Raw genomic sequence first — 69,458 nt, 5'->3', positions numbered from 1 at the left:
ATTGTAGTTATCCTTATCCTTCTTGAAGTTCTAATATTTACCTCGAAGTTTTTGATCTTAGTGTTATTTTATTTGGAGAATGGAAATGGAGAACGGTTTCCGCTTTCTTGCTGTTTCTGCTCCGTGATCCCACGCCTTTTCACTCTTTGTTCTTGGTGAGATATCTATATACAGTCGGCATTGATTATGCTTGGCTTGAATTTATTGGTTTACCAGAGTTTTGATGCCATCGGAAAACAAGATGGACCAAGGATAGTGGTTCTGCAGGAGTGGTGGGGTGTTGATTTTGAAATCAAAAACCATGCTCGCCATATTGCTAATCTGGAACCTGGTTTTACCAATATTTGTAACAGTGCCGAGTGAGATTCAGTTTCTTGAAACCTACGATAGTCCCTGTCTCTGTCTGAAAACCAACATTCACAACTTGAGCACGTCTTCTCATGAAGAAAACTAGATAAGCTGGGATATTGTGAATGTAGGTGCTGGGATCTATCTTGTTTTATCTGAAGCTTATGTCTACAAACACATTCTTAGATAAGAATCTTGGAACAAGCTGGACAAGCGATAAGGGACATTCGTAGATTCTTGTTCTTCGGTGGGCAACAAGTGTTTAATTGATTTTCACGTTAATTTCTACCTACAAGTTTCAACATCAAAAAGTCAATCAGGTTCCAGCAGAAAGAAACTAACTAGACTCAGCCAACAGTTACATGACCTAAGCGCCAAACACAAAAATATAACTCAAGCATGCATATGCATATTATAGTGTTGAAGTAACATAGGATCTTATCAGATTTTTTAATTACAGATATGTATATGTTTACAGATATGTATATCTTTATACTTTATATAAAGTATGAAGTTATAAACATATGTTTATAATTACAAATATGTACATGTTTGCTTGCGTGACAATGCACAAGCCTTGGTTGAAGAGGTGTGATGCATGTTTCCTTCTTACTGTGATGCATGTTTTCTTGGTGCCTATTATAAACTCTGTGATGCTTTCTTGTATAGGTTTAATTTTGAGATGAATTTCCTTTCTTTTTTGTGCATCAAAGGTCTAGTTATGCTTTTAGTTGGCAATTGTGGGAACTTTATGTCATGCTTTTTCTTTTGGTTTCTGATGCTCCTTTGTGGTTGTTTCTCGTACAACTGTTCTTCATGCTAGATTTATATTATTGTTACTGTGAAGAATTATTATACAAAACGTTACCATGGAAGACAGCGGTCCTTCAAGAGAAAATCTTACGTGGACTGAACCACAAATGGATTACTTAGTCCAGCTTCTTGTGGAGCAGTCACGCATCCCTGGCATGAAATCCGGCGGAGGTTTGAAGCCCAAAGCATACACAACTATTGAAAAAGGAATGATGAATAGATTCGGTCCATAATTCACGAAAGACAAAATAAAAAACAAATTGAAGTATTCCAAACCCAACTTGACAGTGATGAAGGAAATGTTGAACACAAGTGGGCTTGGCTACGACCCAGTTAACAAATGCATTGAGGTCGACCCCCAAGTATGGAACGACTACATTAAGGTAAATTATAAAATTAATATTGTTAGGTTTTGTCTCACATGTATTTGCTTCTGCAATATTTGAACACATGAATTTTTTCAAAAATATCCGAATAGGAAAAAGTACAGAGGTCCAAAAGTCTGGAGATACTATGATGAGTTCGCCGAGGTATATGGCGAATCTCATGCAACTGGGCAAAACGCAGTCACATTAAACAACGTGCTAGAAGCTGAGACTGAACCACTCCCATGTACACCTGCATCTCAGACATCACATTCGTACATGCAGCCTGATAGTGAACAGTCATTTACACAGTCGCCACTACCTACAACTCCTACAACTGAGAATAACAAGTACACGTAGGTCAAAACGGAACAGGTCAACCAATGATGACATGTATTACAATTTGTTGAAGGGTATAGCTAAAAATGTGGACTCCCTCACACATACTTCTAGAGGGTTTCAATATGTCAAATGTTATGAAATTTTACAAGAGATGGTGGACACAGGGCTACTAGATAGTCATACGAGACTGATGAGTCTGGACCTGTTAGGAGAGGGAACCAATTCCATGATCTTTCTCAACGTTCCACCTGAAGACCGGCTGACATGGTTGTCGCGTAGACTTGGTGATTTATAGGTAAGATTCCATTTCTGTTAGTTTAATTATTTGTATGATTCATTTGGCACAATAACATTTGTTGTGTGTTTTTCTTTTAATTCCATGAACATCCATGTAGTGAGAAATTATTGCAATTGAAGTTGTGCTTTCTTACAATCTTCCTAGATGATGGTCGTTCTATTTTGTTGTGCTGAAACACATGTTGGAAATTATGTTATTCAAGTACCTTACATGTATATGCAGTTTAGTCGAAATGATTGATTTTGACATGTTCGATGACGACGCTGAACGAGTGCTTTTCATCATTCGAATGGTTTTTGTCTTCATCTTCTTTTGGTTAAAAGACCGACCATCATCTAGGAGGATTGTTCATCCATTTCGAGATGCTGGTACATCTTTTGTCCAACTAATGCTTCGCGGTCAACTTAGAAATTGTTTGGACTTACTCCGTATGGAAGGGCATACATATATGAGACTGTGTAACATTCTAAGGGATAGAAATTTGTTGGAGGATGCTCATGACATTACTGTAGAAGAACAAGTAGCTATATTGCTTTTGACAATTGGACATAATGAACAGAATCGTGTTGTTCAAAATACGTTTCAACATTCTGGACAAACAATAAGTAAATATGTCAGCCTAGTGCTACGAGCGATATGTATACTGGGTAAGGATTACGTTCGTCGGCCCAATGATGAGATGATGCCAGCACATATTCGACATTCTAAACGATTCTTTCCATATTTTGAGGTAATTTCATCATCTTGAACTCAACATGACACATACAACATGACTAACTAGTTGCTTTGTCATATAGAATTGTTTAGGAGCAATCGATGGCACACATATACCTGCATGGGTCCCTTTTTCAGATCAAGCAAGGTTTCGCAATAGAAAAGGTTTCGTTTCTCAAAACGTCATGGCTGTAGTCGGCCTAGATACTAGATTCCACTACGTTTTCGCTGGATGGGAAGGAAGTGCAACAGACTCAAGAGTATTGTACAATGCACTAGATCATGAAACAGACCCATTTGTTGTCCCAGAAGGTACGTAGTTCCACCAACCAGTTCAGTCTTTTATTAAGAAGCATGTATCAATGTATAAATAAATTGTGTTCAATTGTAGGCAAATTTTATCTGGCTGATGGGGGGTATCCAAACATTGTTGGTTTGCTTACACCTTATCGAGGACATCGTTATCATATGTTTGAGTTTAACACTCGGGGAGCACGGTCACCTAGAACAGAAGAAGAATTATTCAACCATAGGCATTCATCACTCTGAAATACAGTAGAAAGAACTTTCGGCATGTTGAAAGGTCGTTTTCCAATATTGAAAATGCAAGTTCAGTATCCTTTCCAAAAACAAGCTCAAATTGTTCTTGCTACATGTGTACTGCACAACTTCATAATTGAACACAATCCAAATGCCAAGCAATTTGATGATGAAGATGCACTTCGATTGATAACTTCGTCTTAAGCGAACCTGAAATTGCAAGCCAAACACATCAACGAGGAAGCAACAATGCTTTGAGAGCAGCTATATCATCTCAAATGTTTACAGATTATCAATTGAATAGTAAGTTTGTTTATGAATGTTGACAACTTCTTCAGTTTGATTGTCTGACATTTGTTTTCTTTTCAACAGGACAACGAAGATGATGCCCCGCCAAAAGTACTATGTGGTTTTCGAAGGACGTGAGCGAGGCATATATGACAGCTGGGAGCGGTGCCAACCATTAGTCTATCGGTACAAGGGTGCCATCTTCAGATCGTTTGATTCATTAGAAGTAGCAGAAAATCACATGCATGAGTATCTCCAGAACAAGTATGGTGTGCAAGTACGCAGGTCTCCACTCATTGAAGATGTCATCGCAAAGCAAGATATAGAAGACACGAAGTTTGAAGAACGGAAGTGCAGCCACAAATGTTGGATTACTTGTTTTGTGATTACATGTTTCTTTTGTTGGATATGTACTCATTAAACTTTTTTTTTCTTCTTAGTAGAAAGTACACCCTTTTGTGGATTCGTACTCATGTAACTTTTGTGGACAATTTTTGTTTAATGTTTTTGGGAACAAATATATAATGTTTGCAGTTGTAGATGCTCTCAAGAAGGTGCTTTTTGTTGTAATGTTTTGCTGGATATTTCTTTTTGCTTTTTGTTACATATATCGTGTGAATGGCCGTCTAAAAATGAACTGGTTGTATGGTGATTTGTTTTGGGATGATTCATGAAGAAATATATGGGTTCTGCAGTCCATTTTTTGTTTATTGGTTTTGGCTTGGTGGTGGTTCCATGAGGTGATGATCTTTCTCGTTTGGTGGTGTGCTTGGGTAATCTGTACATATAAGAATCGGTGATGAGGTGATGATCTTTCTCGTTAGATGTTTCGGCTTCTTGACACAAGTTTTTGTGGCATTTATTTGAGTGGTGATCTTTTGTTGTTTTGGAAGATCACATTCCTACTCCTTCCAACGTCAGATTGGGGAGGAGAAAAAAAAACAACATTTTTCAGGTTAAATTTTTCCTGTGCATCAAACAGGGTTAAATTTACCACGTTAAATTCTTCATGTTCATCAAACAGAGTTAAATTTACCACGTTAAATTTTACCCGACAATCAAATAGGGCCTCGTTTTGGAAAAGGGTGAAATTTCATCCACTAAATTTTTCTAAAAAAATTTACCTTGGTAAACTTACCGCGTTAAATTTCACCCGCCCATCGAACGGGCCCTAAAGAAGCAAATAAAAAACGGAACACAAAAGGATCCAAAAACGTACTGAAATAAACCAAATCTAATGGACGCTATCCGTCCAAAGAATAAAGTCTGTGGATCGTTTGGATCCACACTCTTGGGCGCATGGTTGAGCTTGGACTGGCTCAACCCCCATTTACCTAGGTTCGGCCTAGGCTACCTCGTGTGAACTCGGATTAGGACTCGACCATAGGTTAGACCATTCTAGTTGGGGAGAGTCCTAAAAACGGATCAAGGCCACCTTGAGGTTTAAACTTGTTTTGCTCGCGCTTGGCCGTTGTTGCTCCACCCGCTCCGCCCACTGCAAGAACTCCAAGCTGTGTATTTTCCTCTGTGGCTGGCCTAGCTGCCTTGCTGAACTCACGTCCAGCCCTTACGAGCCTTGTTGGACCCTGCTTGGTCCTCGGTTCAGCCCATACAAACCGGCTGGATTTTTGGCTCGTATCAGTACCCTTCTTGTACAATCTCATTGGGCTCATGTTTGACTCTGGTGCATCGCATTCTTTTGTTTCTAAGAGTTTTGCTGAAATTTTAGAATTAGAAAGAAAGAAAATGCCTTATGAATTGTTAGTTGCTACGCCTATGGGAAACAAAGACACATGCAGAACGTATCTAGAAAATGTGAAAATAAAAATACAGGGACAATTGTTACCAGCACAGTTGGTGGTAATGAATATGATGGGGTATGACGTAATCCTATGAATGGATTGGTTATACCATCACTATGCGACGATAGATTGCAGAAAGAAGAAGCTGAAGATTCAGTTGGAGAATGGTCAAAAGATTGAATTTAGAGTAAAAACACATCAAGATCAAAGAAAGTTAGTTGTCTCAACAGTTAAGGCAATGAAATATATGAAAAATGGATGCACTGCATATTTGGTTAGCATGGACGCAATCGAGTAGAAATTAAAACCCATCAGTGAGGTGCGTACGGTGAAGGACTACACAAACGTGTTCCCTGAAGATTTACCTAGATTACCTCCTGTACGAGATGTGGAGTTTGGCATCGAGTTGATGCCAGGAACTGCACCTATTTCTAAGGCCCCATATAGAATGGCACCAGCAGAACTAGAAGAATTAAAGAAGCAGATACAAGATTTAGCTAGCAAGGGATTTATCCGTCCAAGTGTGTCACCCTGGGGAGCACCGGTCCTGTTTGTGAAGAAGAAAGATGGGTCAATGCGATTATGTATTGACTACCAAATGTTGAATCAGGTTACAATCAAGAACAAATACTCATTGCCTAGAATTGAAGACTTATTCGATCAATTAAAAGAAACAAAAGTGTTTTCTAAGATAGACTTGAGGTCGGGATACCATCAATTGCGAATTAAGGAAGAAGATATTCCCAAAACAGCATTTCGCATACGTTATGGGCATTATGAGTTTTGAGTGATGCCTTTTGGACTCACAAATGCCCCAGCAGCTTTTATGGATCTCATTGATCGGTTATTTCACGAGTACTTAGACCGATTCGTTATAGTGTTCATTGACGATGTGCTAGTGTACTCAAAGTGTGAAGCGATGCATGCGGCACATCTCGAGATAGTGATGAAGATATTGAGACAAAATCAATGTATGCCAAATATTCCAAGTGTGAGTTTTGGCTAGACAAAGTGAATTTCTTGGGACATGTAATCTCTAAGGAGGGAGTGGCAGTTGATTCGGCCAAAGTGGAAGTTGTACAACAATGGAATGCGCCAACTAATGTGTCAGAAATCAGAAGTTTTCTTGGCTTGGCAGGTTACTACAGGAAGTTCATCAAGGATTTTTCAAAAATTGCAACCCCAATGACTAAACTACTACGGAAATGAGTGAAATTTACGTGGACAGAGGATTGTCAGAAGAGTTTTCAGATGTTGAAAGACAGTTTGACTAGTGTCTCAATTCTAACACTGCCAAATGGGAGGAAAGGATTTGTGGTATATACTGATGCTTCAGGAACAGGATATGGAGCGGTGCTTATGCAAAAGGACAATGTTATAGCTTATGCCTCTAGACAACTAAAACAACACTAGAAAAACTATCCAACACATGATTTGGAATTAGGAGCGGTGGTATTTGCACTAAAAATATGGAAACATTATCTCTATGATCTGGAATTTGAAATGTTTTCTGACCACAAATCCCTCAAATATTTGTTCTCGGAGAAAGAATTAAACCTAAGACAAAGAAGATGGCTGAAATATCTCAAAGATTACGACTTTGAAATAAAGTATCATCCAAGAAAGGCCAATGTGGTAGCTGATGCACTCAGCAGAAAGACGACTGCTAAAGCTAATGGACTATTAATGCAGACATGGAATTTGGTGGAAGACTTTGAAAAATGGCATCCATTGCGAGATGATAATGGAAAGGTGAAGTGTGCAGGAATAATTCGAGATAGTTTCCTCGATGAAATTATTGAGAAACAAAAACAGAGCCCGGATTATGCGAAGTTGAAACTTGAGTGTCACAAGAAAGAAGAAACTCCTTATTCTGAGGACGACGATGGATCTGTGTGGTTCAATGGTAGATTGTGGGTTCCGAATGATCCAGAAGTGAAGAACAAGTTGCTGGAAGAGGCACACAAGACAAGATACACCATACATCCAGGAAGCACAAAGATGTATCAAAATTTAAGGATAAACTTCTGGTGGCCAGGAATGAAGAAAGAGATTGCTGAGTTCGTCTCACGATGCTTAGTGTGTCAACAGGTTAAAGTGGAACATCAGAAACCAGGTGGTTTGATGCAACAGATAGAAATTCCTCAATGGAAATGGGAAGACATCACCATGGACTTCGTAGTGGGGTTACCATGTACTCGACGACAACATGATGCTATTTGGGTAGTGGTAGACCGCCTAACTAAATCTGCACATTTTCTTTCAATCAAGATTTCACAATCACTAGAAAGTCTGGCAGATTTGTATGTTGATGAAATTGTGAGACTTCATGGAATCCTTAAATCAATAATCTCTGACAGAGATCCAAGATTTACATCCAAGTTTTGGGGAAGGTTACAGGAAACATTGGGAACAAAATTGAAACTCAACACAGCATTTCATCCGCAGACAGATGGATAGTCTGAGCGAACCATCCAAACTCTTGAAGATATGTTAAGAGCTTGTGTTTTGCAATGGAATGGTGAATGGGATAAACATGTGAAGTTGGCTGAATTTGTCTACAACAATAGCTATCACTCTAGCATTGGAATGGCTCCGTTTGAAGCTCTTTATGGCCGACCCTGTAGATCACCATCATGTTGGACAGAGATAGGAGACAACAAGATTGAGGATCCTTTGGTGATCCAACACTACACTGATCAGGTCAATATGATTAGAAAGAAACTTTTGGTTGCTCAGAGTCGACAAAAGAGTTATGCAGACCAACGAAGAAGAGAGCTAGCTTTTGAAGCAGGAGATCATGCATTTGTCAAGGTATCACCCACCAAGAGTGTTTTTTGATTCGGAAAGAAGAGAAAATTGAGCCCAAGATACATTGGTCCATTCGAGATTCTGGAAAAAGTTGGAGAGGTTGCATATCGAATTGCACTTCCACCGCAGTATAGTCATGTTCATCCAGTATTTCACATGTCAATGTTAAGGAAGTATGTACCTGATCCTTCGCATGTGATAGACTATGAAGAAGTTGATTTGCAAGAGGACATGACAACCGATGAAAAACCGCTTCGGATCATAGACCGAAAGGAGCATGTATTGCGAAAGAAGACAATCTCACTAGTGCAAGTGGAATGGCAACATCATGGCATCAAAGAATGCATATGAGAGCCAGAAGAAGACATGAGAAAGAGTTACCCTCAATTGTTTCAATAAGGTACGCTCAAATTTCGAGTACGAAATTTATTTTTAGGGGGGAAGGATGTAAAACCCACGACGTTACTCCTTCCACTTCCTTTTGAAACTTCCCATTTCCATTATAATGGGAACAATATGGAAAGAAAACGAATGATTTCCTAACTAAAAAGAATTAAAGAAATGAGAAAGGAAATCAAGAGGTTGTTTCCTTTCTTGTGAAAAACTGAAAAGAAGAAAACGTATGACAATTAGGAAGGCTCGTAGAGGGTTATTTAACCCCATTTTTTAGAAAATGACCATTCTTTATTCCATTCTTAGAGAAGGAGACTCAACGACAGAGAGTTGAGAGAAAGAATGAGGAAGTGAAGAAGAGATCAAGGAAAGGAGTTGGTGTTGGAAACTCATCTCGATTAACAGGTATGGGAAATTTCAGTTATGCATAGAGCATGAAGCCGTGTATTTCTGATTTCTTATAAAATCTATGTCTATGTGGATCTATGTATTTTTATGCATGAATATGAATCTATGCATGAGTTATAGCATGGGAATGTTCAGTGATGAATAGCATGAAGCCCTTGTATTTGGACTGCTCTTTAATGGAGATATATATGTCTGTATGATATACTGTATTCTAAGTTTTGAATATCTATGAGAAAGCATGCTAAATACAGATATGAAGTGCAAATCATGCCAGTCTAAGTTGTTTCTCCTTGTTTTTTTTTTTTTTGTTATTTCATTTGTGAGAAACTGAGACTCGAGAGCATGAATATCCATGTTTAAGGCTATGTTAGAGGGTTTCGAACAAATCTCAGGAAGTAATCTTAGACCAGAACCCTCACGGAGGGACTGCCCTGCCTGTGGGAAGGCTCCGCTATCATCCTGAACCTAATCCATGAAAAAAAAAAGGGGAAAACGGTCCAGAACATTGTCGACAGAGGGCAAGGCCTGTTCTGCTCGACTTTGGGTAAATCAAAAATCCGCAACAAATAAGGGGAAAAGAAATACCTCAACCCTACCGACGAACAGAGCTTGTCGATGGTAGCAAAGGCGATTTGGGGAAAAATGTGGAAGACGGCATTGGAGTTGCAAAATCCCTCCTGTCGTTCCCTTCTGATTCCTCACTGTCGCTGTGAGAGGGAAACCGAGAAGGACACCATTAAAGTTGGGAGGTAGTCTTCCTCATGAGGAGATACTGCAAAAAGGGAGCAGCAGAGGAGGAGGTGACGGCTGAGAGCGACAAATGGTCGGTAGGAGCAGCTACGGGAGACCCGAACACTGGATCTCGCTGGAGAAGGAGAAGATGAGGCGGCGGCAGCTGGTGGCGTTCGGCGCTGCGGCAGGGGTGCTCGCGGGAAGAATACGATCTCTTCCTCCCCTCTGCTAGTTTTTGGTGGTGGAAGAACGGTGGAAGCCCCACCGTCGGTCGAACGAGAAGAAGACGGGGGTGCTCTCGTGAGGAGAGAGAAAATCAGGCGAAGGAATGAAAGGAAACGAGGGTGCGACGGATTTTATATTAAGTTGAAAATTTGCAAAACTGGTCCAAATAATTAGCAAAATATTCAGATATGCTGTTATAATTCTTATAGACTCATGCCGCGTCACTTTTGCTAAAAACCTCCTCAAAAAGAGGCTTGCGAAAGTTATTTTCACCAAAAACCGGATATTTAATACGAAATTGTGATCTGGTACCCCCTAAGTTCTTAATAATTGCCAAAAGGTGGTTTTTATAGATTAAAAAAGAGTTGTTATGTTTTTATTGCTCTTTGATGCCTTTAGTCTTATTTAAATTTCAGAAAAAGGGTTCTGAAATAGCTTGTTTCTAAAAGATGTTCACAATATTATTATTTGAGATTCTGAATTTCGTTATGATGCATTTGACTTTGCTTTATTGCCATTAAATTAAGATCTACATGGTTGATTTATTCTGTTTGAGAAACTGAGCCTGAGGGCGATTTCTGTGAGAGGTACTAGACGATGTCTAGTGATGAGAAACCCTCACTTTTGGAATTCGAAGGCGAAACGTGGACTGTGTGCGATGGTTTATACGAGTGCGAGCTTTCTGTTTCTGCCCAGTGTTTGGTTTCGTCCCGGGAGGTAGTGGTGCGCCTGAGCTCACTCCTGTATCTGTACTGGATGGCCCACAGGGTATTGGGCGGCACAAAGGTCCGGGATTCTGTTCTGTTTCTGTTTGGGAGCGAGGGGATTTCTTTTGCTCGGCACGATGACCATAACATTGTCAGAGAACCACGGTTGGAAGCCTACGAAATTTTGGAGGTTGTGCACACCTCGTTTTGTTTTTGAGTCGTAACTGCAATATGTGTTAAGATTTGAGGGCATTTGTTTTGCAAAATCAAATATTATTTTGATGGGCCATGTTCCATTCCTGGCTGGATTTTCTCATATTCAGAGGAATTCTGACAATTTTTTCTATCTCTACAGGTAGTCCTTGATAGATTTTGGTTTTGGAGTGACGACCTTGGTCTTGTGATGGACGGGCATTGGCATTTTGGACACTGCATCGGTTTGGGAATTTGTGGTTATTTTTGTTTGGGTCCAAGTATTTTATTATTGAATAAAACAATGTCTGATTTCTTTATGTTCTGGTCATGACTCAATATTGCTTCCGCTATTATTTCGCTATTATAGAAATGAAAGAAAATTTTTGGTGTCAAAAATTGGGTCGTGACAAGTGGTGCTCAATTTATTGCTCTTTATGTACTGTTTCCAGTTGTCATCAAAGAGAGGCATGACTTTGGATTCAAGAAGTTGCCTTGTATCTCACATCCTCCTTTTTGTCGTTGTAATTAAACAAGAAACCATTTGCACTGCAGTTTCATTGGCAGATTGGTCATTGGATTCACTGTTGCGAAGAGATGCTACAAAGGCTTAAGCATATTATATATACACACACACCCCAAGCGAGAGCCATTAAAATTAATTAGTAACGTATTTTTTCGGCAATATGAGATACGATGAGAAACTTATACTCTAAAAATGAGCAATTCTTATAACATTATCAAATTTTTTTAACAAAAATAGTCTGTAAATTATCAAATGATTGAGAGAAAAACAAGAAAAAAATAGCTATGAACAAATTTTTTTCTAGTATTAGTTCATACCTTTTTCTTTTACTCAGCCGATTATCATGATTGATGGAATGGGTTGATGAGTAAGTTGGGTGACTTATCATTCACCCACTACTACATAAATAAATAAGTATACAAAATATATATATCGATGTGGCTTTATCTTTCCATATACAATTGCAATTCACAAGCCTTATTGTAGTGTGTCATTTACGAATAAGTTCATCGTTCAAAGTCCAAGACACCTCGTTGGCGATCAATAAACTCTATAAACAATTACATACATGAAGTTCTGAATATTAAGGCCTAGCTGAAGAGAAAAAAAATGTGTATTGACAAAGAAAAAAAGAAAAAGAAAATGAAGAAACAAGTGAAACCATAATCATTTGCCAATCTTTTTGCAATGGTAGAATATGAAATGAAAAAATGATCAATCTCGAGAAAAGAACAGACCAGGCAAATCTGAACTCGCTCTCATGGCAACAATCACGAAATTGCGAACGTATCGTGCCGGGACGACAAGGAGCTAAAGCTTCCCTTCCCCGACCAGCGCGACGAGAGGACGGCCGGAGCGTTCGCCCGGGACGACGACAAAGCCCCTCGAAGCGACGGTGCAACAACGGCTCCTTCCTCGTCTATCTTGATGTCTTCTATCTTCTTAAGGGCGGTGCCCATGTCAGGCCTCTTTTCCAAGCTCGGCTCGGTGCAGTCCAGCCCAACGTGCAGCAACTGCCTCATTTCATTGGGTATGCTCTTCAACTCCTGGACTATCTCCGGGTCATAGATGTCCTTCTCGTGCCCATCGGCTAGCTCGGACCTGACCCACTGGGGTAGGTCTATGCCGCCTTTGCCATGGTTGAGATACTGGGACGGGAACTTCCCCGTGACGAGCTCCAGGAGGATTATGCCGAGGCACCAGACGTCGGACTTGTGACAGAGTTGCTGGGACTTCGTGTACTCCGGCGACCTGTAGGCGACCATGTTTTGAGACGCAAGCGTGGGATTGATCAAAGCCGAGAAGCCAAAGTCGGCTATGAGGGGTTCGCAGTCCTCTCCGAACAGCACGTTCGTCGATTTCAGGTTGCCGTGGGGAAGGTCCATGTCGCCGAGCTCTTTGTGGAGATGGGCGAGCCCGCGGGTGATCCCTTGAGCAATTCTTATTCGCGTCGGCCATTCCAGGATCGGCCGGTCTGGGCCACGGTCGCCTGCCGGAAAAAGTATATCAGCACACGTCAATAGCTTCGATATAAATGCAGTTGGTATGAGAATGAATCGAGGAATGGCGTTGATAGTTTATTTTCTTTCTCACCATGCAAGAGAAGTAGCAGGTTGCCTTCGGTGGCATAGTCATACACCAAGAGCTTCTCCTCTCGCCGGTAGTGGTACGCCACCGGAGGCAGAACGTTGCGGTGCTGAATCTTTCCGAGGCGGCACATCTTGGCGTGGAACCCTTCCTTGCCTTCTTGGTTCATCTCCTTCATCCTCTTCACCACCACCGTTCTTCCGCTGGCGATCACCGCCTTGTAGGAGGACCCCAGCTCGTCGCTGCCGAGAACCTCCGCGGCGGCCCTCATCAGGTCCATAAGCGCGAAAACCACCTGCTCGTCCTTCACGAAGATAAGATCCGTTCCGCTTATCGACAAGGTCGGGAGCGGCCTCTTTGACTTGGTCGACTGCGACGGAGAGAAAACTTCCCTGCTCTGCGACTTCGTGCTTTCTTTGGGGCGCTGCAACGTCGCCGCCATTAGAGAAATGCATAACACGACCAACATCACTGCTATCACCACCACTTTTCCCTTGTTGCTGGGACTGGGCAGGGTTGGGGAAACGACCGCTCCTCCATTCTGAGCGGCGTCGCGCCTGACGCCCAAATTACCATTGAAGCAACTCGTGTCGAATCTCTGCAGTTCGGACGGAATATCCCCCTCCAGGCGGTTGTTTGACACGTTGAAGGATTTAAGGGAGGATTGACGGAAGTCCGGAATGTTCCCGGAGAACGCGTTGTTCTCGAGGCGGAGCTCAATGAGGTGGGGGAGCGAGGTCAAGGAGCTGGGAATGGCGCCGGTGAAGTTGTTGCCGGAGAGCCAGAGCTTCTTGAGGAAGGTCATTGCGGCGAAGGCGTCGGCCGGGATATCGCCGGAGAAGCCGTTGTTTTGGAGGAAGATGGATTTGAGGCTGCGGATGCTACCGACGTTAGGGAAGGGCCCGGAAAAGTTGTTGGATTGGAAGCTAACAGATCGCAGTCCAGGCAACTGGCGGAGGGCCTCGACGTCGATGGTGCCAGCGAGGCCGATGCCGCCGAGGTGCAGCCCCGTGATGACTCCATTGAAGCAGATGACTCCCCGCCAGTGGGAGGTACAGGGGTCGGCGCCTGCCGTCCACGAGGATAGCGCCTCGGGGTTCTGGATGGACTTCTTCAGCTGGAGGAGGGCGTCGGCTTCCGACAGTGCAGAAACGGAGTCCGGCTGGAGGAAGAGGAGGTGGTGGAGGAGGAAGAGGGGGATGAGGAGGGTGGGGGCAGCGGCCATTGTCTTCTTAGAATTCTTCCCCAGAAAATAACAATGGCCGCTGCTCTCTCAAGAAGGGAAAGCCTCTCTCTGTTTCTTCTCGTTTTTCCTTAATTTTTGTCCATTTTTTTCTTTTTGGATTTTGCTTCTATAATTTCATCGTGTTTTCATATTTTCATAATTTTTTAAGTTTTTTTTTTCAAAAAATTTGTTCCTATTTTTTCAAATTTTTTTTTAGAGAAGAGCTTGTGAAAATTGTGCTGTTTGTTGTTGGTTGTTTCTGGGGCTAAAAATGGGTCGCAAAATGAAGAGGCTGAGTTTTGCCTGCTGAAAAAGTCAAACGTGAAGATAGGAGGGAAATTTAGCTCGCGTTGAGGACCGGGGCTCATCCAGGAGTGGGTCCCACCTTTTTGCGTGGTTCGGATTTTGGATCTGGTTTATGGATCTTGGATTGGATTATAGTACTGGTTCTGATATTTGCGAGATGATAGTCCCAAATCAACTCCATAATTCATTTTCCGGTACGTATATTTCTAAAATACCGTTTACTATCATGAGAGAAAAAAAAAAAAGGCCCCTCTTTAATTGATCAAGTGAATTGAGAATAGCTTTAAGTCTTGTTATTAGTGAGGGGAAATCTTACTTTGCTCTTAAAATATATAGCTTACCTAAGTAGAAAAATCTCAACAAACGCATTTTAAACTTGTTCTTGATTGTTCTCTCCCAATTTACTCGTGCACATATGATTTGGTCCGGTCCAGTTCAATTACAATAAAAAGTATATTTGTAATATAACTTAATATATACAAATATAAGTAATATATATATATATATATATATATATATATATATATATAAAGTTTTTATAGTATGGCGTTCAAAATAAGTAAGCTTTTGTAAATGTGGTGTTCTATGTCGTAATAGATCAGTTTCTGAAATCAATTTGTCTCCATGGTTCCATATTCTTTCTATTTAACCTAAGTTGCATGCGAACCTTGTGATGAAATCAGTGAGAAAGGAAAAAGAGAGAAAGCAGATAAAGCTGTTGGCCAAATGAAAAGCAAATTCTGATGCTCAGTCGAATTGTTAAGGCAACCTAAAAGAACTCAAGAGAATACCTTTCACGGGTCCCGTCTAATACAGTTAGTGATCTCTTTTGTTTTCTTTTTCACTTGATCTCATCTTTGTTGTTCGAGTTTTCTCATCCATGTTCCTTCAGTCGTTTCCCCAATGCCTGTAATTGTTTGCAGAACTTTTATTATGTTTCCTTTCATATAGTTTGTCAACAATTTTTATGTTTAGTTAGTTTACGATAAAACGAGTATTATTAGAAAAAAATGCATATAATGCACGAGAAATAAGTCAACCGTATAAAACGGCAATTAGGCGCGTTTTTTAATGAAACTCCAGAAAATAAAAAACGTGAAAAAATTGTGTATCATACCCGTTTCTTTGCCTTTTTTTATTAATGATTAATTTTTTATAATTTTGAGGATTTATTTAATGTTTAAATCTTTAAAAAATTTGTCGAGATTTTCTCAAGATATTCTTGAGTTATACAACTTTGCGTATTATATCTGAAAAATTTCTCACCGTATAATACTCCTGAGATATACAACTTTGCGTATTATATCTGAAAAATTTCTCATTAATGTATCATGCATGTTTGCACCAAATGAACACCCACTGCACATAATCAGAGCATAAAGGATTCTAAAAGGATCAACCTTAAGATTTTAGGTGGTTAGTCTTAAATCTCAACAGTCATGTACAGGGTAGAAGGTGGTGCTTCATTGACTTTCCTTCTCAGCAAACTTCAAATAAAACTGGCCACCAACCTATAACCGATTGAAGACGCATGGCATAAAAAAATATGTGCTGTGTACACTTAGTAGTTAGGAGGTGAGTTCCTGAACAATTTTCCAGTAGGTGATCTGCTTCTGGAGATTGCAATAGTTGAAATATTTTTCACGAATTTGCATCGAGTTGATTGTGTTTAATCACAAAACTCAAATCTAATCACTGCCATTCATATTTCATTTTTCAACCTAGTTTAGCATTAACATAACTTTTCATTTTTTTTGAAGTGATGATATATATATATATAGTTAGAGAGAGATAGAGAGTTAGAGAGAGAGAGAGAGAGTGAGATAGAAAGATTGGTTAAGACCCTTCTGCAATGGTGTCATCGAGGAGGGAAGTTGTATATATATATATATATATATATATATATATATATAGAGAGAGAGAGAGAGAGAGATTGGTTAAGACCCTTCTGTAATGGTGTCATCGAGGAGGGAAGTTGTATATATATATATATATATATATATATATATATATATATAGAGAGAGAGAGAGAGAGAGAGAGAGAGAGGGAGAGAGAGATTGGTTAAGACCCTTCTGCAATGGTGTCATCGAGGAGGGAAGTTGCTGTCACAGAGCTACCAACCATGAAATGATGTATATAGCGGAGTGCCAACAAACAAGTATATATTTTCCTCTTTTTTTTTTTTTTCCTTACTCCTATAACAATTCAAAACTTTTGCTGGAAACCACAATAACCTCGATGAGTATAACAATTCAAAATTTTTTTTATCACGGTTGGTTTCATGCATTTATTTTATCTGTTTAGTTGTTTACTATCAATGAGAGTATGACTTTTCCCAGCACCAGAAGTGCATACAAATAATACCCACAACAGAAAGTTCAGAAACTATACAGTAACGATGAATTTAAAGGAAGAACTTGAGTCTCCATCCAACCATTCATTGTTAAATAGTTGTTGCTTGCGGCTAATGCAAGCCAGAAGAAGGTTGCAGTAATTTTGACAGGCTTTTACAGGTTAAAATTCTACCAACTCTTTTCCAGCAGGGAGGCATATTGAGGAAGAAAGTGAAAGCGTGCAATGCCTTTATAAAAATCATATTTGATCGACTTTCTGAAAGTCTTTTTCTTTCCTTCCAATCTTCTGGTTGAACTTGCAGTTTTAAATCTTCCTAGATCTGAGCTTTTCGACGCCCCCATGCTTGTAAAAGAAAAATTGCAGATGAGAATAAGAGTTTTTCTACGTGACACGCAAACCAAACACAAGATCTGCTTTCTCAAGGTAACAGAAAGAGACTTCGAAGCGAACTTCGCACAATCGGACTCTTCTCTGTTACTAGCTTCCGGCATACATCATGTTAGTGTTCTTTTCTCTCTCTCTCTCTCTCTCCTTATATATATATATATATATATATGTAATTTTTTCATTATCAGCATTGCAGCATTGCAGACCATTGTATAGATGAAGCTCAAGATGACTTCATATATATATATATATATAGGTATGCAATTTTTTCACTATCATAGTAAGAAATATGTCGATCAGTTACTAATATATTGAAATTCACAAGAATTGTTCGTCACGTAGCTTCTTATGTATGATCATCTCGAGGCAAGTATGAGGTGCCTTGTTTTGAATGAATAAGTAAACATTTCCCATCGCCTAAGCAATTTAACGAATATCACTATCGAGATTTCCTTTAAGCTTTCCCTTTTTTTTGGCTTTTAAGAAAAAACATTGCCATACATGAACAATAAATTTAATATCTTCAATTAAGCATATAGGTAACATTAATTTACCTATAAAATTTTTTTCCAATGAAAATATAAAAAAAAAATATCAGAGCAAGGTCAAAACCACTAAAATGTATGAAAGAAAACATAAAGTTTGTAAACGTTATAAACACGTGGGGTTGCAGCAGGGAAAGCAGCTGTAAAGAAAAGATAATATCGCGATTTCATCAGCCGATAATTTCGAAGTTATGGGGTTTTAACCGTAACCGCAGAAATTATCGTGCTTTCCCGCCCCAAACCAAAGTCCCAACCACCCTCTCTGTGAGAGGGAGACGTTATATCTTCTCCCTTCGAGCCCACGCCTCCACCGCGTCGCCATTGAACCTTTCCCTTTCTCTCTTTCCCTTTCTCCTCAACCAATCCAATCCAATAAAACCTTACAGACTCGTCCTCGAAGATGAGGAGGAAGAAGAAGAAGCAGCAGCAGCAGAGGAAGCATAAGAAGAAAACGAAGGGGAGGATGATGATGGGGAACCGCTAGCGCTGTTACTGGTTTCCCCGCCACTTTTGATCGGATTGCCGGCTCAACATTTCCGGATCTCGTCGATTCTCTCTGCACGCGGCGATCTGTGTTGTTCCGGTTCGCAGCTAGAACGCAGTCAACGGAAATGACGGACGGGGCCGGTTTTCCAGGCTTGCAACGGGGCAAGTCGGAGCTTCACCGCCGGATCTCGGCTGCCTCCGTTTCCTTCCTTGCGTCCCGCTACTGCTCCGTCCTCCTGGTCTTATGGATCGTCGGGTTCGCGTCGGTATTCTTCTGGCAGCGGGGCGCGGGAGACGGGCTGCGGGTTTTCCTGTGGGCGACCGCCGGGGGATTCCAGTCGGCGCCTGGCGTTCGGTACAGAGTGTTCAACTTGGAGGACTTTGGGGCAGTCGGGGACGGGCTGACGGTGAACACTGCGGCGTTTGAGAGGGCGGTGGCGGAGATTGCGAAGCACTCCAGATGGGGCGGGGCCCAGCTGACTGTCCCTGCTGGTGTCTGGCTCACGGCGCCCTTCAACCTGACCAGTCATATGACGCTGTTCCTAGCTGCGGATGCGGTAATTCTGGGGATCGAGGTATGCATTAATTTATAATAATCGCCATTGTCTTCGTTGTCGTATCATTACTGAGGTTCGTTTTCCTGTGTTCCACATGTTCGATACCTTTCTATCATCTTTATCGATTTTGACTTCTGTGTAGTCCCGGATATGGCTATTTCATGTCACCTCGTTGTCGTCGTCATCCTTACCATGTGCCTCTACATCAATTCTACTAGTTGTTCATGGGAATCTTTCATAATCTCCGATCCCATTATAATCTTATCATCCATGGGAACGGATTTTTGGGTTGCTTGTTGGCTATGCTGCTGAAGTTGATGGTGGCTGCATCCTTGTCCCTTTTTCTCGTTACTATCGTCCTCAAATCCTTAGCTCTGTAGTTAAATCAGCATCTCTATTGAAACATGTGGTCGTAAGCGAGTAAAATGACACCTAATACTTCTGATGATTTTGTTTATTTAAATAAGTTAGTTGAAAATAGCTTTTCAATACTGACGTAGAAAACCTTTCAGTTGCAAGGAAAGAAATCTGTGCCCGCGTGTTACAGCTATTCAGACACACGGCGCGGTTGTGTTCTGGGCCTTCTGGTTTGAGGATTCCGCACCTTTATTTCCATAAAAAAATTGGGACAATGATCTGGTTTGTCGCTCAACAATCACGTGCTTATGGCGTTCTGGTAATTTTGGGAAGAAAAAGATTGTGTGTGCAGACGTCAGCTAATGTTAATTAGCATATAATAACTTGCACATACAGAACTCTCTGCGCCCCTCACCAACCCCCTCCACCCCAAAACAACAACCAAAAAAAAAAAAAAAGAGAAAAGAAAATCATAAAATTACAATGGTCTCTTTGGATAAATTTTCTTTTCCATCCATGGTTCGGTTTTGTTCATTTGCTTGAACTACAGCCGTCTTCCGCCAGGAAATCCTAATATAGCATATACACCTAAGGTACTGTTGTTCTGTTTAATTTTCAAAAGAACTATTTGTCTTTCATATGGTTTTTTTATTGTTCTTGTTAATGCTAATCAAGGGTGCTTTAATAAAATTTTCCTTTTCCATCACTATCCCATCAATACCTCGTCCATCTGTTGATCACTTCTTGGAAGCTCCACTAACGATTATCAAAAGAAAAACAAAAAGGAAGAGGACTATTTCCTGTCGTTGCACAACTCGTCCGTTGCTTGAAGCCTTGGACTTCTAACTTTCTAAGTTATCTTTTAACTTGTTCTCGGTCGTACATCCCTTCACGACTCACGAGCTATGGGCTGATCTTTCTCCTTCGGTTGAGGGCATATTTGCATCTCCTTGGTTTACCTTTATCCAATCAGTTTTGGTAAATTGTAGGTAGAGTAGACTCGTCGTGCCATATCGCTGGATAGCAACTTTTTAAAAGAACTGGTCAATCTTATGGATGCAGCGGTTGTTTCCTTTTGATAGTTTCTCTTCTGGAGTTTTATTTATTCATGGGTTGTTTGGCTGGATACAGAGGTAAACAAGTGTTACAAGGATATTTGATGTTGTAGGATGAAGAGCTCTGGCCGCTGATGCCCGCATTGCCATCATATGGATATGGGAGGGAGCATCCTGGACCTCGATACGGCAGTTTGATCCATGGCCAAAATCTCAAGGATGTCGAAATAACAGGTCAAGCGTTTCTTTATAGTGGTTTTAAGCTTTTACGATCATTCTATCTTTGCGCACCACATTTGTTGGTAGGTTAGAGGTCAACAAGCTCATCTGATGATGGTATCTATTTGAGTGAAGGCCAAAATGCTTTGGTCTGCATTAATTTGCATCGTTACATATTTTCTTGTCGGAAAATGGGTGATGGTCGTGAACATCTGGAGTACTTTCATCACAAGGAAGCCTACCTCCGGGTAGTATTTCGCTTGTTTGATATAACAGTAATTAACAATTCAAAATTCGGTGCAGTCTAAGGCTCAAGAACCTCTCAGTGAGTTTGCTTATGCTTCTGAATTTCATTTACTTCTAAATTTAAAACATCAACGCAGCTTTGAAAAGAGTAAGGGTGTCTGTTGAGAGCCAACGACTTAAATCCATAGAGATGAGATGGCAAGATACCCACACCAAAATTCAAGTTTATCAAATTAAATATCTCAATTCAAACTTAAGATGCATGTTTAAGTTCACACTGTCAAGTTCTTGCATTTAAAAATGTGTCCTAAGATCAGATAGATCTGACATAACCAAACATCACCTAAATTACCGTTATGCAATAAAAACGAATTTTTATTCATTTCCAGTTAAACTGGAAACATCGATCGTTCACTTTGCGAAGCAGCCAAATGATCACGAGGAATTTTCCAATGCAGCATGAACGTAAGTAGCAATGACTAGCATGAGGAGCATATGCAACATATTTAAGTTTTATTAGCTCTAATATTCTACAGCAGCAATTGTTTCTGTCATGGCCAAATAGAGCTTGTAATCTTGTACTTCCCTTTCTTTTTGACGGCAGCATTTCATTTGGAGATAAAATGCCCTGATATGTTATGTTCCTTTGCTTGAACAGGCCAAAATGGCACGATTGATGGACAGGGCCATGTATGGTGGCGGAAGTACCGGCAAAAACTTCTCAATCATACTAGGGGTCCTCTTATCCAGATTATGTGGTCAACTGACATAAGGATCTCAAATATCACTCTGCAAAATTCGCCTTTTTGGACTCTGCATCCCTTTGACTGCAAGAACGTAAACATCTCAGGGGTCACAATTTTGGCTCCTGTACATGATGCTCCCAACACGGATGGGATCGATCCAGGTAAGCATTTGCATATTCTTGTCGCTCATAAGTTTCTCATTACCAAAATAAAACATCACTTGCGAATGCTTGTTCGATGTGTTGAAACATCACTATGCGCATACATTCAGAATTTGAACGTTTGCTGCCAATTTGTCTATGTTCCCGAGTTGGCTTTTCAGTTGGGCAGTTGATATTTCTTTCCATTCATCTCCTGAAATAAACTAATTCATTCTCCCTTTTCATGTATGTCCTAAAGGTTTCAGTAACTTCGTTTTTTCTATAGTAGATTCACAATATTTCAATATCACTCACTTTCTTTCACTTTGCAGCAGAAATCTTGCGTTATAGAAAGAAGGCAAAGTAAAAAGTAAATTAGAATATAGAAGAATATTTTGTGGTGCCCAGAAACAAGAAAATTGCACCGCATAAGATCAAAGTCATATTTCCTTGGATGATATTTTCTCGCTCACTGGTCAGGGCATTGTTTCTTGAAACTGGTCAAGTGCAAATTGGACATCATTTTGTATGTCTTGTATATAAGGACACATAATTAGCCATACTCGAAATGAAACTTTATATGGGTATAACCGTAACTTTCCTATGTCATCTTCTACTATATAGCATGGTATTGATTCTAATATTATGGTGCTTACTGCTTAATTGACGTGCAGATTCGTGTGAGAATGTAGTCATTGAGAACTGTTACATTAGCGTTGGTGACGATGGAATTGCTATAAAGAGTGGCTGGGACCAGTATGGGATTGCATACAATCGTTCATCCACTAACATTTATATTCGGAATCTTGTTGTCCGTTCAATGGTAAGGTAAGGTGGTTCTTTGATGACTTTGTGAATGAGTTAGATCATAAAGGTGCAAAGGTCTAGTAATGTTGTATTATTTTGTTCTCTGGGTTGCTCTTAACTACCACATGCTATAGTAAATGGCTCAACACGCCTTTATCTAGTGAGTTTAATTCCCTTAAACATTTGAATCATGGTGGAAAATGTCTTAGACAGCATTTGGTTACCTTTCCACCATTTCTTTCTGTTGCACCCCTGTAGGTGCGACAGACTTTAGCATAAATCCATACATTTTACATGTTAAATGGTGGGAGAGTGTTTTATGACACCCTCTACCATGTTTAGAAGAGGAGTGCACATTTTAGACAGTAACCTTTCTCTCAAACCTTCTGTACCGATCATGCTTCACGTCGGATAGGAAAGAAACACCTAACAGGACATTATTCTTGGATTTACCATTTCAATTTTCATCAGTTTCATCATGTGCGTCTATAATGTTCTCTATTCGATTTGCATGTCATATGAGTTGCATAAATTGAAGATTCCGCATGTTCACTCTATTGAGGTTACAAAGACCTTCTTGTTAATTGTCGGCGCTCATTATTAAGCAGTTTCTTTCAGTCTATGTAGCACTTTTCTCTCAGCTTTTGTTTGGTTTGCTCGGTGATGTCCTTTCCATTTCAAATTCGGTGAGCATTTTGCAGTGCTGGTGTATCCATTGGTAGTGAGATGTCTGGGGGCATTTCTAATGTCTCCATGGAGAATATACATGTCTGGAACTCGAAGCGTGCCATCAGGATCAAGACTGCACCAGGGAGAGGTGGTTACGTGCGGCACATTTCCTATAGGAATCTGACGTTCGATGATGTTCGAGTAGGGATCCTCGTTAAAACCGATTACAATGAGCACCCTGATGAGGACTATGATCCAAAGGCATTCCCCGTTCTTGAGAATATACATTTCACAGGCGTCCGTGGACAGAGTGTTCGTGTGCCTGTTAGGATTCAGGGCAGTGATGACATCCCCGTGAAAAATGTGGTCTTCCGAGATATGTATGTTGGATTACAATACAAGAAGAAACACATCTTCCAGTGCTCCTATGTCGAAGGTCGAGTTTACGGCAGCATTTTCCCAGAACCATGTGAGAACCTTGACCGCTATGATGAGCACGGGGAGCTGGTTAGTCGCTCAGTGTCACCCAATGCTACTGACATTGACTATGATTTCTGATGCGTGGAGGTTCAAGCTTGATTCCTCCTTCCACGAAGGAAATGTTTCCTTGTAAATGGAGCCTGTTTGAACCATGAGAAGAGCCGCTGCTGGCTGTAAGTGTGGTTTCCATTCACTTTTAAGATCTGTTTTACTTTTTTCTTTTTCTTGGTTATTTTGTACAAAAGAACATGACTTATTCATGTGTAACAAATGAGAGTAAAAAGCTTATTCCACTGCCTAAAAACATTAGCAATGAGTTCCATTATCCCTGTTTCAAGAAATACTCTGAGTTCAGACTGTTTGTTTAACCTTGATCTAATGTCACGTTAAACCAGTGCAAATATGTTTTATAAGTATGGTCATGAAATCTCCTGTTTGCTTTCGTTCAAACATCTGTCCGTGGATAAATACTGAGCATCAAAAAGGTAAACACCCTGTGTTGCTTTTGGCGATCATTGTTCTCTCCTGGTTTGAACATTCTGTGAACCAAATAAATGGATTCCATTTACAGACTGCAGATCCTCTGGCTCAGGGGGACCTGATATGGGTAATCCATCTGCTATCTTTTGGAGCCAATCCAATGCGTCCCCATCTCCAAAACTTTGGACAATAGCGCTGTGCAGTTTTCCAAAAACTGAAAGGTATACGGTAGGCATGCAAAATCTTTATCTTATTATATCACCATCCGTTTGGGCAGATCCTCAAGGGAACCTGACCTGGTAGTCGATCTGCTACTAACCCATCTTGCGTTGCATCCCTGCATTTAAAACTTGCGAATAAAACGTCTGTATTTTTTCAAAAGCTAACTATGCTATAGACATGCAGAATCTTATTTTGTTATCTGTGATATGATATTACTATCTGATTGAGGAACGACCTTTTTCAACCTCTTTTCTCCATTAAAATTAAAGTTATCGAAGGTGCCCATCTTTTGTCTTTGCGCGCTCCCCTTATTGTACAACAGAGAAATGAAGATAATCCTGCCCTGAGATGAAAAGTTCCTCAGAGTCAATCACACCAGGCGATAAGTTGAATTCAGGAATTAATGCAGGTTATATATATATATATATATATTTATTTATTTATTTATTTATTTGACCCACCATGCCACTCATTCTGGCGAACCTTTAACTTAACATTTTGAAGAAAAGTGATCAATCACCAAATCCTTTTCTTGATTGCGTTGGTAACTCAAAAGTTTGCGCTTTGCACCGCAAAAAAACCATTAACTCACTTAGAGAGTCTGACTAAAAACGCGAAAGCTCTGTTTATGAATTAACTCCCTTAAAAGAAAATGGTCCGAGCATAACTTGAGTTTTAGGTGGTAGGTGGGACATATTAGTGCAACGTTGAGTTTCAGTATTCCATAAATTTCGCCTAATCTTTGACCAGCTTTAGTGTAACTTCAATGTTTTATAAATTTATTTAGTCTTTCGAATATATTTATGAAACAGTGTTAATGTTCTTGTTTTCAAAGGTCCCCATCCATGTATCTCTTGTATTGCTTTATATTTTGATTTTATGAATTTAAAATACCTTAAATTGATTTAAAATTGAAAAAATAGAACTTGTATGTAATACGCAGCAGCCAGTATAATCCCATGCCGAGAGATATTGATAATACTGAATAGAACTAATTCCTAAGAAAAATGAAAAAGAAAACAAAGAAAAAGGTTTCTTACCTTTTTAATTTTAATTATAAACGAGACACATGAATCGCGTCAGAATCTTGAGACATACAAATGACTGCGTTCCCGCCTTTCCTTGCAAATTTGAAATGGCCAGCAAGTGCAATCGCTGCATCCGCAACCTGAAACCCTAGAAAGATCGAAGGCCAACGGCAGAACGTCGACGATATGCTGTCAAAATCCGGGATATCCAACAAAATTGGGGCACCCAAATTTGAAAGCATGTTGCCAATGAACCTGCCGATTGGGGACAATGATGACGACGATTTCCAGAACCCGATCGACGTCGCTTCAGTCACCCAGAAGTTCGTTCTGGCTTCCTGCAAAGCACCCACAAATATCTCTAGAAGAAAGACTAAGCCAGATCGTCCACGAAAGAAACCGAAGGTGGCGGCAGGAAAGACCGACCAGTTTCGCCCCGGAGAACCCAAGCTTTCCGTTTCTGGTACAAATGGCGGATGCTTGGAAGAAGGTGGGCACGGGGATTTCGTTCCTGGCACGCAGCTAAATACTTTGATTCAGCTGTGCATTGAGTCGGAGGAGAGCAATGGTTTGGTTGACGATGCAAAGACAGTGGGATCGTCCGAGGAGGACACAAAGCTGTTGCGGACAGTTGAAAGCGGGAATTCTGACATGAAGAGCTTGGATGGGGAAACGGAAGAGAAAATGCCAGCGGGAGCTGAATTAGAGGAGAAGATTGCTTGCCCAATATGTGGGGAAGACATAACCAGCTTGAGCGACGAGTTGCGGTCGGTTCACTCAAACGAGTGCATAGAGAAGCAAGAGGTCCCGGAGGTGATCTTTCTTCACCATTTGTTTCACTTGCATCGCTGTTCTCAACTGAATTCGAATTGTGTAATTCACAAAGTAATGTATCATTACACCGATTATTTTTGCCATTTAGAGGTGTTCATGTGCCTGCTTTTAAATTCTATGCTTAATCATATACACAAAATGGAATAGAAAATTCTGATCTAGGTGCGCGCTGAGGTCAGATGCACCTTTTCATTTAATTGAGAACTTAACGAGATTTGGTTTTTTCTACGGTGCTACCTGCATTTCAAGTTTGAATGTGTACTTTTTTTTCTTACACTTACAAATCCTGCCTCCTGCATTGAATATGCAGTTCACAATCTGAGAAGTATGTTTTATAACTGTGCTCTATGTTGAGTATTTGAAACTTTGTTTTGTTTTCTTGTAGGTAATAAATCGAAGGGATGATAGAGAGATGTCCTCTAATCATCACATGGTTGATGTCACCCCTGTACTTGAGTGGCTTAAATCTTTGGATCTGTCTAGATATGGAGACGCATTTGCACGGGAGGAGATAGATTGGGACACGCTCCAGTGGTTGACTGAAGAGGTTTGTCTTTCATGACCGAAAATCATGCCCAGTTTTTGATGATTTTGGGTTTTAGGAGAATCAACTTGAGCAAGACATTTTCCATTTGATTAACTGAATTTGAGCCATTTCATCTCTTCAATAACTTATTCCAATTCGGATGCCGTGACTTTCTATCAGAACGAATGGGGAGAGTTGTTGGGTCCTTACACTAATTGAGTTTTATCTTCTCCAGTGGACAGGAACGATTTTGACTAATTGAATTTTATTTTTCCATCCGACAGGATTTACTCAGTTTGGGCATAACAAATCTGGGTCCAAGAAGGAAGATCGTCAATGCACTTAATGAGTTGAGAAGGAAAGGCTTACCTGATGTTGATGCTAAGAAAGAAGATATACATTGTCTAGAAGAAAAGCAGGTCAGTGTGCCAGGCAATAAGTTGATTACTGAATTTTTTCGAGCCTCACCAAATGTTCAGAGAAAGCAGCAAGAACCTGGCACAGTCTCAACCAAACAAAAAATTCAAAGGGCTACTACAAGTTCTGCCACTAAAAGACGTAGGCATGTTAAAAAACTTGGGCACTCAAAACTGAAAGATGCGCCTACATGGTGCTGTATACCTGGAACACCATTTCGAGTGGTATGTCTTACTCTTGCTATGGCTGCGGTTCAACTGGTTTCCTAGTGAAAATCGTGCAACTACTTTGTGTTGTTTCATTCGCACTTAGAAAGGGTATTGGCAGAGCGTTTAGCACTTTGGTTGCAAACTATGTGCCAATACTGAGCCCTAGCTACTTGTGTGCTACTTGCGCAGCATGTCCAGGAAGATAATTTTGTCTCCCTTTCATGTTTTGTTTATATGGATAATATGACTTCAGGAGTCTATGTTGGCTTTCACATTTCAAGTGATTTCTTTTCCTTACTTTGGTGAATCATGTCTAGATGATCTATTGCCCAAGAGATTTTTAATGCTTGCAAGGTTTGTGTATGTTTTCCTCATAAAATCACTGTATCTGACACATGATTGCAGGATGCCTTCCAATACCTAAGAGGGGATTGTTCTGACTGGTTTCTTACCCACTTTCATACTGACCGTAAGTGTGTTTTTTTTTTCGTTTGTCTGTAATAACTTTTATGTAGTTTGTTTTTCTTGCATGTTATTATTTGTAACTGATATACTGAGATATTAAACTCTTAAATTGTATTGCCATGCCACAATAAACTCATCCTGCTTGATGTATATATTTTTGAAAAATTTACCTCTTAATCAATTGTTTTAGCCCATTGGACTTTACCAAATTAGATGGGACAGAATCATATGAGTATGACTCGAAAGGGACAATGTGCCAGCAGGCCCTGCACTATTTTCTTTGTGTTAGAGTTTTCTTGTCTGATCAGGTAAGGTAATTTATATCTGAAAATCATGAATTAAAAAGAGGTTCTCCTTCCAATGAAAATGTTTGAGGAAATTAAAAAATTCATTTCTTGAATAACTCAGCAAGCTTATGCAAGTGACATGTGAATCAGCTAGCAATTTGTTGATGTTGGGCAGAGTATTATTCATGATTCTTTCCACTTCAAGTTAGGAAGGAAAAATTTGTAATGTAGTTGATCATGTCTGCAGAAAGAAACCCCAAATATAGTAGAGGTATCAGTTCCTGTTCTTGATTTGTTTATAATGGTGAGAGCAAGATTTTGTTACCACCACAGGTCCTGTTAGTCCTTGCATGAGCCAGATGGACTTAATTAGTATGAAGGTTATTAAGTAGACAAAGGGGTCTGTGTCTGTAAAACAGCTAGAATGGCAATTCGCAGATCCAGAAAAAGGAGTCTGTGAAGCAGCTATAATGGCGTTTCACAATCTAAGGTCAGTTAAAAAAATCAAATTGGATGCGGAAGCTGTGTACACTTGGAATATGATCTTAAGTTACAATTATTAGCTAAAGCAGTGGAACAGCAAATGTCGTGAATGCTGTTTGCCTGTCAGGAAGCAATTTTCCAGCAACAGTTATTGTCTGTCGTGCTTTCACTCTTGGGACATATCATTTTCTCCGTGGTATTAGGAAGTTCAAGGTTCTAGGTTGTGTTCTGGTATTAGTGCCTAGCATATATTTGTAAACTTATAGTGCCTCATATTAAGGAAAAAAATATATGTTGATGATGATTACTCTGATAAATATTGATGCAGATTATCAAGGACTCACCAGGGGCTTTTGTCATGGGAAAATATATTGCTCCTCAATCACTGCACGCCTAGTGAATATGAAGATTGGTGTTCCGTTGGATAGAATAGAAGGACTGCCCCTTAACAAAAAAATTAATATTAAGGGGATCAGTGTAACTTGCATGGATGCAAACCATTGCCCTGGATCAATCATTATCCTTTTTGAACCCCCTAATGGTAAGGTGCGGCCTCATAAGATCACTTAGTTAAAACATACCAGTGTGTTTATTTGCATAACTGGGTGGTGATTAGATTCCAGTGTGACTTGATTAATTATTCAAAACTGAAGTCCCTGGATCAAGTCCCAACCCTGTCATTCTGTCACCTGAACTTTCCTTTGCCGATTGTAACTTTGAATTTGATATGATTTCAGCTTAGTTTAATATATGCTTTTGCTTGCAGCCTGTTTTGCATACAGGAGATTTCCGGTATTGTGAAGAAATGACAAGTAATCCAATTTTGAGATCATGCTGTATCCACACTCTTATCCTTGATACCACCTATTGTAATCCACAGGTACGTTATTAAGCATTACAAACAGATAAAACCTAATTTGTTAGGAAGAAAAAGGGGACCTTTCTTTTGTGGCAAAGTCAGTAGTTCGTTCTTCTCATGGTAATGGTGAAGCACTTTTTTCATCACTGTGTTCATCTTGATTAGAATAAACACTTCTCAACAGGAAATGGGAAGTCTGGAGTTGCGATTGCTTCCTTATAGGACCCTCCTTTTAGATTCTTTAAATAAGTGCTTGTGGAAGTGCATTGATTAATGACTTTTTCCAACTTGGATTCTAATAAAAGGTCTCTTATAGCCTTTCATCTGCTGCAGTATGACTTCCCAAAGCAGGATGCAGTAATTCAGTTCGTCATAGATGCTATTCAAGCAGAAGCCTTCAATCCAAAAACCCTTTTTCTTATAGGCACATATACTATTGGTAATTCTAAGCTAAAGACTTTCTTTGATAGCTTCCTATATCAAGCACAAATACTTAGGACAGTATTCTTCTCCCCTAGTCAATGCTTGAGACAGCGAGATACCTGCCACTTCTTGCCACAACTAAACCCGGTACATGATGCTTACAGGAAAGGAGAAGTTATTCCTAGAAGTTGCTCGGATTCTTCGTAAAAAGATTTATGTTGGTGCAGCGAAGCTTCAGTTGCTTGAATGCTTGGAATTGCCTGAGGAAGATCGGAAATGGTTTACATCGAATGAGCAAGAGTCCCATATTCATGTAGTGCCCATGTGGATGCTTGCAAGTTTTAAGAGGATGAAGTATATATCCAATCAGTACTCCGTGAGTAACCATTTTGTTTCAAAGCATCAGTATTTTCTTTTTGGGCATTCCTCAGTGAGGACACTGATGGTTTGCATTGCTTAAAGGTTTTCAAATAGTTTCATCTATCAATGAAGTATAACAGTTATGTTGTTACACTGATCTTGTTGTAATTTAAAGCATCTGACTCGATCTAAATTATCAACAAAGCACTGTGAGTCTTTCACCTACAGTTTGGAATGACGCAAGCATTGTTGCCTGACCTGCTGCCGTATGAGCGTCTATGTCTCTAACCAACTGAGAAATCAGGATCTAGTGATGGCCTATCTGCAACGAGTTGGCATTTTCAGGCTATTTTAATTGAACATCTAACAGGGCCAAACTAAACTTTAATTTTAAGTTCTAACTTCTGCATGAAAAGTTATATTTCCAAATTTATTTTCATTTTCTTCTGCTTTGTCTTTGGTGTATGCAGGGAATCTATGATGTTATAGTTGCATTCTCTCCTACTGGTTGGACATTTGGGAAAGGAAAGAAAAAATCTACTGGGAGAAGGTGGCAGCAGGGTACTGTCATCAGGTGCTGAGTCCATCCTTCTGGAGATCTTTCCCTTGAACTCAAGTTTTTGGTGTGCTTTTTTATATTGCTTCTTATGGGTTATTTCCATTAATGAACCTTTTCATACGTTTGATCTTTGTTCTGCATGTCAGCTAAACAAAAAAGTATGGGTTGCGTACTAATGTAGTATAATCTCCACTAATGTAGTATAATCTCGTCAACTTGTTTTCCCAACATGTTCATCAATGTATGCTATGTTTTTACAGGTATGAAGTTCCATACAGTGAACACTGCAGTTTCTCTGAGATGAAGGATTTTGTGCAATCTTTATCACCTGAAAAGATTATTCCAAGCGTTAACAATGATGGCCCTGAGTCGGAAGAAGCCATGGTTGCACTGCTCAAGGCTTGAATGATAATTCCTGCGGTAAATACTATCCCAGTAGAGCACTGCATGTTTAATATGGCAACCCCTAATTGCCAATGCACTTGAACCAATTTCAGAAACATCGAGACTGGGAGGTGCCTAGCTTAGTAGAACGATGGGGAACACGAAAGATCAGAGTCTGCCCACCAGCACCAAGAATCGCTGTTGGTAAAACCAAATAGCAAGCCTGTTCAAGCTGCCCAATTTTTCGTGCTGCTAAATCATGTATAGAGCTGTCCAAGTTGCACTATTCCGGTCACTTCTTTGCTATATACTTTTGAAGAGTTGAATACCACTCTTATGTACGTTACATGGTAATGTTGGGATAGAAATTTTTCTGGGCTACGTGATGCATGTTCACCATAGAGGCCTGAGTTAATTGAAACAGTACACTTAATAGATTTTGCTACTAAAAAGTTATACCCGTTTAAATATGGTTATCCACTGAATGCTTGATCTACATCGAATTGTAGTGAAAGTTGAGAAAGAGAGGGAGAGAGAAAGACTCCTAACTCAGGCTATGCCATTGGGAGGAAGGAATCACGCTTCTTTCCATGTTTAAATTTACCCTAGTTGGACATTAGTGGTTCCAAGTACCACCTAGCTGAGATTGGAAAAACCTTTGTACCGAGCAAAATCCGAAGACTTGTACTCCTAACTCTAATTGCGTTTGATAGTAATCTCAAAATATGTGTCATTCAAGCTCTGCCCATGATGTTTCAATTTCTATCCTTGAGCTGGTCTTTTCCAAGTTTCCTGATGGTATTAGAGCAAAAACCGCAGAAATCACATATTACCGTGAGAGTTTCGCTCACTAGTAATGGCTTTATCTGAATGATGCAAAACTTGATAAAAAGAGACAACGAGAATCAAACCGCTAAAAATATGCCATTTTTCCTCGAAACAACATCGACTGTAGTTTTTGATGGAGAAGGATCATGAGGTTTTTATAATTACAAACTTTCTAAATTTCATTGTTTCACTTAGATTTTTGAACAGAAATGGAAAAGCCACACGGCTCATTCAAGTTTCTTGGTCAAAATCTTTATCCTCAAAGGCAGAAAAAGATTCTTAAAGTCAATAGTCATCACTTTAAAGAAACCATTGATCCATGTTCAACAATATCTTTGTGTATCTAAAGACTCACATAAAAGACTTATAAATTATGAATAAGCAAGAAACAAAAAATGTTACATGAAGTGATGAGAAAATGCTCTCCTTGTTAGTAATGCAATAAAAATGCCGTATTTTCGAAACGGGCGATTAAAATTTTAAAAAACAAATTTCCTTGACCAAAAAGGGACTCTGCATACTCTCTTCCGAATACGTTTTCCCGGATCTATTTCGGACCCGAGTTCGCATTTCGCACTTACCTCTGTGAACATGGACGCGGATACGGATCAACCACGTCTATCGGGTCCGTCTTCTCGCGGTACTATAAATAATCGGCCCCTACCATCCATCCCCTCTTCTTTCGTAGAGTGGTCTCTGTTTCTCTGCTGAGGTTCGTTTTTGTTTCTTTCTTTTTTTTTCTCTTTTTTTGTTTTTTGTTTTTTTTTTCCTTTTCTTTTTTTTCCCTCCTTTCTCGGAAGAGCCCTCGCAATCGAGAAATGGAGCAGAGGCTGAAGCAGCAGCAGCAGGCTTTGATGCAGCAGGCCCTTCTTCAGCAGCAATACCACGCCGCACTTCTGCCTCCCGCTCCTCACGTAGGCTTCCACTTCCCTTCTTCGCGTTTGAGTTTTTAATGATCTGCACAGTCTTTTCCTCCATCCGATTCGGCGATGATTTTGGGCGCTCTCTCCCGTCTTTTTTTCCGTTTCTGTTGGAGACTTTTTCGGTGATTTGGGACTGTTTGAACTCTTTTCTCCATTGATCATTTCGGTATTTTTTTGCTTTTTTTTTATTTGAAATTTTTGCTTACATTTTCGGAGATTTAGGGTTTATAGAATCATAACCATGAATGTTATGCTTGTGAGATTAGGTCATTTGTGGGAGCCGGTTGCTATGTGGTATTTCTTCTCTGAATTTTGGGGTATAGCTAGCCCTAATTATGGGGACTTAATGAACTTTACCGTGGGTTGGCAAGCTAGTGTTGCTTATTCTTAGGAGTGGAGGGGGTTTGTTTTTTTTTTGAAACTGATGCTGCTTGCAGAAATGGTGCTTCTCGTGCCATGACTTTTTTGAGTTGGAGCAATGATCTTTTCGCGAAATACGTCTTAATACGTTCCTGGTAAAGAGAATTTTAGTTTGCTTTGTCGCGGTTATGGTTTTTGAAGATTGGGAATAGATATGATAAGATCGAAAATCTTGTGGTCAGGGTGTTTCTAGCGGGCCAGTCATTGCATGAAGACTTGCAAATTATGGGGTCGTTCTTACTTTGTGCCTCTGTTGTAGTTTTGGTCCCTTGACTCTCATTGATTTCCTGTTTTGAGATATTGTATGGCTGTTGGCCTTGTTTTGAGTCAGTGTGACAAAAGGACGGTGACGTTTTTATGGATGTGATTGTTCCCCTTAGTGGCAATACATGCTTGTTTTCGTGTCCAGTGAAACGTAACAATAGATGGTTGACGCAAGTTTTTTTCCCCTCCTTTTACACCGTATGAAAGTAACAAGCAAACATACTGACCTTCGATGCAGTCTCAGTATATGAAAACCTTGAACAGCAACGTCTTCAGGAAAAATTATACATTTGGAGTGGCTCTTTGTATGACTCGTAGTTTAATATGTAAACTTCGTCACTACTTCATCCAGTACCTACTAAAAGAAATACTATCAGGATTGGAAGATGAAAGAAATAAATGGTTGTATTGCAAGCCTGCAATAGAAGGTTGTTGTCTAGGAGAAAATTTAGCATGCAATGTCTTATGCATATAGATTTCAGCAGATACAGTTGTGATTACCATTTATTGATAATGAAAAGACCAAATGTGGATACTCGTTGTTGTTTTGCGAACAACTAAAATAATTCGTACAGGAACTAATTTATGTTAGATGGACATACCCAAAAAAGTAGGGGACTAATTTTTATGCAGGTTATTCGGTAAATGTACCATATTGAACGCAGTATATTTTATTAATATGGAGTGCCTAAATCACATAGGTATTTGCTCTATATAGTATGTAATCACAACATATGCTTCACCAGCTACTGGGGCTTTGCTACGTTATGTTTCTGAAATGTTTGTGCATTGATAAATTGCTTTCCTCATAAATGCATTGCTTGGTATCTTGTTATTGTGTTTCCATATTTAGCAACGTATAGGAAGATTAGATCTTTGGTGAATCTTATTTTGAGACTCATCATGGCTTTCTTTTTCTCTTTCTTCCTTCTGCAGATCGAGCCAATTCCAAGTGGAAATCTACCTCCTGGTTTTGACACAAGCTCATGTCGTAGTGTGTGAGTAGCTGTCTCAGCAACTTGGCTTTTGTTGTTTCATTTTCACATTAGTTGAACTTATGCTAATAGCAATTGTTCTTATGTTCTAGTGTTATAAACTTAGAAATGCTTCTTGCTTTAGGTTAAAATTGCATTCTCATGTGTGTATTTTGTTGTTTTTGCATCCATTGAACCTGTAATCATGTTTTCCATTTTCCCTTATTGTTTCCTTTTTATTTGTGAACCTGAGGGCTTTTATCCTTTTTACTTTGATATTGTTTTACTTTTTTAAAATTTATTTCCCCATGATAAATCCTGATAATGGCTTGAACTTCCACTTCACTGCTAGTATACTTACAATCAAACATTTACAGGTACGTGGGTAACATTCATGTTGGCGTCACTGAAGCTCTTTTGAGTGAGGTTTTTCAATCTACTGGACCAGTGGAAGGGTGCAAACTTATCAAGAAAGAAAAGGTTTACCTACACTTTGAGCTTGTTTACTTGACTTCAAATCTGCAAAGAATTCATGATTGATGGTTCATTTTGGGAAGCTAAGATATACTAATCAGCCATTCCTTTTTTGGTGTATGTTCACAGTCTGTCCTGGGAAACAATAAGGCTGGTTTACTATCTAAAAATCATCACAACATTTGTCGTTCTCTAGCTGTGGTCTCCTATGCAAGACATCTAAAACCATTCTAAGTGCAATCACCCTTATTTGTTTAAACCTTGAACAATGTTTTGCCTCATATTGTTGTCGAGCATGCAATGCATTTTTCTATTCCAAAACAAAATGATGTTGTATTTGATTGACATACTTGCAGGCAAAGCTTATTTTTTGAGAAAAAAAATACAATAAATAGACAAGTGAAGGGCATAATACATACGAATTGCAGTTGTAATTTTAGAAAGACTTAGTACCATACGTGGTTTCTTTCAGCACTAGGCAGTTGAATACAATGACAGATATAATCCTTTTTATGGTTCAAATGAAACATTTAAAAGCACAATATATTTAATCATGTTTTTCATCTCTAAGTAATTTGCAGTTTAATCATGTTATCCTAATATCATTATGGCCTGTACTTTGAAGTTCCTTTATAATCTTGATAGGGACATACACTTATAATCTCATCTAGGATGTTGTATATTCTCTAACCAATGACCTTGAACTCTTGAACTGCAAGTCCCTTTGAATATATAGCCTTTATCTACTTTATTTTGCTTTGAATGAACTGTTTGTGGTTAGTGATGGTGTGCCCATAACTGTTCCTTCAGTTGCAATTCTAGGAACATGAACCATCAATTTTACACTTTTAGCATTATCTTCTCCTTAAGTTTGGATAGTATATATCTTTTTCTTTAATCGAGATTTTCTCTCTGTTGCAGTCATCCTATGGTTTTGTAGACTATTTTGACCGCAGATCTGCTGCACTTGCTATCTTAACTCTTAATGGCAGATATCTGTAAGTATACATGTTTCTTGATTTTCTAACGGTGAATAATGATACACACTTTTAAGCTTCACTTTTCTGTTTGCGTTCAATCCAGGTTTGGACAGCCAATTAAGGTTAATTGGGCTTATGCTAGCAATCAGAGGGAGGACACATCAGGTTAATATATATTTCTTCTGAGCTGTTCAAATTATTGTACTGTACAATTGCGTTAAGAATGATTTGCTAGTGGGGTTTGTTCATGCAGGGCACTTCCATATCTTTGTTGGAGATTTGAGCCCAGAGATTACAGATGCTGCTTTGTTTGCATGTTTTTCTGTATATCCAAGCTGTTCGTAAGTTCATACATTGGCAAAAATGCCACACAATTTCTTTGTACTCCTTTTTTGTTGTTTACTTGTCACTTGTCAGCAATGGGACATTGGAGTAATTTCAGTGATGCCTGGTTTTAATGAATGTCATTCTTCCCATGTTCAAATGCTAGTTATTACACTTATGCACTGCTCTTTCTGATGATTGAACTGCCATGATTAAGGCTGTTTTGGTATAACTAAACAGAAGCTAGGGATCAGTTTCTAGCTTACGAGGACTGGCAGAACATAGAAGCCATTATAAGTATGAGACCTTTGGCCATCTTTGACTTGGTTATCGCTCTTTTATCAGAATATTCCTCCCTCCACCAAGATTTTTAACAATTGTCATGCTTTTCTATGGTAGCATTTTTTTTTTGTTCAGTTGATTCAGCTTGCACAACCAGTAAATGAAAAATTTCTTGACATGGAAAGGAAGTTTGATCAATTTTTTAGCAATATATCAGAATTTCGGTGTAATTTAACAAGCATTAGGATTTAGTATTTTATTTTATTTTGAACTTGTCCTATTAGATCTGTTGATGCATCATTTAATGTTCTATGTACTGAATTTTCAAGTTTGGAACTGTCCCAGAGATGCAAAAGTCATGTGGGATCAAAAGACTGGCCGTTCAAGAGGTTTTGGTTTTGTTGCATTCCGCAACCAGCAGGTAATTCCTCGGCATGCACCGACAAATCTCTCTCTCTCTCTCTCTCTCTCTCTCTCTCTCTCTCTCTATCTCATGTGTGGTTTGTCCTTTGTGTATTGCTTGTTTCAGGATGCCCAAAGTGCAATCAACGACTTAACTGGTAATTATCAACCAAGACTCGTAGCATTTGTTTGTTTTTCATCTTTTAGCTAAATTTGAACTTGCATTCTTTGGATTTTAATAAAGTTCAGCAATGTTGTCCACCAGGACCAGGACTATTATTTGGAAATAGTTTATTCCATTCATAATCTGTACACGTGCCTGATATTCCAGACTTTATGGTTACTTGAGACTGACAAGATATACGCTTCTTCGTGGATAATATGATTTTTTTTTTTTTTTTTTTTTGCTTTTCTGCTGCTTGCTGTCATTCATACTTATTCGCTTGATATTGGTATGCTTATGTGCCTAATACCTCTCATTTATCAGGGAAGTGGCTTGGAAGTCGGCAGATTCGCTGTAATTGGGCTACCAAGGGCGCAGGTTCCACTGAAGACAAGCAAAACCAAGATGACAAGAATGTGGTAGAACTTACAACTGGAAACTCAGGTAACTGGGGGAAGCAGTTTCATTTCTTTGCATTGCCGTATTCTTACCATGAAATTGATGTGAAATTTCAACTAGAAGGTGTCATATATGAAGTACCTGTCAATTTGTTACATAATGCCCGTGGGCCTCAAATTCTGTAATGCACTGTAGATAATAATCTCTCTTGACGAGATGTTCCATGACATTCGCTGGCTTGCCTTCCTAAGTTTCTAAACAAGCAAATTATATCAAAGAGTGTAGATTCGGTAGAGGATTTCTTGAGGTTCCAAATTGTTGATATGATGATTATATTTGCTGCACCTTCTTTATTCCAGTACCATTTCAATGGGATGCTTTCCCTGTAAATTCCTTTCTCACACTTTCCTTTTCCTTTTTTCTATTTGCGTACTGCAGAAGATGGCCAAGAGATTGCAAGGGAAGATGCTCCTGAAAACAATCCTGCGTATACCACTGTTTATGTTGGCAACCTTGCTCCTGATGTGAGCAACCTGCTTAACTCTTCTATTTCTGAACTGGGATCTGATGAGCAATCTCTCTGTCTCTCTTTATCTCTTCTGTTCCATATTTTATTATATGTGGAATCTTCAGAAAAGTAGACATGACAGCTTCTAGTTCTAGGTGACTAGTGACTATGCTGAAGTTGAAACCATGATTTTTGACTTGGTTAAGTAGTTATGAATTTTGCAGTTTGCTTTCTTTATTAGAGATGCTTGGTTCATCTTGGGTACTAGGACGTGTTGGTTTTTTGTTGCATTCACCGATTGATGCTTTGCTTTATCAATTGAAAAGGTTACTCAAGTGGATCTTCATCGTCAATTTCATGCCCTTGGTGCTGGAGTCATTGAAGAAGTACGTATCCAGAGGGAAAAGGGCTTTGGATTTGTGCGATATAGCACCCATGGTGAGGCTGCTTTAGCAATCCAAATGGGAAATGGTCGCATTGTTTGTGGAAAACCGATTAAGGTAGAATGCCTTCTTATCTGCTTTTTCAGGATTGCATGTGCTTAATGCACTTTTTTTTAGCTTCTAATCAAGCTTTGTTGATTTTATCGGTGGCTTTGCTTTGATTTAATTTGTTCCTTCTACCAAGATGGTGGTTGTTTCCTCGTGTATGATGACTTGGTTCATCTCTCTGTTTCCATCTGCAGTGTTCTTGGGGTAACAAGCCCACTCCACCAGGGACCAGCTCCACGCCACTTCCTCCTCCTGCTCCTTTTCCCATGCTGTCTGCTGCAGATCTATATGAGAGGCAGTTGGCTCTGTCTAAAATGGGTGCTGGCCAGGCATTGATGCAGATACCAGGTCAGCATGCTTTGAAGCAAGCAACAATGGCAATGGGTGCTGGGGCTAGTCAAGCAATTTATGATGGTGGTTTTCAAAACGTACCCACAGCCCAGCAACTCATGTATTACCAATAAGGTGGTGATAGTAAGTTGTCCAGAGTGGTAGCAGGAAGGTTTCTTGGGGGTGTTTCTTTCCTGAACTTGAAGACTCCGCCGTATCTGCTGCTTTTCTTTGTTTAGAATGCACAGATAAGTTGATGTTTGCCATAGGCGTTAGTAGCAGACCAGTTTTTCTTTCTTTCCTTTGATCTTGAAAACACAGTTGATTTGTCTGACAGCAATCGGTCGTTAAGTTTGTGGTATCCAAATTCAGGCTTCGCTCGTATGATGGTACTCCTGTTAGTGATTTGTAAATCATGTATCACATCTTATTTGGCTAAATGTAGTTTTTGTTTTTTGTGAAAACAGAAATCTCTCTCTTTCTCTCTCTCTCTCTCTGTGGGGAAGGGTTTTGGTTAGAACCTAATGGAATTATTGGTCTCCAGGCTTGGTTTAGTCCTGCAAAATTGAGTACGATTCTCTGTGAATAAATTTTGATGCCGAACTTATAAGTTTATCCATTTTTCAGTGCGACCCATTTCCAATGTGCGCTGTTTATCATCATGCTGCAATGGGGTTCTTAACTGGGTTTCTCACCCTCCACCCAGGTCTGAAAGCAGCCCTGGACGCAGAAGCAGGGCAGTGTATCTCCTTCAAATTCCTCTGCTGTCAATTTTGACTTTGGGTTTAGGTAAGAAGGATTGACCTATTAGAAGGCTTCCAATTGAGGGTGGGCCTCAACCTAAATTCCGTGTGTCTAACTAGTTGATTTGAGAGACGTATAAAATTTAAGAAACGTTGACCACTATTAGTGTGTTTTGGTTGCAAGAAGCAAAAATTATAAATCTATGATCTGATTCATATTTTTGGTGGACAAAGAGATTCAGATTCTTGTTAGAAATGAAGGATCTGAAATCGAGAAATTTAAGTTCGCAAAATATTGGATCAACCCTCACTCTTTTATTAGATTCGAAGAAGTCAAATGCTGCCTTAGTGCCATGGGCAATTGATGATTGGTACAAATAGTGGTTTTGTTCAGGCCGTTGAAGTCTCTAGTGTTTGCTGTTGTTTGAGAGTCGAGATCAGATTTTCACGCATTTCACCTTATTTGATTGGCAACTATGGCTTTATCTTTCTCTCTTTTTTCATTTCATGGCTGAGGGACTTTGTTGCTTTGCTTTCGCTTATAGCTTAAAGCCCCCGGGCTGTTTCTCGGTCTCCATTGTCCCGCCGGCATGCCTTGGTTTTCATAAAGGCCCTGTGCCGACAGATGAACCAGCATTGGGTGTCTACCAGCTATTAGCCCAACCGGCTGGGCCAAACCCCTCAGCTCTATGTAGGTCTCTTCATCTTATTGTCAATTTAAACTAATAGCTCCAACAGAAAAGGATTTTTTTGCAAAAAATGCAAAAAAAAACCACGATAAATAAAATTAACAGTTTACTTAAAAAAACACCTTCTTACCCAAAAAATGTTTTCTTTTTTCATTGTATTATTTTTTCACGTTATTTCTACTGCCAAACTGTTTTTTATTTTCTAATTTTTATTTCATGCAAATTACTTATTTGTGGTATTTTTATTCTCACCGCCTAAACCACCAAAAAGTTTTTTGTGACCATGCTTCAACAGCATCTCATACGTGACCCATGTCACAGGGCGACATAACCAAGCAGTCACCTGATCTCGATTCGTGGCTTGGTTTTAATTTGGACTACCTATGTTATTATCATTGCTGAGAACAGATTCTATGGAGTTGAGAATTCCACAAACCTGCAGTAGAGTTTCACTTCGGATAGAATGACAACATGAGGTAAAGGCTGGTCAAACCAGGCATGACAAAGGTCTCCCACACTTCAAAATTCACAAAAACCGTGCAATTACACTTCAAAAAGGATGGGTGTTCTAAATGTCTTCCCAGAATTCGAGGACAACACATATGATTTCCGAATGATCTTATTAAAAAACGTAGTATTACCCTTTGGTCCGTACTTGTTCGAGCGGTCGGATTTTTGAGAAGAAAACGGAGAAATTTTACTCTCGTTTAAAAGACAGAATTTTACTCTGCAGGTGGGAGCTTGTCTTCAGATGGTCAGAACTCGATCATCGTTTCTAGCGCCACATATACAGGTGTCTGGTAAGCCTCATAAGCGAATCGCTGGGTTCCATCCTGCTTCATTAAAAATCGCTTTTCTGCTCACTAACGGGCTCATCTTTCAACTTGGCTCTTTGTTCGGCATTGGCAACAGTTGGTTTCTAAGGTGAACCGCATCTGAAAAAGATGGAAACGTCCAAGCCCGTCATATCATCGGTGAGAAGCTAGAATTTCTGGTGTTTACATTTTTATCTCATCTGTACATAGTGCTGGAATGGACGGGTAGATGGGTAGATGGGCATAAACACCTTCTGGAGAGCCGGGCCGAGGACACCCATTTCTAATTTAATGTAAACATATTCAATTATTATGAAGGCATTTAATAGATATACAGAGCTGCAGCATTCAATGCCAAGACTTCAATTGTAATGACAGAAAGATATCGCAACGAATAAATTCAGTGCAGCCGGCGATGATGCTCTACCTTGAGAGATTGAGGATGTTTCTAGCTCTCTGTCTTCATTATTTTCGGATTTATGATTAAAAGCAGTACTTGAAACTCAAACACAACCTAAAGACTGTTATTTTGTTGTGGGTAACAGAAAGAACTCTTTGAGTTCATGCTTCACAGGCTAAGTTTGTTCAACCTACGCCACCGACAGTCCTCCCCAACACTGCAGAAGTGTAAAGCCCTTTGAATTTCAGCAACTTTGAACTCTGGCAATTGCGGCGGAGCTCTGCTTTAGAAGTTTGAGGCCATGACAAGCCAGCCGCCAACTGGTTTCGCCCGAGGTAAAACCTGTGGGCTTCATCCACCTAAGGGAGCTCCCTGCTTTGGCATTGAGAGGTGGGTGAGTTCTTGGGGTTTGGAACTCTTGATAAGGGGAGATCCCTATCTTAACGTCCCCATCTGTGGCCTTGAGGGTGACTCTCATGGGGCCCTTTCTTTTGTCGTCAATGGCGACGACCAACTTACTTCAAATTTTACAGGGTGACATGTTTTCGCTGTATACATTGCATTTCTCTATTGTTTTTTTATATGTCCAATCAGATCTGAGACGATGCTTCTTTCGACGTAAGTAGTTGGAATTCAGATAATTAAATTGTGGAAAACCAGATTCCTTAAAATTCAAAACAGCAAACCCAAATCTCAAATCATATATCGCTTGTAAGTACATCTCTCTCTCTCTCTCTCTCTCTCTGAATGCGCACACAGATACCACACGTAGAATTAAATGTTTTTCGTGAGATTGGCAACTTTATCTGATGTAACATCATGATGACATGGAGTCGACAAAATTACACGAAGAGCTGCAGTGCTTATCTATTTTCATGTCACATTCTGAACAACGACCGTTCTAGAGATGGCAAGAGACCACAGATTCACTCAAAAACCTCCAGTGTTACAGCATTTCTCGTCACTGCCTCAGGCCTGGTTTCTCACTAGGTTCTGTAGGCCTGTGTCCCCGAGTCTGCCGACCTTTCAGATAGACCTACCCTTACAGCTTGGCCCTGGTGGTGAGCCCAATCCGCCTGTTGGAACCAATGGGCGATGACACAATTCAGGTCCTGATTAAGTTATGAAAGATTCAGAGATATATTTTTCCTACTGTTTTTTAATTCCACAACCAAATCTTCAGCTTGGTTAAATAATAGATTTCCTCTAGAAGGCTGACTTTAATGAAAATGCACTCAAATGTATGCATATACTAAACTGATATGTGGTACACTTAAGAATAAACAACTCAAATCTCCAGAAGTTTCATCAAGATTGAAACAGATTGAAATGACAAATAGAGCCACGTACCCAACAATAGAATACTCTCAAAAACTTAATATCAACCTGTAATTTTTCCATTTATTAACAGTAGTAGTGACGTGCAAACTTTGTTTACATTGGAATCCAGGATACTCCAGAACTCGATGGAAAATGACCTCTTTTAGTGTCCTCCAGGGGATGATACTGTGCATGGTTTGGGAAAGGAAGACATTGCAATCAGTGATAAAGGAAAACGTCGTCGAACTTTTGACAGTGAAAAACAGAATCACATAACATGGATGACGATGATCCGTTCTGGTCATGAACCATGGGACTATGGTTGCGTTCCTGTCTAGCTAGCTAGCTGCTTTTTGACTGGACACTCAGCTTAAGTTTGGCTTGAGCAGAGAAAGTGACAGTATGATCATAATATGATTCTTGTCAGAGGCGGAGGGGGGGGAGTATGATCATAACATCATTCTTGTCAGGGGCGCGCAAAGAAAAAAAAAATTATATTAAAAAAATATAATTTTTTAATTACATCATGTATTTTTTGGATTTGAATTCAATTTGGCCCTACTCAGATCCAGAGGTTGACCGTCGGCCCGCTCCTAAAGAAAATCTAACTCTTGTGAAGGCATGTAGTACGATGATGAAGATGATGGAACATGTGTTAGTTTATTGGGAAAAATGCTGGTGGCTATACAATTCGCTTATACATATTAAGGAACCACTGGTTCCTCCCCAAAATAACCAAGGGCTATGCGTAGGTGCGCAATCGACCTTCTACAGCAATCTCAAAGAGATAGAAAGTATATGTGTACATGTTATATAAGAATTACATTTGTACATGTGCATACATAATATGTTGAATAATACGTGACATATAATATATTATAATTATGAATAATAGATAACATTATGCTTCCATATTTTATAAAATGTGACATTTTATGATTATAACATATTATATCATATACGAGTATTATAGTATATGCACATGCACACACTATATCATATAATTTATATACATATTATATGCTATCCAATACAAACATGTTATAATGTACATTATATGCATATTGTGTAAATAACGTATATGTTACATAATTAACATGGTATATAGTGTTGTACATATGTAAACATGCACCCATATATATATGTATGTATAGATATACATACACATATTGGTAATATTTTAACAAGTATAATACATACAAATAGTATTATACGTACAATAATGTATATTATATGTGATATATCATATATGTTAAATAATATGTGACATATAATATAGTATAGTTATATAGAATATATAAGAATTATACATCTATATATATATATATATTCTACAGTGGTCATGGAGTACCTACATCCATATTCTGAAATCGGTAGCCAATTGTTGTACCTGTATTAGTTCAATTTATTTGCGCATAGTTGCTTCTCAGCAAATCCTTCTCTCTCTCTCTCTCTCTCTCTCTCTCTTTATATATATATATATATATATATATATATATATAGAATTAACAGCCCATTTGAGGATAAATATGTAAAGAAGTTGTGCAATGAAAACCAATTTGAGATATCTGCTCTGCCACGCCTAACCAAACAGTCAAATGTGGAAAACTTGAACCGATCATCCAAAACCCAGCCGGGAAGTCTGAGTAATATTCCATTCTGGATGAGTGGGAGGATACCCACTGCCCGGATGAGAAGTAGAAGGCACTTTCCTTCTCTTAGTTCCGGGGTTCGTTCAAAGCTGTCTAGAAACTTAGGTGCACTTAAGAAACTCATGGTAGTCAAATCTTGTCAATGAAGTACATAGATGGTAGTCAAATATTTGCAATGAAATACATACACATCATCTAGATGGCCCAACAAGTAACTCAAATCTAATTGCGAGTAGTGTCTACCATAATCGAATTGACAACTGAGCTCGCACTCGCTGCCAGCCCGATCAGCTACACTATGTCTACTAGAGCTACACTATGTCTATTAGCTCTATGTCTATTAGAGCTAGGTAATGTTCCATTCAAGATAGTTGTTCACCTACCAACAAGGACCAATTCAACCACAAAGATTGAGGGCGTTAACATTAGAAGTTTGTTCACCTAATAAAATTGTTGGATCTGGAAGTGTTCCAGCCACCAAAATCAAAACCTTGATACCATTTAAGGTGTCAGTGGATCGGACTTCTTCTGGACCGGAGTAGGTTTAGATACCAAAGCAAGGAAAACCCCTCTAAATGAGTTAGAAAATAAGATTAGAACTCGGGTTGGATCCTGGTGCAGAAGGGCTTGACCCAAATTCTTATTTGGCCTAGTTGATGAAATAACATCTTCTGGTGATGAATGATGTGAAGACAAAGTTGATGACATGATTATGGATGATGATGATGCATGAGGGGCTGAATTGAAAGACCATGATGATGATCTTTGGCGTCCCGTGACTGACAAGGGTATGTTGATAAGGATCAGGGGGTCCATCATGTCATGATGTGACATACGTGATGGTCATGGCAATTTATAGCATCCGTGTACAACTCATTAAGAAGCACAATTGACCCACTGAATCCCTGCATTTGGATCTGGAATAGCGATCGGATCCTGCTCCGCATGTAAAAATCTGGATCCGGAGACTGGACTTTCATTTGTGTGGCAAGGGTCCGGTCCTCTTAAACATTTTGGAGATAGCGCTCACTATATATATATATATATATTGAACCTATGACTCTCTCCACGATGTTTATGTAATCTAAAGTATTCAAACGAAAAAGTATGAGCGTGTTTTTGTTATTATATAAAAAACTTGACCTTACTCTTGTAAATTTTTCTCGTGTAAAATTGATAGAAATGATCAGGGTCGGTAGGTAGGGTCATGGCTTTTACTCACATTAAAAAAAAAAAACTTATAACTTTGAATATTTTTAATTTGTCTTACATAAAAATTTTAAAAAATATTGTGTTACTCCTGTACAAATTTTGAAAATACCATTCAACCCTCCTTAAAAAAAAAAAAAAAACTGGCCACTAGAAATTATGTCTATGCCCTCAGCGTAAAACTCATGAGATCATACCATTATGCACGTTAAAGGTTCTTTTAAATACAAAAAAAAAAAGAGATTTGATTTGTTTTAATGAACCGTAGACGGATTGAACTGAGCTTAGGACGGATCTAGTCGCCTGAATGCAAACCAATCGGATTCGACTTCAGACTGAGACTGCTGCGCAGAGGGCGTACCAGGGATCCAATTATTCCCTACATAAAAAAAAAAAAAAAAATGTAGCCTCATCACGTCAGACTTCATGTCTGGCAGCAGTTTCATTAAATTTTAAGTGGTGCACTTGGGGGCAAAATCGTAAAAGAATAATAAAAAAAAGAAATATCCAGATTCTTAAATAAAAAATGAAAGTTGCTTTGAATTTTCCTTTTCTTTTCTTTTTTAATGGGGAAATCGCACCTGGGTAATTTGTTTTAAAAACTTCATAGGATTTGAGATCCATGCTACACAATGTCTAGAAATTCAATTTAAAATTCTTAAGATTTGAGATCAAACTCTCCCCTCTTTTATTGATAGTCCTTTTCCATTGGAACTTACAAGGCATTGGGTAGGCGTTCCCAGGGCAGGAGGGAACTGGGAAGTCTAACTTTCCACACACTGAACAAGTTTGACTTCAACTTTACGAGCCGGACACGAATCAAACATAACTTGCCCACTTGACGCAAACACAAAAGTCTTGCTTGAATTGTTCCTCCATTTTTAATATCTTGAAGCTGAGGCACAGCGTGTATCAAGTCGAGTGTGAACAAGAGAACATACGAGTCTGCTCGAGTCGAGCAGGTGGAGAAGAGCAATTCTGCAAGCCTTTCGAGTGAAGCAAGATAAGTAAGCGAATGGGAAAACAAGGAAAAGAAGATTGGCAACTTCAAAAGACCAAAAAAATCTCTTACCACTTCTCACCAACAAATTCATTTCATTATTGTTAGTGTGCAACCACAAGAAAAGGGTACACAAAATCCTAGTTTATCCCCACTTATCTGGATAACAGGTGATCCATCAAACCACTTATAACCAAGTCTTACAAAAATCAACGCGCTTGCGAGAATGGGGGCTCATAAATCTGAGAAAAAATAAACCAAGGCCGAACAAAAAACCTGTCAAGTTCATCCCATGTTGCGAAGACCGACTCCATTTACAAGCTCATAAGCCAAAACTTGCTCTCTTCTCAAAATCATATAGCCTCAATCGCTTTTACACTTAACAATCAATCAAAATTGCACCCGTTTGAATGCTCCTGTTCTTGTATATGTAAGATATGTTCGCCGTAAGCGTCTGTGCACTTTCGGTTCTTCATTCGCGTGCACTTTTCTTCTTCTTGTTCTTCTCTCTTCTTTCATTCTTCTCCTTGTTCTGGTTCCTTCATTTCTTGGTCCTACGCAGCGACGATGCTGGTGAAGAAGAATTTGGTGCCAGGATGGGAGGACGCAGAAGAAGAAGAAGAAGAAGTGACAGGTTTGGGGGAGGGTTTTGGAACGCACTTGTCCACGCACTCATCGCTAACCATCTGCATGTATCTGCACTCCATGCTACAAAATGCCTTCTCCCCTCTGCAATACGAACAATAAACTTTTAGAGAGAGAGAGAGAGAGAGAGAGAGTTGAAATCAGATCATCATGGTTTGTAAAACCAGATGGAACCCCAGAAGGTCGTGAGTGAATTTTGAAACGAAGGCCTATTTAAAGAAATATTATGATCTTATCCTCATAGTAGAAAGATATTGTTCTTGACTAATCTCTACCATCTTACTACACTTTAGTATTCATACATGTAATTTTCTGGAGATTTCACAGAAAGAAGCATGGTTTTCATTTATTACAACGCTTGCCTTGCGGAGAAAACCTCGCATTTTTTAGTTTTGGTTCATCCCTTAAAACTTGGCAATTGATGAACCTAATTTCTTTGTTTTTTGCCGCGGGGAAATCTCAGTAAAGAAAACAGATTTCATTTTCTTCTTCGAACTTTCATGGTTTAGAGTACCCAAATAAATACCATTAGGTGATTTTCAAATAAGTGGGAATGTGAAACATTACTGAATCTGTGTCATTTTAAGTTCAGGTAGATGGTAGGAAAGGATGACCTGTAAAAGTTTAAAAAATGGGTGCCATTAAAAAAGACTGTGAAAAAGGGTCTTTATTAAGCCTAAGCTAAGACCCTACTCTGTTTTTATCCGAAAGCAGAGCTATGCCTTAAATTTCTCCCAACACATCATATGAACTTGAAAAAGTAAATTGCCAAGATACCTGTACATGTAAATGTCTTCGCCCTGCAACTTTTTCCGGCAAAGATGGCAGAATTTGAGAAAATCCGAGGAGGGGTAAGATGAAGGCTCGTCCCTGTAACTTGGTTGCGGCGAGATGAACACTTGAGAGCTCTTCACCTTCTCATCAAACACTTCCTTCTTCAAGGGGCCGTTATAATAGACCGTCTTTTTGGTGCTGAGCGGCCCATGGGAGATCACACAAGTATAGTCCTCCGACCACTCCATCTCATCCTCCGCTACCACAATTGGCTGGTACAGATGAACCCTGCCAGCACAAGGGCTCATAATAGGAATTGGGGTCGATCCCAGTACCACATTACCGCCCCTGTTGAATCCTCCCACCTGGGCTTTCGTCGGAATTTCCCTTGAACCACCGGATTTCGAGCTCATCGCGGCGACGATTCCCAATCCAACCCCCTCGTGATCCTTGCTTTCCCAGCCTCTTGGTGACCTGGTCCTGAAATCCAGGGGTGTCCTAGGACTCATGGTAGATTCCCGCTCCGGGAAGACTTTCGGGCTGCCGGAAACCTCAACAACCGGCTTTCTCGAAATGGGTCTTGATCTTTTGCCTAACATCAGTCGACTGTAGACTGACGACTGGGGATTTCAGGACTGGATCAGAAGATCGAACGAGAGAGAGAGAGAGAAAGAGAGAGAGAGAACGGAAGAGAGGATTCTCTTAACAGAGAAGCGAAGGGAGGTCTCTATTTGAAGTGAGGACTTGGAACAAACGGAAAACCAGAGAGAAAAAAAAAATTGTAGAGAGAGAGAGAGAGAGCGAGGGTCTGCCAAAAACGGTGAGATGAAGGGAAATGGAGAAGGGGAAAGAAATTAAAAGAAAGGAAAAATTGGATAAATAATTTTGATGTGACCACCAATGACCAAAACAATAAAAGAAAAGAAAAGGGGAAGGGGACAGCAGGTGAAGTAATCAAATTGATTCTTTAACGTCTCTCGCCAATGATTGGACCAACTGGCCGGAACACGACACGTTTCCGGCCAAAGGTGGGACGCTCCGGCGAGAAACACTCTCCCTGAAAACTACCCTCAGCCCCACTTTAAACGGGAAAAAGGTCATTCTTTTTCTTTTTTACAGTGAATCGGACAGAGCAAAATCACTGCGGATTCTTTCGAACTTTCAGTCCCATAGCATCCTAGATCTTGTCTCAAAAATATGAACATAAAAAATCGATCTTAATTCTTATCGTTATCAGTTCGTAGAAAACTTTTACAAAATTCCTGTTTTAACACTGTAATTCTCTATACATTTAAACCCAGTAATCCTTTCAAGCTCGATGATTTGATAGAGTTTACCAAGTTCTAATGCTTGTTTGGCTTAAGTTGAGTGTTAGTTGCGTTTTCCTGAAATGCTGATGCCAATAATTGCTGAGTGTGTGATTTATATTTAAGAATGTGACATGCCAAAGACAGTTTATTTTATTGTTAATACAGTTCATATCCTAAGAAAGCTGTTGACAGCATGTATAATACAAGTGTTATCCTTGAGTATGTAAATATCACATTCCTAACTCTAATAATTACATTAAGCTAGATTGACCCCATTTTTATTTGCAAAAAGAATTATGTATATATATGGCTTGATTAAATTGACATTTTTTTAGAAGCTTAGTCCACAAGAGAGAAAAACACTATAACGTGCACGTCAACATTCTATTGCTGAAATTGACATTTCCGTTTCCGTTGTGCTTTCTGTTTTCGGACCTCGTACCAAATCAATAATCCGACCCGAGATCCAGGTCTGGAAAGGGGGGTAAAGCGTCACCACCCTGAGGGTTTGCGTGCAGGGAGTCCAACGTGGGGCACTCTCATTGGCGAAGGCCCGTGGGTGGCACGTGAGATCTCGTGGGGACTCGGAGGCGTCAGGAAGACGATTGCGACACCACGCGTCGCCTGGTGGAGCACGTCGTGTCAAAATTTGACGCCCATATCCTTTTTTATTTTTTGCGTCCTCACCTTCTGGCGGACGCTTGTCATTCAAGTCCTGCACACGCGTACGCCTCGTGTTTGTTCTTGCACGCCACGTGGACTTCATGCACTGAGTCAACGAAGCAACTCGTATTTGGACGAAAAGAATCATTAGTTTCTCTTGGACGAAATTGCCCTGTAGACTTTTTGGTGGCCGAGTCCGGCATTCCGGATCGCGGATCCTGCTTGTTCCTATGAGGGTTTAGAACTGAGTTTTATTTTTTTTTTTCTAATTTTATTCATCGCCATTGTAAAAGAAAATTAACGCAAGGAGATTTTGCCACAAATTTAAATTTATTTTTTGAATTTCGGATAAATATAATCTGAATTATAGTGTGTAGGGATTCGGATTTATCTGGACGCCGTTTTGTTTCATGTTTCCGGTCAGGGTTTTTTAGTAATTTAGTTTTTCACATTTTTTTTTATGAGCTGAAATGTATTTTTGTATTGAGTTCATTAAGAAAATGGAGATAGTGCGATGTTCAACGAATTTGTCCCTTTCACCAACTTGGCCATATTAAAACGGCCCCTCCGATGACTTGGCCTTGATTTGTGTAACATAAAATAAATAAATTTAATTGAAATTATTGATCCTTGGTCTGAAAATTGTGGACCTGCCAAGGTTTTCTTTTCTTTTTTTTTTTCTTTTTTTTTTGTTAAGATGGCGAAAGATCCCTACTTAATGGTCAAAGGACAAGATTGGAGCTTGACTTGGGCGGGCAACGGTCGATCCAAGTTCAAGGGAAGCCCGATCCAGATATGATGTTGTGAACTTGACCCGGAAGTCATCTGAAATTTTAGTTTACGCACACAAACTTTTCTAAATTTTTGTTAACGAACGACCACAAGATTTATATGCCATAAGCCATCCCCCACAAGTTCATTTCCTTCTCTTTTTATATCTCTTTTTATATACCTGCCTGAATGTATTTCCCAAAGTTCTAATCATGCGGCGTCAGTTTTAATAGCTTTTTAAGGATTTGCTTTTTAAACTGTAATATGGAGTATATGGAAGTGGAGAAACAAGTGATTTCATGGAGGAGATAGCAGATCGGTAGACTTGATGTGCTCACAGACATGGTACTGTGTCAACAGCTTTGCTGCCCTCCTTGATAGCCGCCGGCCTGAGGAACTTTTAAAAATGCGGTTGTGGATCAGTTTCGGCATTCTTCCTGATAAATGGCTAACCACTCATCCTTACCATGGAATTATCCAAATAGCATGTAGGAAAACTAATTGTGCTTGCTGGGTTGCAGTTAAAGTGAATGAAGCCAAAGATATTTTTGACGTGGAAAATATTTTTTGCCACTGATCAATATCTCATTTTCCTGAGACAGGACGCTTCTTCACTTTGACTTCAATGGTTGCTCCATCATAATCATCAGTGCTAACAACAACAGGAAATGGCTCACCAAATCATGGCTAACAAAGTTCAATTATTTCGCATCACAAACGAAAATCCAGATGTACAAACTCTTTCTTTGCTGTTCGAGGTTCAATATTTTCTCCTGTTATAGCAATTTTTGTTAGTTCCCTTGTAAATATTATTTTTTTGGCACTGTTGGAATAAGAAATCATAAGCATGTACTAGCCAAAGCTGATTCAATAGTCATTGTTTAACGTGGGACCATCACACATGAGGGGGGGGCAGCATTTTTCAAAGATTATGCTGTTACTTTAATGGGGAGGAGGATCAGTTTTGTTCTTCTTTTGGAGATAGAAAAATTATTATAAACTTTGGGGGGGAAAAAAAAATGCGATTGTCCTATTCTCAAAAGCTTCAAAAGCAAAAGTGTCTTGAGAAAAGCAGCCAAAGATTTGGGTCCCCAAAAGTAAAAACGATTTTCCACAAGCACTACTTCCATATTCCACCTGTGTAGATCAAATCCAAAAAGGAAATCTACATGTTTTAAAGAAAGGCTCGCTGCATAAACTGCACCGTCTCACTGCCATCTTCCCTCTCTAGTCAGACCCCATTTAGTGGTTTAGGTCCAAGGAATATGGGTCTATAACAAAATCTTGCCTTCAAACAGTGGGGAATCCCATGGGCTTACAGCATATCCTTCTTTTTCAACAATGGGGAATCCTCAGCGCTTGAAATTGCTGGTCCAGCCAGTGTTGATAGGAGGTCGGTCTCTGATTTGATTTGTTATTTTTGTGAGCATTAGCTTTTACGCGTCAGTCGCGACATGTTTAAAATACTATCTTTGAGATATTGCACTACAGAATGAGTCTCTCCATTTGGTTTTTCTGGCAAGAGAGAGAGAGAGCCGATAAACAGGAATGCATAGCAAAATTTGAGGACAAAAACTTCTCTAAATACAAAAATAAACCGCAAAAACAAAACAAAAAACAAAATATACAAGAAAGCATCACAATAAAACAAAATAAGAGGCGTGAGGAGGGAGTGGATAGACGAAACGGTAGAGTCGCCCAATAAACAACAAACGAAAAACGACTCGTAGACGAATAGCAAAGTGGACATTTTCCTGCACAAGGCGTGCTACAAAATCCAACGATGAAAAGGAACTCCTGAAGACCCTGTTGTTGCATTTCTCCAAAATGCGTCACAAAGAGAATATAAGTCACAACCTCTCAACACGACCCCAAGAAAAGGTCAGGAGGAGGGAATGACAAAAGAAAAAGAAAAAGACGAATTGAAAGCCGAGTCTGATAAAGGAAGACCACCTCCTGGCCTCCTAGCTCATTTTCAAACATATGAAATTTACATTGAGTAAAATAAAGACCACCAAGCCTCTTAGCTCAAAAGTGGTATGAAAATTTTTGAGAAAAAAAAAAATTACATTAATTTTATCATATTTTTTTTGAGAGCTAAATTATTGGCCTTCAATGGCAATGTTGACACCATCGGTCTGGGCCGTCCAATTTTCTCACTTCCCTAGATCAAGTTGCTAACTACGTATGTCTACATCATTGCTAGTCATGTTGGTTCTTTTGTTCTTATTCTTTTTTTGTTCTTTACTTACTTATATGTGGTGTGCAACCACTGCAGCGCCGGTGGCGGTGGGTGGTGGATGGCCAGCGACCTTTGGTGTAAGCTTCAGTTACAGTGCCTTGTTGATGGATGATTAGGTCATCAGAACCTCGGGTCGGGTCGGATATGTTTATGCTTGTAACAAATTAGACCCAACAGATACCATAGTAGTTTTTTCTAATATACAAAATTTTATCAAATTAACATATCCAACCAAGTATCCATAAGCTTGTTTTAACAACATTTACAAAGAATTTCCTTGGACTTATGTGAAAATCTTGAAAATTATGTTGGCCTTCTTTAGAAAAACAAAAAAAAAAAACTTAACTCCGCCCCTGAAACCCGATCACTCCTATAGAGATCGGGCTCCCAATTTGGTGAATTTTCAACCCGCTTCGGCCCTGAACCCGATCACTCCTATAGAGATCGGGCTCCCAATTTGGTGAATTTTCAACCCGCTCCGGCCCTGAACCGGATCACTCCTATAGAGATCGGGCCCCCAATTTGGTGAATTTTCAACCCGCCCCTACCAACTTCAGATCCTGCCTTTAAGATTAAAAACAAGGCAATTAATCATTTAACCAGAAGTTTCAATACATGACTAAACATTCACTTAATTAATCCATTAGAAACAGCAGGTATGGAGCAGTTTGTGGACTACAGGTCCTTTGAAGTTTACTGCTGCAAGGATCTCAAGTAATGTATTCTCAAGTTGCAATTCTACATGCATTAATGATCATTCTTTTCAAGTAAACGAGCCGAACTTGCTTCAGGCAACGTATCGAAAGTTCGTAGTAACCCTCAGGCACGAAAAGTCACCAGCTTGCTTAGGAGCTTGAAATTCTTGCTTCCATGGAGGTGTGGACAAAGCTTTGATCAGACTGGCATGTCCTGTGTGGAAATGGCTGAATCAGGATCGCTCGACTCATCAAGACTCGCTAAGTGTCATCGTCATCTGGCCACTGTTCATGCCATTAAGATTTGGTCGTGGCCGACCAAACTTAACGGGGCCTCTTTAATTCAATCCGGTGTTGATAACGATACGTGCAAATATACAAATATAAGCATCGGCCTTATCGAAATAGTAATGGTAATAACACAGTAATAACAGATTTCAAAAAGCAAATGATAACAAAAAGAAAAGCAACTTCTTGTTGAAAAAAAAAAAAATCTTATAAAAGCTCACGAATAAAAACAGGCTGAAGCAGATTCTAAAGGAAAAAATATATACAGCAAAAAACTTAAACGCAAGGATAAGCATAACTAGAAAAGAATAAAAAGGTTTTGAACTGGTGAAAACAAAGAGAAAAAAGGTCAAGCCCAATGGAGACAAAGAAGAAGAGAGCTGTCTTTTCCATGATAGAAGAAAAAAAGTACCCATCAATCACCACATCAGAAAACATAAAGAAGGGACAAAAAATCAGTGGCTGGTATTTGTGAGAAGACGGAATCTAATTCGCTCTTCAGGCGGAAGGGCCCTTGAAAATGATTGAGAAAGAATAACGGCTCCGAAACCGATCATACATGGCACCTTGATTTATTCACCACTTTCTCTTGTCCCTACTTGGAAATGTCCAATTCTTGATCAAGAAGACTTTGAATGCCCAATAATAATTCAATCCCAAAAAGAAAAATCTTGCTGGCCTCTTTTAGAGACGATCGAGTGGACCACTCACTCTTAATTTTTTTAAAAAAAAAGAGAAGCATTTGATGTGGCATATGATGATACCATAAGTATGATCATCTGCTATTCTACCACCATATATATGCACCTTTGATTTACATGTCTTACTACTAAAAAAGAATATGACATTTTTGGATAGCTTTCTCTTATTTCCATGTATTACATTCTGCCCAATACAACCTTTCTTTGCAATTCTTTGATCACCATCGTGTCTTTGAAGTATAAGCAATTTGATCTTTTGGTAACTCAAAAATTGAATGTTATGATCCATTTTGAGCTGATAAACTTCTACGACTCTATGGTTGATCGCATGTGCTATGGGCTTGTTGCTTAGATTCAAGAAACAAGTGAACGACTATACATTTTCCAATGTACAAGTCTATTAGAAGTTGGTTTTCACAAGAAAGATCCTTGTAAATTAATGCGTGTTTGAATGTCTGAATGAGAAACTAATGGTTACATCCCACTGGCACATCCCAATTCATCACATATTAACCACATTCAAATGCAATCTTCAAAATTTTGTATCCTTAAGCTGTATACCTAAGGGGAGCGACGGGTGACAAAATTTTCTGGGAGTACAATCACCCTTGCACTCTGCTTGCCAAGTCCATCCTTCCGTGATTCATAGAAACGAAAACGAGGCAGGTATGCTCTCTCTTTCTCTCTGCCACGATCGCCGGAAGATGATAGTGGTCACGGAAAGAATTATTTTCCGGTCATCCTCGGCAGTCGGCGTTTAGTTGATGATCCTGTCCTGGAAAAGAATGTATCCCTCCCTAGCCGGGAGAGTTGCTATGATCAAACTGTATGGTTATTCTAAAAATGCCCAACTCGTCGTCAAGAAAATCGACTCCATTCTTCGCTCTCTTTTGTGCAATCGCATCTCCATTCAAATGCTGCCCCATGAACTGTTGATTTGGAGTACAACATCTCAAGGGAGGACCGTATCTTCATCCAAAATTAATTAAGAATGCTCCTTTTAATTCACAAGTAAAATAGTTTAATTTTCAAAAGTTTCAAAATCACGGCACATTTTTCAACTTTTGAAAAGTTTTCAAGTATCATATACAAATAATAAATTTTCTCAACTTTAGAGTGACTTTTACATTTCTTTCTGCTTCTGGAAGCTAGCATCTTTTTAAGGCTTATCTGCGAAAATTTTCTATTATTTCGATTTCTGCTGAATTTTTGTAGATTACTTTGCTATGTCTTTTACAATGATTATAAACATTTTAAATTACTTTTCCATCGTGTGTGAACTCATAACTTTCGCAAATAAAGTTTTAAAATTTTTGAAATCTTAATACATTCTTTTATTACTGAAAATCTTGCAAATGTTGTTTTTTAAGTCACATAATTTTAGAACTTAATGATAAATTTTGACAATTATTTAGGCTTCGAAAGTTGTCACTTGTATAATTTTTTATTGAAATATTTACACTATTGAATTTGTCTTCTGACTTGGAAAAATTTTTTAGTTTACAAAACGCTTGCACCCTCTACCGAATGCAGAAAGCAAGTTTCAAAAACTGAGTAAAAACCAAAGTTTTTGTACAACTTGATTTTTACATCATGACTTTTTGAAAAGGTGTCATCCAAATGCTACTTCACAGTTTCATAGAAGGACTTTACATGAAGATGTGACAATACTAAGATGGAAAATCATCAGAAAGTCACCTCTTCCAGCAAGAGAAACAATGAGTAGCAGTGATTCCTAAAATTATAAATGAACATAAAAATTATAAATGAACAGAAAAGTTCAAATGCAGCATTACTCAAAATTGGCAATCGGCAAAATTACAGTTTCTGTCCTTGCAGAACAATAATGAGTTTTTGCTCATCAGAGGAACTTTTACATTAATTACAATAACCCACAATTCTGGAAAAGATTCAGTCAAGATCCTAACATATAAAAGCGCTTAAAGCACAAAAGCTAGGACATCATGCCGAGGTTATGTTGCTCCAACCTGATCAATTGGATCAATACTGCAAAACTTTCAGTAACCAACCACACAACCTGTTGGACATGTGTACATCTACGACCAAATGAGCTGCTGACTTGGAAGCAATAGTACCAGACTTGAGCTAATCTTTCTCTAATCTGGATATGTACTGATCATAGAATCTACCTGCTCGTTCCAGATCACCAAGTTCTGTATAACAATCAGCAATAGCTCCATAGGCTTCTGTGTTTCCAGAATCCTCACCAGTTCGCTTCGAAATTGACAGAACCATGGAGTGGTACTTGATTGCTTCCCGAAACTTCCCCTGCCTCTGCAAGGCGGCTCCTGAATTGTAATAAAGTCAAAAAGGCAACAAAAGAGCAACCTTAAAAGGAAAAATAAAATAAATTCCATAAAAAAATAACTTAATTTGTCACATGATGGCCTATTGGGAACTATAGGACTGTAGGACGTAGAAAATGGGCGCATGGCAAAACGCATCCAAAACCCATAAACTTTATCATGGACAAGATTTACGAAATACATGCACAAAAAGGAGGATGACTTCCTGCCACAATGAGACCAAATGAGCATGAAAACATTTGTCTTATGGGCTGGCAAACCTCTTCACATACAAACATTTCTATTGTTTCCCTCTTCAGAAAAGGGTGTTTTTGCAATGTATCCACAAAATTTGCAAAGAAATGTGGGGACAGCAAATCCCTCTAACGATGCACATAATGTTTTTAAAAACCCGAAGTAACAAGATGATTCAACGAACCCAACTCATTGCAGCAAAGAATGGACATATTCCATAAAATGAACTATAAAGTAAAAAAAATGGACTGCTCACATTTCTAAGAACAAATGATGGAAATGGTATCCACAAGGAATCAATTGAATGTTGCAAGTAATTTAGTTATGTGGTGACAGTTGTCAGTTTCAACAGCAATTTTTCACCATACTTTAGAGATTAAGCAAAAGAACTTTCACATTTAGCCAAAAAAAAAAAAACTATTGGAAATTGGCTTCAGCAAAAGCCAGCAAAGAATTTCTAAGGGAAGGAACAGAACCTAAGCCCCGCGCTGCCTTCTTTTCCTCCACAGGATCCCTCAGATTTCGGGCAAGTTCGAGAGCAGTCTTGAACTCATCAAATGCCTTTCCAGGATTTTGATGGCGAAGATAGTTCTTTCCAGACTTTAATGTTGAAATCACTTCCTGCTTTTTTGGGTCAACAATAATGTCATTCTCTGCTACTCTACTAATTGGTGCATAGCTCAGGTTTGGTGCATATGACTCTATTTTAGCTTGTCTCCGTAACGCTGCATTGATCTGACGTAATTGATCATTCACACGTGCCAACTCTCCTCTTCTTTGTCTTGCAAGCAAGCCTACAAACAATTAATTCATCTAGAAATATAACCATCATCATGATACAATCAGAAAAAAACTGGGACTTAAGTGGAACTTTCTCAAATTTTAGCAGGCTTCAACATTTTAGTGCAGTTCCAATAGTAATTGAACACAATTGACTAATAACCTTAGCAAAAGAATAAAATATATTACTTTTGGAAGTAAATCTCATTATATGAACCTTTGCATGGCAAATGCAAAGAAAATTTGCAGTAGACAACCAATTGGCTTGGGGGAGGCGATAACTTTGATATGCTCTTCGAAGCATGCCAATGATTTCTAACACATGGACAATCATTTTTTTCGACCACATATTAGGAGCAATTGTTATTATCAGTTTCATTTCCATCTAAATATTGCAACTTGCTAATTTCTGTTTTGAGAGGGAAGAGAGACAAAAAAAAAAAGAGCATGAGGACAGAAGAACAGATCAGAATATGGAAGCAAAGCATTAACCTAATAGGAGAGAGAATGAGCAATTACTGCCAGCCTAGCTAACATGACTTCCAAACATGGTTGCCATACCTACTTCCTTGAAAAAGCAACCAGTGTCAGCCTAGCAAAGCATAAAAACTCACAAGCTTGACAATACTGAGAAGTTATGAAAAATAAGTGAAATAATTTCCATGATATTCATAAAAAGATAAAAGATAATAACAATAGTAATATAGAATATCTGACTGCATATATTTGACTAAAAAAAATTGGGAATGCTTAGTGGAACATCTCATTGAAAAAGTATAAGACAAGAAAATACAGGACAAAGACACTACATAACGTCAACCTTACAACACCAGTAATGCTAAACCATTCAATTATGCATTTTTTTTATATATTGACCATAAACTGCCAAACATATCTGCAAGAAAAGTTCAAGATTATTACCTCCAACCGTAGCCCCGATAAGCGCTATGGTGAACAACAAAGGCATGTTCGCTAGAGAACCACTGTTACTTTCACATGTCTCAGCCAGAGCTTCATAAGGCATTACAAATGTCCAGGCAATGGTTGCCAAGGCGCCCTCTATTAGGAAACCACGCGATGCAATACCCTGCTGAAAGTTATTATTTGCAGTGAGATCAGTGACACAAATCATAGAAACCTATGGGGTGTAACTGGTAAATGTAAAGAAGCGCAAGTGTTTGCAAAAAGTTCAAATTGAATGGTTTATACACTGATTCCATTAAGAAAAACATCAAAAAGAATATATTTATTGTCTAAATACAGAAAATGGAGAAATTTAGGCTTCAAATGGAGATTAAACAAAAAGGAACACACAAAGGGATACAAATTTTATAAGGTCAACATCAATATGTGTGTCCAGTTCTTTTGCTTGTTAATGAATTTTACTTTTTGCCTTCCTTTATTTCATGTTGTATTTTTGGGCACTTCTTGTCAAACATATGAAAGCTTAGAAAGAAGTGACTTTTGCATCTTATTCCACAAAGATATACAAATGCAACTAGTCCACTCTCAGTTTTGATAGTAATTCAAATGGTTTTGAAGGTCAAAAACAAGACAATGACTTTTCAAGTCTTAAGCAATGAAAATAATTTTCTAATTTAGAATTAAAAAACATTTTAAAATGTTCAAAAAAAAGTTATGAAAAAAATATCACATAATACATCCACCCCTCCACACAGATAAATATGTACACACATAATGTTCACCAGATGAACCAAAGGGCCCACTAGTGTCACCTAAGTCACAGTGGTACGGCAAAACCGGTACGGGGGTACGACTGAGTACATTTGGATCGGTTCCGGGTCGAAACCGATCCAAACCACAAAAAAAACATTATCTTAGTCTATTTATGTTTTCTTTATGAGATTACATGTAGGAACTACGAAAGAAGCATTGTCTCAATGATGTGATGATATCAATTTTGTTTTTTAGAATTAAAAATATATAATTATCGCCGTACCACCGTATCAAGATTGGTGAAAACACCGTACCAATATCCGCTTCCCCACACCCGTACCAGCACCCATACCCATACCTATGTGACATAAAGTGTCACCAAGGACATGATGCAAAAATAGGGTGCCCCATTGATTAGATCCAATGTACATCCAACTTGCTTTGAATATCTACCACCACTAAGCATTTAATTTCTCCTATAGTTCCTTTACACATGAACCGAGAAAAAAAAGTAGCCTAATCCATTAAGGTAGGCCATGGAAGTAAAAAATGCTCCAACAACCTTTATCAGAAATAGCTTCATTTGTGCATCACTTTTTCATTGCACTTGTTTTTCACTAGATAACTAACTTGTTACTATTGAACAACTTTCCCAAGGCTTTTCAGGATAAACATACAGAAATTGAGGATGTTTCCTTTTCCCAATGTTAGCTTCTCGCACTATCCTTCAAATAGCAAACCTCTCGGTAAAAATGGAACACAAGAAGAGGCATTGATCAGGACACACAATGTCAAGAACTAATTGGTCAAAATCCTAGTCTAAAGTTGTCTCAATAGATGGAACACATGAAAAGGCCTTCGCCGAGTCACCTAATATCGAAAACAGGTGATTCAAATCCTAGTGCAAGGTTGTAGATTATCTATAAGAGCAGCACTACAGAGAGACCAGCAACCAATGCTCACGAATACTCTTGCTTTATTGTCCCTCTCCCTAGGATGATGACATGTAAACCCCATAGCTTCCCAAACAGTTTATAGGCTGGCTAAATTCAGATCAAGGCAAGAACCAAACCCTATGTGGACAAATTCTAAACAACTCTAAATATATTCGGCTTAGAAGGACGTACTTACCAGTCCACTCATGATTCTAACGAACATCAATTATATAACTCAATCTGGAGCAAGACAGGGTTATTCCTCAGTTGGACATTAGGTGAGTCACTTCAAAGCCCCATATCCAATCAAGATATAGCCTGATGTCTAATCTTTCCAGTGATCCTCTAACAAGTAGAAGTACATGTTCCCATTGATGTTGCAGACCGTTCCCTCATAATAGTTTTGACTAATTCACTACAAGGAGATTAAAGTCAAACGTGAGAACTCACCATCATATATAATGAGCGAAACCACATACCAATGTGCTCATTAGAGCATCTTGAGTGTAACCACGTCCAACCACATGATTTTCCATCTTCCATCTTTCTCATTATATCTGCAGATGCAGAAGCATTCCCTAGCCAGAAGAGCTCTGCCTGTTCTGGATGTAGATTTCTTACAAAAGGGTCACGGAGGAACTTTATTATTGCATTTGCCTCGAGAGAGGCGGCCTGGCCTTTTCTTAACTTCATCAAGGAATCAACTCCAACAGCAGGAATCCTAGCAAAACCTTCAACGCCACTGTTTACTGAAAATATAAAAAAAAAAAAAGTTTTTAAAATTAACTATCATGTCGCATTTGCCATAACGACCACATAACACAGTAAGGCCAAAGGCTTCATCTCTGAATGTGGTTAGATAGCATACTTTTTTTGTGGATTTTTTAGTCATTGTACAAAACGTGCATCCCCAAATTCTAAAACTGCAATAACATCTATCAAAGCAAAATCACGAAATAAAAATCCAGATAGCTGACGTTTCGAGTGAACGAAGACAAGGAAAAAGCCGACGTTTCAAGAAAGTGACACTGCTGGTGTTCTACGAAGCTAACCAATTCTCTCTATTTGTCAGAGAAATTTCAATGGATCCCAAAACAAGAACGATAGGGGGCTTAAATGGACGGTAAGAAATATTACATGCAATTGCACATAAAGGCGGGCGATTGGAACAGAAATAGACAAGAGGAAGAAGTAGTTCAAAGACTACAGCAGAAAATTCAGCAAAAAGTAGGAGATAAAATAGAAAAAAACGAAAACAAGGAATAAGTACATTTCTAGTTAGAAGCACACCACTGACAGACACTGAAAATGCAGAAAGCCTACCGGCAGGTCAACATTCAGAAGAGATTTCGGCTACAGAAACAGAGAATAAGAAATAATTCCCACGAATCAAAAGAAGTAGAGAACTCCCGACTGAGTCAAAGTTCAGTCACAAAATAAGGGCGTAAATCTCCATCCCTCGTCGAACCAGAGGGCGAAATGCTGACCTGAGGAGCGTGCTGATGAAGAAGGACGCCGCGCTACGGCCGCCGGCACCTCGACCTGCCGGAGGAACACGGATCGGCACGAGTCTCCGGCCGGAGAGCCAGGTCGATAGGCGGCCCTCGCCGGAGAGTCCTGTACGTACGCGGCGAGCGAGGGGAAGGGGGCGGCACTCGCCATCAGCCCTCTCTCGCGCGACAGGATAGAGTCGGATTCTAGGTGGCACGGGAGGTTTAAAAGGGAATCCTTTATGACCAAAGTACCCTCCATATCCTCTGAAAGTTTCGATGTCTAACCGTCGCTTCTCCTCGTGGTAGGCTGAGGACAGGAGGGACAGAGGAGGTCAAATACGAAAGAAGTTCGGATCTGGGTTGAACATCACATTCAAACATTTGTGTTGAGCAGTATCGGATCCGTGCCTGTGGGCCTGTCGAGTGTGTGCTCCCTTCATGAAAACGACTGGATATGGGTCGGATAATTTCAGACCCGCATCAAGCCCCACATTGCGTATAACACATAGTAATATGTGGAACAATTTTTTTTTTTAAATTTTAAATCTAAGATGCATTTTTACGAAATCACAACATACGCCAATTCTCCGTATCTTCTATACAAAATGATTCACCTCCCATTAAACACAAAAACTAGATACTTTCAAGTGATGATACAAATCAAGCAGCTTGTGATTGGTCTTCATTTGAACAATGAAATATAACAAAGTATGTGCAAATCGTTGGACTATCATAGATTATCTAGTGGTGAAGTCAAGAATTTTTGGCTGACGAGCATCATTTTACCAAATATTAGACCCTTCAAATGCATAATAAAATGACCGAAAGAAATGGTTGATTATTTATAATTTTATACATATCGGTGCCCCTAACTAAAATTTCAGCCTCTCCATCCACCACTAGAGAGAGGTACTCTCATGTTCAAAAGCAAATTGATTTATAAAAAGTAGCAATAAAGGCCCTTTCTGCATATCACGGCAGCAAGGTGTGCAGTTTGCTCCTCTTTATTGTCCAATACATAAAAGCCCAGCGCTCTTGGCGGCACCAAAACAAGCTAAATGTTCTACAGTGGGAAGAACCTTTACATGTACAAGCAGAGAGAGAACATATCACGTCACCCGCTGAGTGACACTCTGTAACATCAAACACCTTGAGACCATTACATTTGCTTAGCTTGTCCACTTTGTCTCAGACATTGTGCTGGTGTTTCATGTTAAGGAGGTCCGCGACCAGGTAACTTCCTCTTCATCTGCCTGCACTATATCTTCTCCTAGTTTGTACGTACATTATATCTGTAACCTTGTTTACAATAGAGAATGACAAGGGAGCATGATAGCAAACTAGAGATCCCTTAGCCAAAATTTGTCTTCGGAGAGCTAATCATGGGGTTGAGCCCAGCTGCCATCATCAGTGAGAGTACTGGAATGTCCACTAGAGCGCAGAGTAATGACATCCTGCAATTTTTTCCTCAAACAGTTAAGAGCTTTCTGTAACGTTTGAATTTCATATAATAATATCCCTCATCTATGTGTGTATGCGCAGTTCCATCTGAATGCTGCTAAGCCAGATTGATGCATGTGCACAAAGAGAGAGAGAGAGAGAGAGAGAGAGAGAGAGAGAGAGAGGCAATGTGCGCCAAGTGTTTGTACAGATGCCAGTTAAAGTAATGCAGCAGTGACATGGTGTGGAGTGATAGAGATGTAGGATGTGTTTGCACCTGGAAGCTAGCGACATAAGGATGGTGAGCATATCCTGGTGCCACTAGATGCAACGAATCATTAGCAATGTCCCTCAAGCGATTCAACTCCGGCAGCACCACTGTCCCCAGATCTGGCCTGTCCTTCCGCCTCAACTCCGCACACTTGATTGCCATCTTTGCAAGCGACAGGGCGTCCTCTACAGGCCAGTCACGTACAGCAGGGTCCAGCAGATCAGTAAACACTCCCTTCTCGATTGCCCTCTCAACGTGGTGAGCAATTCCGACGGGGGGCTTTGCTGTGAGGAGCTGTAACAGTATGACACCAAGTGCATAGATATCAGACTTGATTCCCAGCATTCCCGTCTGCTGGTACTCAGGATCAATGTAGCAGAAGGTGCCGGCAGCTGAAGTCATGTGGTATTGGGTGACATTGTCAGCAACTGAAGGTGGGACTAGCCGTGCAAGCCCGACATCACTGATTTTGCTGACAAAATTGTGATCAAGCAAGATGTTTGCCGGCTTGAGGTCTCTATGGACCAGTGGCTCAGGCTTGGTCTGGTGCAAGAAGAGCAGACCTGTGGCAATCTCAGATGCAATCTTGAACCGAAGCTGCCATGAGAGCGGAGCAGTGTTGCCCCGCTGGAAAAGGCGGTCGTCAAGGCTGCCATTGGCCATGTATTCGTAGATCAGGCAGCCAAATTCAGGGCAGGCACCAAGAAGGAGAACCATGTTTGGGTGTCTGATGCAACTTAAGATCTCAACCTGGAAATGGTTAAGTTTAATGGTTAGCAGAAGGCAATGACAAGAATATAAAACACACACACACACATAGAGACAGACAGAACTGAAAACCTAGCAAAACCTTGCGACCTGTTAAAATGTTTCGAAGGCTACTAAAATGATTTGTTGATCTAAGCCCTGCAGATGGTATGAACACTTTTTTGTTTCACATAATACATAAGGTTACAATTGAAAATTTTCAGATATGTATAAGTGCTTCTGCCGGTGCCTATGTAAAGCTTATATAGTAACCAACCTCCTTCTGAAACTGTTGTCTGCCTTGCGCTGCATCTGGCCTTAAAGCCTTGATAGCCACAAGGGTGTGGTCCAACATGCCTCTGAAGACAGGTCCATACCCTCCTTCTCCAATTTTAAGAGACTCAGAGAAATTCTGCGTAGCCTGCTCTATCTCCTCTATGGTATACCTGCGGTACCGAAGATCAGGAATCATATTATCCCCTGATTTCCTCTTCCCCTCCTCGTGCAATCTTCTTTCTGCTTCAATCCTCTTCCTTGTTTCTGCTTCTGCTGCTCTCTTTGCTGCTTCCGCTGCTTCCAGTGCTGCTCGACACCTTTGCTTCTCCCTCTCCGCAAGCTCTATGGCTGCCTCTTCCGCTTGCCTTGCTTCTTCAATCTTGCGTTCCTCTTCCATCTTCCATGACTGATACTCTCTGGCCTGTTGCACAAAGCCCAGCGGAGGTCAGCAACATAGGGCTACATCAAAAGAATATAAGTATGCAGCAGTAGGTCCAAGAGAAGATTTCGACCAAGCTAAAACTGAACCATGTCCACATCCAACTATAAGAGTTTTCTTAAATCCTTCCGCAGTTATTCCCAGATATGAAATTATTAGAGATGTGGGCACAATTGAAACTAGGTTTTGGCAGAATAGTGCCGAAATTTTTTACTTCGCCAGAGAATAGACAATAGCATTGGCATTGCTGATATTCTGAAAAAGTTGCAAGTGTTTCCGGTTTCCTTATCACCAAGAAGAATTCCTGCATTTTTAAGACAAAAAAAACTAAAACTGAAGGGTAAAAACGTTCAAAATCAAAGTTACTGGTTGGATTTGACCAATCTGACATCATATATGAACACTGATTAAATTTCTGAAATGGCAGTAAGAGCATGTGCATGCCAATCAATTTAAACTTTCTTTGCCACAGATAAGCCATGAAAGGCATAACCTTCTGTCTTGCACTGAGAGCCTCCTTGCAAGCATTACTGTACATTTCCATTGTTCGCTTCAGTTCGAGCTTCAACCTTTGCATCTCCATCTCAACATCATCCTGCAAATCATTTCATTAACATATCAATAAAACGACGTGAATATAAGATGAAGGGCAAAGAAAAAGGATGCTTCTCCTGGAGCAAGTTAGTGGACAGGTAAATCTGTATTGGTCTATTGGAAAGTAATAGTTCAAATCTTCCAAAGAACAAGGAGAAATAATTAGCCGGCATGCCTAGAATTTAAGCACGCGTATGCCCAACAAGAGAGAGAGAGAGAGAGTTGCAGGGAGCAATAAAGCTTATTACCATTGAGCTCCTGGACCAACTGTTTCCAGTGCTCCCCTGTGGAGAGGCAGACTGCTCCATCATGCCACCACTACCATGGGAGGCATTCGACCAGTACCGGTCGTTTCTTCTTACGTCGAAGCTCCTTAAAGACGAAGAGTCACTGCACGATTCATGGCTGTAATATTGACTGGGGCTCATCTCATGCAGCTGGCCAGGAAGATCTAAATGGTCAAGCAAAGAATGGCCAATGGGCTGCCTCTCAAAGCTCTGCCTGCTACCATTACTCTGAAATGAGTAATCAAGGTGGTGTGGGTAGTTCCCACCTCTGTCCATCAGATCATTTAACCGGGGATCGGAGTTGATGCCTTTCCCAAGTCGATCATTTATCCGAGGATCAGAGGAAGGAGCTGAAGTTCGCATCATGTTCGGTTGATCGTTCATCAGGGGATTGGAATTGTAGGTACCCATTCCCGTCTCATTCCCTTGGATGCTTCTTGCATACTGTGGACCTGCAGGTCTGGATCGCAAACGTTGCCCAACGATTAGTTGTATTCCGCTTAATAGAGTTCATTTTGCGAACTAATTTAAAATCACCGCTATATAAAGCAAGCTTTCAAAATAGTAGATGAGAACTAGTTGTTAGAAGCTAATACACAAAGTTTTACAAGTTGTTCAATTAGCAGATGATGCATAAGATCTCATGGTTCTCATATTTCCAAGTACACATAATTGAAGATTTCATTTGAAAATATCACCATATAATTATTCAAATATTAGAAAAATGTGGGGATGTAATCAAATAAACGTCTTCCCATGTAATTTGTCGAAATGGCTCATCGCAGTTCTCAAGAATAAAATCTGACAACAGAACTTACTTCATGGATTCTTCCGGGCTAGGTCTGACTTCACGTGCACCTGCAAATGAAACATAAGTAGGTAAGAGAGTTTCTGCAACTGATCATATACAATATGACAATCACAACAAGAAAACAAAAAAAAAAGATGAAAAAGAAGTGTACAATAACATCTGTTCCAAAACCATCTACCGTTTTTAATGAGAAAAGATATATTCACTAAACTGTACCGTAACTCTAAATTTTACATGACATTAGGGGAACATCAACAGATGGTTCGGGTTTGATGCCTTTTTTTATCTGTTCTAATTTTTTTTAACTGTGCAATTTCTGAAAGAAACTGAGGGAACAGGGAAGGGGGACCGTCGGGCAGGAAGAGGTGGGAGCTGCCGTCTTGTGGCGGGGGGGAAGAATCCCCTCCCCCTTTCCTGCGGTATGTTTGAAGGTGAAGGAAGGGGGATTCATTCCCCCACCGGTCGAGAGGGCGGCGCCGCCGTCGGCTGGCGGGAGGACCTCCTCTCCAGTTCCCATTTGGATGAACCGGTGCAAGGGAGAAGAGGAACCCCTCCTCCACTATCCGACGGCGGCGGCCGTCGCCAGCACCACCCGACGGCATTTTGCGACAGATTTTTTTTTTTTTTATAGCCATGGTTAAGTGACTAATACATAGATATAAAGTTAGCAAATAACAGGCCGCTTTGGCAACGGACAAGAGCCGTATCCATTAAAAATTAATTATTAAAATGTTTTTTACAACCAAATAATAGATATAATCTTAATAGTGATTTGGTGAGAAATATGTATTGAATTAGTTATTTTTTACTTTAATCATATTCTTTTTAATAATTGAAAAAGGAGCGGCTCTTATAACAACAAAATTTTGATAGTAAAAAGATCAGTTTTTTTAAATAAATAACATGAACTAAAATATAACTTATCGTATTTAAAAGCATATTAGAAAGTTCACAATTTGTTCAAAATATTTTTTAACACAATTTTAAAATGTTTGTTTTTGTCCCTTACCCATGTGGTCCGGTCTTCATCAATTACTTATATATATATATACATATATATACTAGGTAAGGAATGAAAATTAGACTCATTAAAAGTAACTATTAAAATATTATTTTATAATTTGACTTTACACATGTAATCTTAAGAGTGGTATGACATGTAACATGTATTTAGTTAGTCATGTTTTTACTTTAATAATATTTTTTTAATAATAAAAAAAAGAACAACTGTTATAACATCAAATTTGTGATAGTAGAAAAATCAATTTACAAAAATAACTCAACCTAAACCATGAATTATATTAAATCAGTGTTTATCAATAAAATAGGATGTTAGCATTTTGTTTTTTTAAAAAAATAAGTGGGTTGGGTTTTTTCTCTTATCCAAGTGATCTATATTTATCAATTAATAATAATAATAATAATAATAATAATAGTAATAAAGTGACTAACTTTGAGGAGAAGATGACGGCTGATTGTCTGGTTCGATTCTCACACTTGGGGTCCGAACAATTGGACGCTTATTTGGTTGAGAAGCTGTACGTACTGAGAGGACCTTTCCTTTGGATATGATATAGACGGAACAGAAGTCCGGTGCTGCCTTCGAAATAGTTGTCGGTACATCGGCATGCGCAAACACCCTGCACGGTGTCAAACACCACACTTTTGGAAGTTATGATCGTTTAACTAATCGAACAATTTAATCAAAATCTCTCATCTCAAATGCACAAAAGGAAGGCTACGTCAGGATTTCTCTAGTAAAAGTGCATGAAACCCAGTTTTTATATCCATAGATCTTCTTAATCATCAGAAGAATCAAAGCCAGATCCAAATAAAAAATATTCATGTTAATGGGGAAAGCCAGAAATTTTTTAGGAGGGGGCTTGAATTGTAGTTTTAAAATTTTGACAGTTTATTTTTTTATAGAATAAATTAAATTTTGTAAAAGTTTAAGAAAAAAAGGTTTTTTGAGATGTAGAGATCCACTGGACTATTCACACATATGATCAAGATACATAACAGAAACACAATGTAGGAAGCGGAAAAGAAAGCTAATCAATATATTTAGTAGTAACTATATACCTTAAAAATGCATTTCTTGATGCAACTCCAAGAACAAGCTTGTCTACATAATTTTGGGTGACAAAATCAACTATTGCTTTTGTGACGTCTGTATCTTCAAGGAGTACTTCCTTACTTTGTAGCTGTTGGAGAGATTAAAAGAAAGAAAAAATATATTAATAAATATGGACAAAGGAAA

At 39.3% G+C, this 69,458-nt stretch overlaps 7 protein-coding genes across 10 annotated transcripts; 3 read left to right on the top strand and 4 right to left on the bottom strand.

Moving 5' to 3' along the window:
• Window positions 1–12,050: 12,050 nt before the first annotated feature.
• LOC116264563 (pollen receptor-like kinase 6) lies at window positions 12,051–14,477 on the bottom strand. The gene is made up of 2 exons (XM_031644862.2): window positions 13,098–14,477; window positions 12,051–12,993 (listed from the first exon to the last, which is right to left on the bottom strand). The coding sequence occupies exons 1-2, from the start codon at window positions 14,314–14,316 to the stop codon at window positions 12,275–12,277; spliced, it is 1,938 nt and encodes a 645-aa protein (XP_031500722.1). The 5' UTR covers window positions 14,317–14,477; the 3' UTR covers window positions 12,051–12,274.
• A 3,667-nt stretch (window positions 14,478–18,144) lies between these two features.
• On the top strand, window positions 18,145–23,997 carry LOC116264716 (probable polygalacturonase). The gene is made up of 5 exons (XM_031645074.2): window positions 18,145–18,971; window positions 20,479–20,599; window positions 21,489–21,737; window positions 22,391–22,544; window positions 23,225–23,997. Exons 1-5 carry the CDS (start codon window positions 18,522–18,524, stop codon window positions 23,748–23,750), a joined length of 1,500 nt encoding a protein of 499 aa, XP_031500934.1. The 5' UTR covers window positions 18,145–18,521; the 3' UTR covers window positions 23,751–23,997.
• A 1,483-nt stretch (window positions 23,998–25,480) lies between these two features.
• On the top strand, window positions 25,481–31,609 carry LOC116264682 (DNA cross-link repair protein SNM1). Its single transcript, XM_031645027.2, has 11 exons — window positions 25,481–26,215; window positions 26,622–26,783; window positions 27,047–27,403; window positions 27,794–27,857; window positions 28,952–29,169; window positions 29,390–29,503; window positions 29,816–29,921; window positions 30,070–30,281; window positions 30,736–30,839; window positions 31,085–31,244; window positions 31,322–31,609. The coding sequence occupies exons 1-10, from the start codon at window positions 25,589–25,591 to the stop codon at window positions 31,227–31,229; spliced, it is 2,109 nt and encodes a 702-aa protein (XP_031500887.1). The 5' UTR covers window positions 25,481–25,588; the 3' UTR covers window positions 31,230–31,244; window positions 31,322–31,609.
• Window positions 31,610–32,717: 1,108 nt separating this feature from the next.
• Window positions 32,718–39,456, top strand: LOC116264592 (oligouridylate-binding protein 1B-like). Its single transcript, XM_031644901.2, has 12 exons — window positions 32,718–32,950; window positions 34,580–34,641; window positions 34,995–35,097; window positions 36,013–36,089; window positions 36,175–36,236; window positions 36,325–36,412; window positions 37,023–37,098; window positions 37,207–37,237; window positions 37,567–37,686; window positions 38,080–38,165; window positions 38,476–38,649; window positions 38,835–39,456. Exons 1-12 carry the CDS (start codon window positions 32,855–32,857, stop codon window positions 39,102–39,104), a joined length of 1,245 nt encoding a protein of 414 aa, XP_031500761.1. The 5' UTR covers window positions 32,718–32,854; the 3' UTR covers window positions 39,105–39,456.
• Window positions 39,457–46,873: 7,417 nt separating this feature from the next.
• Window positions 46,874–49,047, bottom strand: LOC116265055 (FCS-Like Zinc finger 14-like). Its single transcript, XM_031645589.2, has 2 exons — window positions 48,221–49,047; window positions 46,874–47,527 (listed from the first exon to the last, which is right to left on the bottom strand). The coding sequence occupies exons 1-2, from the start codon at window positions 48,814–48,816 to the stop codon at window positions 47,353–47,355; spliced, it is 771 nt and encodes a 256-aa protein (XP_031501449.1). The 5' UTR covers window positions 48,817–49,047; the 3' UTR covers window positions 46,874–47,352.
• Window positions 49,048–56,654: 7,607 nt separating this feature from the next.
• LOC116264907 (protein FLUORESCENT IN BLUE LIGHT, chloroplastic) lies at window positions 56,655–62,535 on the bottom strand. Of its 2 annotated transcripts, none has more exons than XM_031645362.2 (5): window positions 62,328–62,535; window positions 61,291–61,589; window positions 59,150–59,318; window positions 57,925–58,242; window positions 56,655–57,196 (listed from the first exon to the last, which is right to left on the bottom strand). In XM_031645362.2, the coding sequence occupies exons 1-5, from the start codon at window positions 62,500–62,502 to the stop codon at window positions 56,994–56,996; spliced, it is 1,164 nt and encodes a 387-aa protein (XP_031501222.1). In that variant the 5' UTR covers window positions 62,503–62,535; the 3' UTR covers window positions 56,655–56,993. The 2 variants fall into 2 exon arrangements, with proteins under 2 accessions (XP_031501222.1, XP_031501224.1); XM_031645364.2 differs by having other exon boundaries at window positions 59,150–59,315.
• Window positions 62,536–63,426: 891 nt separating this feature from the next.
• On the bottom strand, window positions 63,427–67,840 carry LOC116264872 (U-box domain-containing protein 34-like). Of its 3 annotated transcripts, none has more exons than XM_031645310.2 (7): window positions 67,548–67,840; window positions 67,206–67,245; window positions 66,349–66,847; window positions 66,000–66,101; window positions 65,069–65,488; window positions 64,051–64,794; window positions 63,427–63,787 (listed from the first exon to the last, which is right to left on the bottom strand). In XM_031645310.2, exons 1-7 carry the CDS (start codon window positions 67,831–67,833, stop codon window positions 63,710–63,712), a joined length of 2,169 nt encoding a protein of 722 aa, XP_031501170.1. In that variant the 5' UTR covers window positions 67,834–67,840; the 3' UTR covers window positions 63,427–63,709. The 3 variants fall into 3 exon arrangements, with proteins under 3 accessions (XP_031501170.1, XP_031501171.1, XP_031501172.1); XM_031645311.2 differs by having other exon boundaries at window positions 67,415–67,839; XM_031645312.2 differs by having other exon boundaries at window positions 67,421–67,839.
• Between the last annotated feature and the right edge of the window lie 1,618 nt (window positions 67,841–69,458).

This window comes from Nymphaea colorata, chromosome 11, assembly GCF_008831285.2.
Source record: "Nymphaea colorata isolate Beijing-Zhang1983 chromosome 11, ASM883128v2, whole genome shotgun sequence".
Lineage (NCBI taxonomy): Eukaryota > Viridiplantae > Streptophyta > Magnoliopsida > Nymphaeales > Nymphaeaceae > Nymphaea > Nymphaea colorata.
This window is presented reverse-complemented; position numbering and strand designations above follow the sequence as displayed.

What these genes read in the sequence shown, in the direction of transcription:
- LOC116264592 (XM_031644901.2), top strand. Translation starts at nt 32,855, where the DNA reads ATGGAGCAGAGGCTGAAGCAGCAGCAGCAGGCTTTGATGCAGCAGGCC. An exon ending in TTCTGCCTCCCGCTCCTCAC is followed by an intron (nt 32,951 to 34,579) that starts GTAGGCTTCCAC and finishes TTCCTTCTGCAG; the next exon opens with ATCGAGCCAATTCCAAGTGG. An exon ending in TTTGTGGAAAACCGATTAAG is followed by an intron (nt 38,650 to 38,834) that starts GTAGAATGCCTT and finishes TTCCATCTGCAG; the next exon opens with TGTTCTTGGGGTAACAAGCC.
- LOC116264563 (XM_031644862.2), bottom strand. Translation starts at nt 14,316, where the DNA reads ATGGCCGCTGCCCCCACCCTCCTCATCCCCCTCTTCCTCCTCCACCAC. An exon ending in CCTGCTACTTCTCTTGCATG is followed by an intron (nt 12,994 to 13,097) that starts GTGAGAAAGAAA and finishes TTTTTCCGGCAG; the next exon opens with GCGACCGTGGCCCAGACCGG.
- LOC116264872 (XM_031645310.2), bottom strand. Translation starts at nt 67,833, where the DNA reads ATGGCTATAAAAAAAAAAAAAATCTGTCGCAAAATGCCGTCGGGTGGT. An exon ending in AGCCCGGAAGAATCCATGAA is followed by an intron (nt 66,848 to 67,205) that starts GTAAGTTCTGTT and finishes TTTGCGATCCAG; the next exon opens with ACCTGCAGGTCCACAGTATG. An exon ending in GTTGGTCCAGGAGCTCAATG is followed by an intron (nt 66,102 to 66,348) that starts GTAATAAGCTTT and finishes AATGATTTGCAG; the next exon opens with GATGATGTTGAGATGGAGAT.
- LOC116264716 (XM_031645074.2), top strand. Translation starts at nt 18,522, where the DNA reads ATGACGGACGGGGCCGGTTTTCCAGGCTTGCAACGGGGCAAGTCGGAG. An exon ending in CGGTAATTCTGGGGATCGAG is followed by an intron (nt 18,972 to 20,478) that starts GTATGCATTAAT and finishes TTGATGTTGTAG; the next exon opens with GATGAAGAGCTCTGGCCGCT. An exon ending in CAAGGATGTCGAAATAACAG is followed by an intron (nt 20,600 to 21,488) that starts GTCAAGCGTTTC and finishes TTGCTTGAACAG; the next exon opens with GCCAAAATGGCACGATTGAT.
- LOC116265055 (XM_031645589.2), bottom strand. Translation starts at nt 48,816, where the DNA reads ATGTTAGGCAAAAGATCAAGACCCATTTCGAGAAAGCCGGTTGTTGAG. An exon ending in GAAGACATTTACATGTACAG is followed by an intron (nt 47,528 to 48,220) that starts GTATCTTGGCAA and finishes TTCGTATTGCAG; the next exon opens with AGGGGAGAAGGCATTTTGTA.
- LOC116264682 (XM_031645027.2), top strand. Translation starts at nt 25,589, where the DNA reads ATGCTGTCAAAATCCGGGATATCCAACAAAATTGGGGCACCCAAATTT. An exon ending in CCACCTATTGTAATCCACAG is followed by an intron (nt 29,504 to 29,815) that starts GTACGTTATTAA and finishes CATCTGCTGCAG; the next exon opens with TATGACTTCCCAAAGCAGGA. An exon ending in CAGCAGGGTACTGTCATCAG is followed by an intron (nt 30,840 to 31,084) that starts GTGCTGAGTCCA and finishes ATGTTTTTACAG; the next exon opens with GTATGAAGTTCCATACAGTG.
- LOC116264907 (XM_031645362.2), bottom strand. Translation starts at nt 62,502, where the DNA reads ATGGCGAGTGCCGCCCCCTTCCCCTCGCTCGCCGCGTACGTACAGGAC. An exon ending in TTCATCAGCACGCTCCTCAG is followed by an intron (nt 61,590 to 62,327) that starts GTCAGCATTTCG and finishes TTATATTTTCAG; the next exon opens with TAAACAGTGGCGTTGAAGGT. An exon ending in TTCGCTCATTATATATGATG is followed by an intron (nt 59,319 to 61,290) that starts GTGAGTTCTCAC and finishes AATAACTTTCAG; the next exon opens with CAGGGTATTGCATCGCGTGG.